Source organism: Mugil cephalus, chromosome 14 (genome assembly GCF_022458985.1).
Source record: "Mugil cephalus isolate CIBA_MC_2020 chromosome 14, CIBA_Mcephalus_1.1, whole genome shotgun sequence".
Taxonomy (NCBI): domain Eukaryota; kingdom Metazoa; phylum Chordata; class Actinopteri; order Mugiliformes; family Mugilidae; genus Mugil; species Mugil cephalus.
Genome location: NC_061783.1, coordinates 5,696,959 through 5,764,713, shown reverse-complemented (window position 1 = coordinate 5,764,713; position 67,755 = coordinate 5,696,959). Strand labels below are relative to the sequence as shown.

At 42.8% G+C, this 67,755-nt stretch overlaps 1 protein-coding gene across 1 annotated transcript; it reads left to right on the top strand.

The window, feature by feature from the left end:
• Positions 1-7,478: 7,478 nt before the first annotated feature.
• On the top strand, positions 7,479-48,514 carry foxo6b (forkhead box O6 b). Its single transcript, XM_047606047.1, has 2 exons — positions 7,479-9,108; positions 44,309-48,514. The coding sequence occupies exons 1-2, from the start codon at positions 8,611-8,613 to the stop codon at positions 46,004-46,006; spliced, it is 2,196 nt and encodes a 731-aa protein (XP_047462003.1). The 5' UTR covers positions 7,479-8,610; the 3' UTR covers positions 46,007-48,514.
• The last annotated feature ends 19,241 nt before the right edge of the window (positions 48,515-67,755 follow it).

The window sequence follows — 67,755 nt, the reverse complement described above, 5'->3', positions numbered from 1 at the left end:
GGTGACACCCACCCTGCCATCCCCTGTCACAGCGGGCCTCACATACTGTCTACTGCCGTTCATTACAGCCTCCTGTCAGCCCTCGGCCCCCTCACTTGCTGCAAACCACACCGCTCCCAAGTTGTTCTTTGTTAGCTTCCCCCACCTTTTAGTCAGAGGTTTTACAAGTCCTGCATGAAAAGCAACCGTACCGGGCTGTGATTCTGTCCAGTCACTGTCCGGATCTTGTGTTTACAGCGACACTAAAGTTTTCTTTATGTAAAAACTGCGAAGTTGAGAGTGACAGCCTAAAAAAATGACAGCTACGTGTGAAACACCTCTGATTATGCAGTTAACATTTGGGAGAGGCATGTGCCATTACAGAGCTACAAAACCTCAAATCAGAAAACTCTGGGTGAGGGTGAATTGTTGGGTGCGCAAGCTGCATGACTTCATCCAGAGTCTACAGTGTAAATCAGTTCTCAAATGTAAACCTCGATCAGTTTGGAATCTGCCCTTCTGTAAACTTGGGAGCATCTCAAGGGACAGATTATAAAAGGACAGGAGGAAATCCATGCAGCCAAAGCTGGTTTTTGGACTTTCTATAGGTCAAGTGCCAAAAACATTTGATCCTACATTTCCCATAATCCAGCTTTATACAGTTTTTCATTACGACTCCTTTGCCTGAAACGTTTCAAATGCGGCAACCGGGTTTGTGAGTGAGAGCTTGGGAGAGTTTTCACAAGAAATTTGAAGTGTGACATCATCATCCATGACTATGTCCGTGTCCAAAAACCTCTGGAATGGAAACAGAATGATGAGATAATGCTTTTTCCAGCTCAGGACTTCGTTTTGCTCCTCGTTCTAATGCCTTGTTTTGCTTGGAGAACTTGCCGGTGGAGCCCCGGTTTTGTTTCGCGTTCCACGAAACATGCTCCTTTCCATGAACCCTCGGCCGTGACGGTCGTGCAGAGGCCGCGTTTGCGCTGAAAGACTGCCGCCCAGACCCGTGCCTCAGTTCTGGGATCAGTGCTGGGTCAGCAGACCACAAAGCCTGGAAGAGTTCATGTGATTAACTTTCTGAAACCACCAACAGGAAGCTTTACAGGACTGGGTCAAATCAAGCTTTGGCATAAAAAAAAACCTTTTCCACCAATGTCTGCCATATGTCTGGCACCGCCTGCTGACACATTGTGATACAATTTCCCTTTATTATTTTCCACATAACCTATTTTCACTAAAACCTAACCTCCCCCTGTATTGCCATTTTTTTTTTCCACTAAAAAGACCTAACCGTGCTTTAATTGTACCTTGCTTTAAATCCAGTGGAGAAAAGTGGCAGGGGAAAGATTATCTTTGTAACACCTCTGCAATGCATCGCTATGTATTTTTTCCTTCTTGTGAGTGGATTTCATGGTTGAGAGTGCAATTTGAAATAGGATTAACAGTAGGTGTCGGGTAGTGTAAGCTAAACCTCTTTATGTCAGGTGCGGCAGAGAGAAGTCTGTCATTGCGTCTGCCTCAACCCTTTCACTATTGAACATTGCTTGAGGGGGATTCTTTAAATATTACTAGAACTGTATTTGTATTCATCAAAGAGCTTTGAGGCAGGCTCAACACAATGCTCCGGTATCTACCTATAAAAAGCCGAAGAACGAATCCATGCGTGCAGTATTAGACAACCTCATCATGCACTGCCAACATGGGAGCAAAACGCTGCCTTCGGTTTTCTGAAAACAAAATTAAAAGAAAAATCTCTGCGTCTCTTTTTCTCTTCTCTGTGATATTGGGAGGCCACATGGTTGGCTGCGGCCCAGACCCACTGAGAGAATACATTCCTGGGATGGCCATGGGCAGTGCACGGACCGAAATGCTCAACCCTCCGCTCCCACAGTTTCCGCACACAGCAGTGAGTCCCGCTGGAGAACAACAGTTTCAGCGGTCTTATGTAACCGGGGCTGGTTGAGAAGAATAGGGAGGGCTGGAGGGAGGGATTATGAACTGATGGAAAGAAAAAAAAAATGAGGAGGAGGTTGTTTAAGGCTGAGCATTGAAACAAAGTTTAGTACAGTAATTGATTTGCCCAAAGCAAGTTTATGGCCTAACCCAAAGATCCCCTGCCAGGCTCAACAGTATGCAGGTTTTCATTAAATAACGCTGTGATTTAAGTCACTGGGCCTTTTTCTTAGGTTGAACATGTTCTAATTAATGACTTGAGTTTATATAGTCTTTCAAATAAATTAAAAAGCAATGTCTTTTAGCTGTATTAGCCTTTGTCAGGCTTCAGTGTCACAATACAATAATGTTGCTAAAGTTCAGTCTTAATACTTAATACTGTGCTAATATTTATTCACTATGTATGAAATGTATATAAAACATATATTGCTGAATGTCATTTGAAAGTGTTGAAATCACCGCATCAGTCACCACTTTGGTTTCAGACAACATCTTTTAGATTAGTGTTTTGCTTTCACTGCCCGTAACTGTACAGTTTTGGTTGTTTCCCAGCATCGTCATCAAACTAAACAAACTACCAAAGGAATGCAGACAAATGTGATACCAACCACCTCCATATGTGGTCAAAGACGGGGTCTTCTCGAATGTGTCCTCACTGTGTCCTGGATGTGTTCACGCTTCCATGCCGGTCACTTCTGATTGGACAGTTGTTAATGCAAGTGTCTGAATGTGGTCTGTGTTCCAGTCTGGGCAGGAAGTGTCATCAAAAAAAGGCTCTGGCCTAACCTCAGAAGTTGATGTTGACTAAAACAGAGTAAAAAGGAATGTAAATACTCTCTTCAAATGAATGGAAATCCTATGATGTCAAACACCAATGACATTGACTCCCAAAGTCCTGTAAATGTAACTACCAATGAGTAGTTTGGTTTTATTTGTGTTACCTCTAAAACCAAGTGGATTGTTTACAGCTTTAAGTTTTTAATGCTAATGTTTATGGTATCCATACGCGCGGAGAAAGCTATGGACAAGAAATGCAGTAAATTCAATTTTCAACACACATCAGGTTCAAAATCTTTGAAGGAGCTGCAAGGTCTTGACAGATTTATCCGCTCAGTGTCAGGCTGGCATGAAGACGTCTTTGGGCCATGGCTGAGACTCGGCTATATGATTAAATAACGTGAAGCGGGTGAGTCAAAAACTCAGGCTGAAACCGTCTCTTTCTTTCTGTTTTGCCTCATTATGAGCGCAGAGGAGCACATCCCAACTTTCCTGATTGGAGGCGTCATTGGCAGCAGTCAGTGTTACTCAACAGTTGAAAGCCTCAGGGTTTCCCAAGGCAGGGAGTGGCATCCCCCTCCACCGGTAAACACATCAATAATCCTGCAGGTTGACTGACTGGCTCACAGGGTAAGGAATGAAAATGAAGGAGGACGACCTGTAGAGAGGAGGCAATTAGTGCTCACTCTAAGGTATATGGGGTCTTGGAATATTTAGTGATGGAGTTTTTTGTAAACGAAAGGTATGCCCTAAGCCCCAGTTGGCAATCAGCTTAATGCAAGCTAGTGCCAAGAGAAAATAAAAATCAATTAGTTTCTTAGACAGTAGAGACCATTTCACCTTTATTAACCATTCTTAAATTAAATTTAAGTCAACTCTACAATATGTGTCATGCTTCATACTCAAAGGCACAGGCAGACTTTTTCATTTTGATCAGCATAAATTTCATCAATTTGTCCTCTACTAGCATTCTTTGTAATGAGCTTAGAAGTTTAGAATAATCGTGGAAGGCAGACATGAGAAACAGCTAGCTCTGTCAAATGCACAATATATGCCTTCCCACTCCAAAGCTCCTCTTCTTAAGCAATGTAAAAACAAGACATTGTGGTCTAGGCCTTACACAACCAGTTTCCATTCGGAAATAACAAAATAGGTCATGTCAGTGCCTTACAAAACAACTCCTATGAGGTTTTTTCTTTCTGGGATCGCCCAGCTCTATGGGTAAAACCACACTCCAACTCCAACGACAGTGGAACAGGTAGAGAATTCAAGTTTGCTATAAAGACAGACATCTTTTAAGAACGTGTTGTCATGACCATGTTAGCAAATACCTCGCTGTTAAATAAATACACATAGGTGTAGAATTGTTAGAATTGTTTTCTGGCTATCTGATGACAGCTAAGGTTTTTGGGCTTTTCTCCTTCATTGTTGGTAAACAATGTGACACATTTTGAGGGGCGGGGCTTAACTGGATGCCAAACATCTCAAACACTACAGCTTGTAAACGGCTGTTAGCATATTTCAATGGACTGTTTTGGCAAGAATGGACGAGGAAAACACATATTTTAGAGATTGTACTAATACATCCACTCCTCATGAGTGTGTTATTTTAAAAAGTTGACTTTGATGCGATGAACATTCACCGACCCCTACACTCTCACTCACTGCATGGACACCTTGACCAAAGGAGGACCCAGAGGGGACGAAGCCTGTTCTGTCTTTATCAACTGAAGCTTCTCCTACAATTACAAGAAGGAAGTGGAACCACTGTGGAGAGTAAAGTAGTAACTTCTGCTTGGACACCCCTGAAAGATGCAATGTTAGCTCACAGTTAGCATTAGCATTAACGTGTGACAAGAATCCCCAAAATAATGATTCACTTAACGTAATTTCAGTCACGATTTAGTCTAACTCAAAATGTTATCCAGGCTGAAACTGATGATGCATTACATATTAATCTGCCCTGATATGAGGTGTGCGCAGTGTTGATTGTCTCACTACAATCCTTTCTTTTAATCGCCAAAGTCTAACCAGAGTTGTCTACGACTGACAGTGGCTGGTATGTGATTGAACTTCAAGGTAGTGCTTTTGATTTTACAAATTTATCAGCCAAAAATACAGCAGGACGACATTTTCATGGTTGAAAGTGACAGTGTTCACCTCAAGCATCCCTCTTTTTTGCCTCCAGTTAACACTGTGACGTCACAGTGACCATGAAGGGGTCTAATTCTTCTCCATTTTAGTACTTTACCTAGAAAGCAGTTCGTCTTCCCTATGAAGATCCTGTGGCACCATAAATATGTTGCAATCTATTTTTTGCCATCTAATGACAGCTAATTGCATACCATAGCTGCTCTATATGTGTGTGTAGAGTATTGTAAAAATACATTGTTTCTCTCTAAGCATCTTGTTCATCAGTATCAGTAAACCCCGTTACAACTAATATTCAGGAACTCATTATTAATACAAGAGAATTTCAGAAGTAAAGACAGCGCGGTCAAAAGATGCCAAACTCAGTTTTAAGCGGTGAATGTTCAGGCTCCGGATTCATATTTTGCACAAGCGACCACGCTGTCTTTGACAAATCCACTCCCCCATCTGTGAGACCATGTAATTCTCTGTCTGCCTAGAGTCGAGTCCAGCCGCGTGACTCATGTTTCTCATGTTTACGCTGCGGTGGTACATCACCTAGTTGTGATGACGAGGACTTTGCTGTAAGCCACAGCTGAACACCCTATATCCACCCTGCTGGCACGGCTTCAGTGTTTTCATTCCATACGATAGGAGTCACACCACATTCCTGTTACAACTTCTCTGCGGCACATAAAAATCTCCTCTCAAAACCGCAGAGCCATGTGTTTTGAATTTTCCCTCTGTTTGTTCCCATTTACAGCATCTCCCTCTCTCCCCCTTTTTCTTCTGCGCTCTCCCTCACACACACGCACACATACACACACACAAATAGATCGCACACTCTCTTCTTGTTGATAGGCCCATTTAGTCCTCATGAAAGCATTCCATTTAGGTGCATTTGAGGTTATGGTTGTCACTGACAACCGGCTGTCAGAGTGTAGCAGCCTCTATCAGTGTTGGGGGTTTCCAGAAGAGCTTACAACACAGACAGAGCAGCTATTGATGGAGCCCATTTTATAGAATCACACCCACCAGCGGCCAATGGTGTGTGACAAAGACGGCGAGGGGAGTTGGTAGTTTGAGTCTTTGACCCAACAAGCTTAAATCACAAGGCTGTGATGCTCTCGCTCTTTGTGGATGGGAGGAATCGTCTTGAGTCGTACGTCTTTTTAGTATAGTTCTAGGCTGATACACAAAGAGGTAGATGAGTTACTTCGTGAGAATGAGATGTTTGCACCACCTGATTAAGAGGGGAAAACAACGAAACAATAGGAACAGAAGAATTCATTATTTCATTTATTGTTTGTAACCACTTAGCCTAAAGGGTCGCAGGAAGGCTGGAACGTGTCCCAGCTGTCATCGGGATAGCATTCAAGTGAAGACAAGGAAAATCCTGTGAAACTGTATAAAAAACAGTCACGTTATTTTTGCTTTTTAGTCCGACTCCAAAACTGGAACCTTTCCCGACAACCTCAACTGTAATTAAACATTTAACTTCTCATCTATGGTATTTGTGTGTAAACAAGTGAACAACGGTCTCATGTGTTAAAATTCAGTGTTTATCCATCCGCCTTGACCTCCTTCCTAAGGACACTGTAGTTTATTGAGTACATCATTTTTTCTAATGTAGTAGCTCCTATGTCGACGGGAGGACATTATTTAACGTTTACATTATAACGTAACCAAGTACCACCTAACCAAGTACAATCCAAATCCCCGGATGTGTTCTTACCCCGTCTGTTTTATCAAGGAGGTAACTTGTGTGGTGAACAAATCTGAATTTCTAGGGCATCATCATATACGCTGCTGTTCTAATTCACGAATGACTGCACTACAGTCTCTCATCATCCAGAGGATGTGTGTCAGAACTCAAATTGTCAAGTCCGAACTTGCAGTTGCATACTTGGTAACCATTATGGTGTCTTAAAGAAAATCCTCACGCGACCACTAGAGACTACTTAACAGCAAAACCCAATTTGTAGTAGTAATAAGCTGCAGCACAAATGGGTAATCCTTCACTGGAGGTGAATGTCCTTGATCTGGTGTTAGCGGTATCTGAAGTACTATTGTGGGGGACTTTATAATTTAAAGGTGTTCTTGGTTAAATACAGCAGTATTTTATATTTGTTTATTATGTGCTTTATTAAAGCTACTACCGTTAACGCCATCAGTAAATAGATTTGCCACTAATAGCTTAACCCACATCATATGAACTCGTATGGCACAAAGGCTTAAATGTTCAATTTTATTTCTATAAATTTATATTTGTATAGTCCTGCACTATTATTCAATTCAGTATCCAGCATTGATGTTTCAGAGTCAAATCTGGTTGCTAATCAGTCTGTTAAACCTCCACAACAAGGCCAATGAGTTGTCAAATTCAAGTGAAGTAAGGTAAAGCTTTAGCCTTTCTACTCAAGCATTACATTCCTGTGTCAGTGTGTAAAAGGCTTTGAAACAGCACGAACGATTAACTGAAAAAAAAAAAAAAAATGAAGAGTGTCAGTTACTTAGAATATATATGAATTCCCTCCTAGTTGTACTATTTGCAGACTTGGAGTAGAATCCTATATTTTTTGCCTCTTACTACCGAAAACACGAAATCAGAATTTCGAATTTCAAGTTCCTTTGGGGAGTCGTTTATTATTTAATTTGACACACTGTCCGATGCGTACATTCAAACATACAGGACAGTTAAGCTAAGATGTTAAACATAAATAAATAAATAAAAAATGGTACAAACTGAACTGAAAGTCGCTGTTAGTTGTGAAAAAATAAACGCGATTAAAAACTACACACACAAACACACACGCGCACCCTCCTCCCCCTCTGTAAACCTGTTCTGGAGGGAGTGACTTGATCCAGGCGGCGTCCAATTATATGGAAGCAGCACTTATTCCACTTTATTCCAGGCTACAGTTAAGTGGCTTCAAGCCTTCAGAGACACACAGACTTGTAGTATAAAGACAGAGCGGCGGAAAGACTGTGGGCTACCCATGTGACATGTGCACGGAGAGCTACAGACAAAGGTAGAAATATCTACAACACCAAGTGAGGCGTCTGGCAGCGTGGAGATGAGACAGAGGATGCTCCAAATCAAATCCATGAGGGGCTTTTTTTCTCGTCTGGAAATTCACGGCTTCATATAAATGATTCATGAGAGCCCGCTTTTTTATTTCTAAGGGAGTGAGAGCGATTTTGCAGTGAGTTTCAGCTGAAGCTCCCGATCTGCAGAAAGACGCGAGTAAAAGCTGGGATCAGAGCTTTGGGGGGAGATTCGAAAGTCATTTAATTTGGGGGGTAGTTTGATAAGCGTTCTTTTTAACCTGCACCGGACCTCATCTGTCACAGGGATCAACTGTTGCTGCAGCCGGAGCGAGAACACAGACATTCTCCAAGTGTGTCTGGCTTTCATAATGGGTGTTTGACCGGCTGTGTCCTGCATGCAGCCACACAGCCGGTGTTGTGCAATTAACATGGAAGAGAGACTGATACTGTTGTTGATGCCTCGGATACACCTTCATCTGTCCTGATGTGATGCCACATTGTTGCACTGAGGAGAATGATAATATCCCACATCGCTGCCGGCTTTTTTCATACTGGCTGATCATCACTGTGTGTGAAACAATACAATTCGATTCTTTTTTTTCTTTGTACAAGGGGCCAGTTTGGGCATTTTAACTCACTGGCAGGCGTCCAAATTTGACAAGCTTTTTGTTATAGTGACCTTGTCCGGTTTTGACTTCTATTCAACGAGAAATCACCATGCTGATGATGATGGAGAACAGTGGCATGGATGCGCATCAGGTTGATATCGATTCGGAATTTGAGCCTCACAGCCGGTCGAGGTCGTGCACCTGGCCGCTGCCGTGTCCGGAAGATTTCCCCGGGGGAGACGAGGCGAGTCGGGGTCTGGCCCTGGCATCGGTCAAAGTGGAGCAGTACAACGTGCCCGCATGCCGGGCCGAGAGAAAAGGCGGCGCGCCGGCGGAGATCAAGCATCCAGCCGGTGCCCCGGCCCCAGTCGTGGCCGCTCCTGCCTGCATGTCCGGGGCTGCTCTCGACGTGGCCGGCCAGCTGCGCAAGGCAAAGTCCTCCCGGCGGAACGCGTGGGGAAACCTGTCGTATGCAGATCTCATCACCCGTGCCATCGAGAGCGCTCCGGAGAAGAGGCTCACCCTGTCCCAGATATATGACTGGATGGTTCGCTTTGTTCCATATTTCAAGGATAAAGGCGACAGCAACAGTTCAGCCGGATGGAAGGTAGGCCACATGAAAGAATTTTAAGAGACCACATGGTGAAGGTTTTAGTGGAGACGCTGCATTATATTTAGACTCAGTCCCTGTCTGCAGCGCAACTCCTTTCTGCATATTTGAAAGCCACATAATTGACCCTTGGTTCCAGCAATTTATGTCAGTGTCATGTCCCCATGTCACTCCACAGTACAGAGCGTGGAAATGGGCGGCGAGCGTAGCTGGAGAAGGGTTCACTGGGTTCATCGTATTTAGAGGTTGCAGCCTACGCATATAGTAGAAGCCACGGAGCCAAACCCCCTCTTCCCGGTTCCTTTTGGATATGCGCGCTTTGACGCATTTGCGATGTGTCTGGTTTCAAGCCTATACTTCTCTGCAATATCGGGTCACATAGGGGACAAAGTGTGCCTTGGGTCCGATTTTCGACTCCACGACTGGAGCGTCACCCATGCCGCCGTTTGGGTGCTCGGGATAAACCGTTTGGAGTCACCCCGCCCCCCGCTATCCATAGCGCACACGCCGAATTACGCACAGGCTGTACGAAAGCATGGCGCAAGGCGAGGAGCTTATAATGACAATAACAAGAGATGATGACATTGGGTGTCACGGCAAACAGATGTAACCACAGATTATGTCTTACATTCAAATTAATATGAGGTTAATCTAATAGATTGGTAGCTGTAATCTACTTAAATTTACCACCCATTCTATGTTAGGATTAACAGTCTTTTGTTTTCAAGCCAACTGTAGCATCACTCGTTTTGCCAAAGTTTGGCTTGTGCATGCTGTTTTTGGAATTTTTTCAAACCAAGAGGAACAGTCTCAAAATCAGCTGCTCACAGTGCACGCAGTGCTCCAACATCTGGCAATAAACGCTCCGTTAAACACATCAGCCCTAGACTGGCTAGACTGGACTTTAGGTCAAACTGGAAAATTAATAATTAGCAGTTAAATCTGACTTGCTCTTAGTCAGGAATTAAAAATAAATAAAAAAATTAATAAATGGATTTTTTTTTTTTTTTTTTTTTTTTTTTTTTTTGCTTTTTTGCTTTGTTGCCACTTTTTAATTGTTGTTTGTGCATAGTGGGAGTTCCATCACAGCGCTGCAAGGCTCCATACAGTAATTAATAGGGTTTCAAAAAAAAAAAAAAACCTGATAGTCATAGTTAAATGTAATAGAGACAGGGAAGCAGCCTCAAAAGCTCCCATCTTGTTAAATTTGATAGCAGCGCTTAGCATTTACTGGCACTGTACTACCAGGACCTTTGCCAAGGAGACATGCTTTATTTAACACAGCGGTGATCTTAAAGTTGGTTGAGGAGCATTTAGCCTGTCCGTTTCATAAAGCAGGGTGACACACAGGAGAAAAGTTTAAAACCAGGTGAAAATTAAAGCTGCAAAGACAGAATGGTGAACGGTGGACGCCATAAATGTCCAATAACATTCAACCACTTTTTCATCTTAACCAGTACTCATTGTACTGAGTAGTGAACTAAGGACCTTGATTAAAATGAACCACTTTAAGAAGATTTTTGAAGCTTCGTTCCTTTACTGAGACATGAAGAAACACGAGTGTCAGTGGGATTATCACCATCCGTGTTGATCTAAAATCCTCACTCTACTTCTCCTGTCACCCCGTCATATCCTTACAATGGCTTTTGATAAGTATCTTTTTATCCCTCTCACACATACTGTACGTTTTTTTTCCCAGTGCTTCAGCTCCATTCCAGGAGTTGAACCAAGTTCAACAGCACAGAGTCACGGATTAATCCCCATTTAAAAACAGGAAAAATTGGATTGAAAGCTGGGGTTTAATTCCCCGGGTCTTGTTTGTGACGACCAGGGATGCCCGGCCTCATAGCTTTGCGTGGCGTTTTTGATTGGCCGGTCAAGGCGAGGGAGCTGATTGGCGGATAGAGGCACTTGAGCCGAGACGAAAAACAACTTGATTCAATCATAATAACACTCCTCAACAACAACCAGCAAAAAAACAGAAAAAAAAAAGAAAAAGAAAAAAAAAGCAAGAGGCGAGAGAGACATGCACGCACATGTTGGACTGTAGCAGTTGGCAGTGTCTTTAATGAGATTTGCAACAAGGAGGTACAGAATCACTCAAAACATACACACACACGCACACACATTTGTGTACAACAGCTTCCCGGAGTCTTGTATGTTTCTGGTTAGACTGAACAGCATTGATGGTGTGGTGAGAAATGGGGGGCATGTGGATGTATATGGATGGAGGGAAGGATGGGAAGGAAATATGATCCAGTCTCGCTATTAAAAGCAGTCTTTAAGAGCTGTTGTGTAATCCTGTCCGAGAGCTGATACTCAGTTCAGTTGAGGGCTCTTTGTCTTCATCTGGACCAATATGCACACTCTATCTATCTATCTATCTATCTATCTATCTATCTATCTATCTATCTATCTATCTATCTATCTATAGGTGTCAGGGGTCAGTCACTTGGTTAAATGTCAAGGTTAACACTGGCGCGCTGGAATCCCTTCACACACTGTTCTTCTCTGACAGTGTAGGGATTTCTTTGATTGTGGTTACACATAGCGTACACACACACAAACACACATGCGAAAGCGTTGCTTAAACGTGTGACAGCAAGGCTGCCACGAATTCTATGTATGGATTTCTCTGATTATGGTTCGGTAATTGTGGTTAAGTATTTTGCCCATGTTTGTTATTGCATCTGAGGTGGGAGGCTGTGTTTGGTCCTGTGAAGTGAGTTCAGTTCTGTAGGTGGCCACGGTGGCGGGCGATGGGGTGGGGTGGTGGAGGTGGGACATGTGCGTTATCTCTCTTTCCCTCTCTCTCTCGCATTCACACTCGCATACGCGCACGCAACTGTTATGTTCATTTCACAAGTGGCTCTGCGTGGGAATAGATGTGCTGTGCTGTGGCCTGTCTGCAGGCTGTACTGTACTCACATTCAGCAGCAGCAGCAGCAGCAGCAGCAGGCAGGTAGGAGCTCTTTGACTCTTCCTAAAGGCTTTCTGGAGCAGCACGTTAAAAGGCACGCCGTGGGTGTACGATTGTTCTAATCAGACACTGACACAGAAAACAAGTGGCAGCACACGTGAGCTTCGTTTAGAAATTCATGAAAGCATTAAGTCTTGCTCATGCAGAGTTTCTTTCCTTCGGTGTGTTTAAATCAGCTGCAGAGATTCATGAGCTTTCATTTTATTTTGCAGACTTCATTTTAGGGGAGTCATAATTTCCCAGCTATGCGACTGCACATTTCTACACCATTCTGGCAGAGTTTTTGATCACTTCAGCTGCACTTCCTGGAGGATGAATGTCCAGGACTTATGCAGTGCTCTGGTGGCCCCAGGGTAACTTTCCAACCATGAACTACAGCGTCCTCAGTCCAGGTCCGGCTGTGGACCTTTATTGAGTTATTTTAGCCATCATTCTCTCATACACAGATAACAGCTGTAAACTTCCTGCATCTCAATACTTAATACATACTGTATAGGTGTGTCTATTTGATGGTGCTGTCATACACAAAAGCACATGTGAGGAAGGTTTTATTAACACACAGTTCCATGGAGTGTCCCAGTGACGCCGTGACACAGAACTGGATTGCACATTATGTTCATCCTGGAACATCGTGTCACTGAACTGGAATGTCGTCCTTTTAAATGTTCGGCCAGTGTGGAGCAGACGTACATAAGAGCTGCTGACAATCAGTAATAATTAAATATATCAGAAATAAGCAAAATCCACAACAGCTCTGACACACATTTTCACTTTTCAAAGCTCATAGTATACAGCATTTGACAACACTGTCAACAAACGTGTAGATTAGGTTCCATGCTGATAATGGAGGTCGAGAAATTAGTCTTCAGTTCCTCTCGTTTACATGCATGTTCATGAATATATCTCAACATAAAAAGACCATTATGACAATGCTACAAATCCTGACCTCAGGGCTAAGGCATAACAAGAAAACGTCTAGGACAATGTCAAATGTCAAAAATCTTTGGGATCACTGAATGTGCCTGAGTAGCTGACTACATAACACCAACACATGGCTTCATAGCAGCTAGTTGTGGTGTTGACTGCCGCAGTTTGTAGCTTTCTATGCTTCGGCTGCATTGCTGTTTACGATAGGCTTCGCTAGTGCAATCAACAATCTGGTCGGATGAAACAAAATGTCGATCCAACATCGTGGGCTGTTTTGTGTGCGTTTTGCTTTATAAGTGTATCTAATAAACAGAGATAGACCATGCATGCCTAAGTAGCATATTAACCATCCTATTACCAAAAAGAGTAAAAGTTAGGTTAGGTGTACAGCTTAGTCAGTAACTAACTCCACAGAAACATTATAATCTGTAGGTAGTGTATTGCAACAGAACAATCTGACACATATGCGTCCTGATCATAAGGTTCTGGAGCTTATTTATGACATTTTAACTGAACTTTATTAACAAATAAAATCATTTTCCTTGTGTGTGTGTGTGTATCCGTGCTGGTAAACACAGTTTTGATTGCGCGATAAATAAGATTTATGTCGGCCGTGGAAATGGTCAAATTGACTTATTCCATGTCCTTCATTACCGAGAGCACAAGTGGATCTTTACGTCTAATATGCTCCTAATCTGCTCGTAATGCATCACAATGCACTTCACGTAAAGTATTACCGCCCACGCTGATGGCCATCACCTTGCTCTGCTGAGATTCCACTTGCGGGAGATGGGGAAGGAAAATAAGCTGCAAAGCACAAAAGAAGGGGGGGAGGGGAGATGGGGGGGGGGGGGTACAGGAGACAGGAGACATTTTGGAGAACAAGGTATTATTTGTACTGCCAATAAAACCTTTTTTGAATTGGATTCCGAATTGAGTGGGAGAGGACGGGAGAGGTGGAAAGAGAAAAGATAGAGCGAGTGAGTGAGTGGTGGCGGTGGCCCCTGCTGCTGAGCACATTGATAGCAGCCTTAATGCCTATGATGCTCCAGCGCCAGCCCAGACAGAGGGGAATTGGTTGGAGATGGTGGAACAGGCTTAGAGGGTTCCCTGTGCCAGCCGGCCTGGCACTGGCTCAACAGAAAGCCCTCTGCACCGCTACACAGTTATTGTTATTATCACAAAAGCGCAGCAGAAGGAGAGGCAGCTCTTGAGTTGGCGGGCTTGGCGCTAGGTTAACTGGGGGCGGGGAATGGGAAGAGGAATTTGGAAGGCAATGGGGGTTGGTTGTTGAATCTGAGACTATGGTAAAACTCATCTGATTAGCCCCGTGAATGGAGAGAAAACTGTTTGGAAGAGTCATTGAGACCTTGAATGGAAAGGAGGCCACGCAGAGACGGGACAGGTTTTGATCCAAAGGGATCAGTTGCCTCATCACTTGATGCTGAGCTACAAAAGGCATCTGAAAAGATATCGCTTCAATCTGGAGAAGGGCTGGGATGTAAACAAGAGACGTACTGGCAGTGGAGGCGGGGTGTTCACTTCTTAAAATGAGTCATAGTGGTTGGAATAGAACAAAATATTCTCGCCCTCAGCCCTCACACTTCAATCAGATGGAATAAATCAGCTGGAATAAAACGTTGAGAAACACTCTACAGACGGAAATTCCAGAGAGAAAACCGAGTCCAGACACAGAGCAGTCAGTGAGGCAGGCGGATCTTGGGAATTGTGCCCGTTGGTGTGTCGTAAAATGTCGGCCCAGCGCACATTCTCTCCGTGTTGTCTACCAGACCTCAGGGCTTCAAAATGTTCTGGTGTCTGGCTCGGATGATGAGCAGAGCACTAGTCAAACAACAGTCAGTCGTCTGTCCACACTGTCAGACCGTGAGTCAGGAGCAGGTCAGCACATATATTTCCAATAAGCTTTAAAGGACCACACCACTCCATTTTTTTATTTTTTTTTTTTTTTTACATACGTTGTCTCACTTTGAACAAGTCTCACTTCTGCTGTTGTGTTTTGAAAATGTGGCTGTATTTCACCATCCACTCCTCCAGGTACTCATTGGTTTCCACTTGTTTCTCATCTGTCGGTGGCCTCGTTTTACCTCTGCAGTCAAGTCCTGTATTATCAGCCTTTTTCCTGACCGTTTTCAAATGCGCCCTGTGTAATTTTTGATTTTTATGCATTTTTCCACTCTTGCGGTCCTCCCTTATGGAGGTCTGGTTTCCATTAATTTCCTGGAGCAACAATCAGTCAAATGCTTTACATCACAAGTAGTTATTTTGCAAAAGTGACTTCTAGAGGTCTGGCTAGATTTTGCCAGCAACTCCTGACAGCCACTGCTTGGAATTCATTGCCGTACAGTTTGAAAATGGACTTGAATCTCGACTCTTGTAAAGTGCTTGTGTTTTAAAATCCCAACCAACCTTAGTTTTGGCGGAGTTATGTAACTGTTGTCACGGTACATACGTCCATTGCGTTAGCATGCTGGGATTATGTAACCGATGTTGACGAGAGAAATTTGTTCTTAAAATATAATTTGATTGAATGTCAGTTTTGTATTCATTTCGAGACAACCAATGCAAATTAAAGTCACTCCAGACAGCCTTTGTTTCCATCTAATTCTCTATGGTATAGAAATCACTCACATTATTTTACATAAGCAGTACACATTTTGCAAATCATGCTGCTGTGTTTTGCACATTTGACTGTATGCTGTCTGTTGCTCCAGGCAGCCATTCATTTCCCCAACAACAATGGTTGTCTGGAGCGATGACAACGCGCATCCAAATTGCTAAAACGCAATAACATGGTTTGCAGAACGGCTACTTGTAATCTAAAGTAAGCCATTCCATTCATTACCACATGGTACGGATGGAAACCTATGGCCATCTGCAAAGTGGGAAAACAACAAAACAACTCAAAAACAAAAATGATGCACTGTTTAAAATACCGTCGGCAAAATGTGATGTGATGAAAATACAAAAGGACCTGAAACTTGGGTTTAAGTTATGAGATCTCTAAATTTTTTATGTTCCCGCAACAGTTACTTTGAAAAACCCAGAGTACAATGTAGCAACAGTGAGTTTCTCAGTGAGATGTTTGAGTTCTGATGTTGAAGTGACCATGAAAGTTAAGCCTTACACGGGGAGATGCTGCGCAGTCACTCATCTTAACCATCTCAATCAATTCACTGCAACGTCAAAATGACTGTTACCCAAAAGGATCCAGAAAGAGAGAGAGAAGATGTTATAATGTAATCATGCTTCTGAAATTGCACTAAATTTTAATGTGATTAATGACAGAGTTGTCTCATAAAGTATTCACCCCCAACTTTCCTCATATTGTACTCATTATACTATGCACCAATTTTAATAAATCATTATGCACTCACAGTGTTTATAATAGGCTTTTCATGCCTTATGAGGACCACTTCAAGTAATGTGTTGCCCTTATTTCTACTGCAAATGGGATTATTTTTTGAGTTCCTGTACATGCTAAAAAGGGTTTGATAGAGGTTTCTGCGGATCTGAACATTCTCTGTGTTTGTGTGTGCGCTTGTGTGTATCTGCATGTGTTGTTGTGTAGCTGGGCCTGATGGGAGTCCAGGTCCGGGGGGTACAGCTCTAGTTAATAATTCAGATGAGGCTCATTATCAAGGCAGCGCAGATCTCTCTCTGATTCCACCTTAATTGCAGGCAGGATGTGCCTCTCAGACACTCTCAAAGTCACTACCCCTCCTGTCTGCAGCTGCAAACGTCTACAGCACACACACAAAAGCACACACGCAGATGTCCACTGGTTCTCTTCCAGACCTCACCTCTTTGCAGCAGGTCCCCTCGCTGAGATCAGGCCTGGATCTGGGCCCGAACACATGGACGCAGACATTTGGAGATGAGCAGATAAGTCCCACTCGTAGCTTTAGTCTTGCACGGAGTATCGACTCCGAGGCAGGGCATGTGCTCCTATCATGAGTCACTTACATTTTTAATCAGATCGTCATGAGGGCTTTCTCCTGTTGGAGGGCTCAGCAAACTAAGATTGATGGGAGGTAATCAATCGGAGGACGGCAGCCCTGTGATTAATGCCTCTGGAGAGGGGAGCATTCTGAGCCACGCTGGACAACTTGGATCATGGCTTTGCAACCCCAAATTTTGAGCTGAAGAGTGGAGGGCATGTAAAAACAAAGGGCTTTTTGCGTGTTGATTCAGATGTGCAGCCTTTTAAAATAAGGAAGTCACCAACTCTGCCAGGGCTAAGGGTTTTGTTTCTTGGTGAAACAGCATTCACTCACCTATACCTTTACATTGTCCAAACATCACTGGTACTAAATGATTCCCTATTAAGGGCTACCTATATATATGTGATTCTCAAAGGTCTGTTGCAATCTCACACTGACAATTTCCTGATAATGAAGTTCTTGAATGGTCCACACCTTCGGTTCTAGTCAAGTTCAAACATTTTGCTGTTCCTAAACTAGAGATGGGGGTGGATAGATGGGTTGACAAAACATGAGACCGCTGTTTCCAATTTCACATCAGATCAAACTTAACTTTAAATATGGCCATCATTTATAAGCCTAACTGCAATGATGATGGTGACAGTAATAATGACAATTCTATATTTTAATTTAAAATGTGGACCTTTCACCAAACTTCATCAACTGGTTTTTCTGCCTAAATCCAGCAAAGTGTATATCTGTATATATATATATATATATATATATATATAAACACTTCCAGCAGGGGGCATGGATGATTTAAGGCGAACGTCAAGTCATATAGTATTGCTTAGATATGGTACTCAAAGGAAAAATTGTCAAATATCGAAACCAAAGACGAGTCAAAAATGATCCATTCTCTAGGGACAGTGGTAATTATATCCATACAGTACAGTTATGATGCTAGCAGGATTAAAATTAACAGAACTGCTGTACTGCACAAATAAAGCTATGAGGCTATGAACTTATTCTCTCACAGATAGCAAAACAAAGGACTACAAACATGTCACTCTGCACTCTGCATTGGTGCATTTGAAAGTACTTAAATTAAGTCATATTTGGGGCAATATTATAATTTAATGTGAAACTGTTAGCATGTGAGTTTAATGCATGAAAACCTTTACGATTCAGAAATTCATTGGCTGCCTACAAAAGAACATACTCCACTACATCATACTTACATTTTGTACCCCTTTACTACTTTATTAGTATGCATGAAAGCCATTGACTTGGGCTCAGTTCACAAAAACATCTCCACAATTATGCATGCGAAGTGTAAAAAGAAGTTAAGGTATTAGATGGTAGAATTTCATAAATGATTTTGTTTAGTGACAGATGCTGAAAAAAAGACAATTTTTTTGAGGGAAATTAATGGGTGCAGAGCAAATTAGTAAAAAGCTACACTCTACCCTAGAAGTCATTTTACAGCACTATCAATCACCCTTAATGCACATTGTTCTCAGTGTAGTTCAGTCGTGTTGAGGTGATGTTCAGCATCAGTCAAGTCACATTCATTCGCTGGCAGTTGAATTAGTTTTCATTTGAGGTGACTGTTATTCAACTCCGATCATTGCTGATAAAAGCCCATTAAAAAATTAAAGCAATTGATGTGTGTTAAGAGCAGGATAATTAGCTGTGTTTAAGCCAGAATTCTTTGCCCATTGTCTTGGTGAAATGTCTGTTAAAGCCGTTGCTGCACTTGGGAAGGTGTCTGTTGACCATGTCAAGCTGAGATGTAGAAAAAAGAACAACATGTCTACTGTCTATTGTCAAAGACGGGTCAGGGAAGAGTATTTTCACTAATGAATATTCATCAGTCCAACGACATATTTGGACAAATTACAATAAAAGCCTTTCAAGCTAAAGCTGAGAGGGAATAATTTGCAGCCAATCATTTTGGAGATTATTAATTAAACGTCATTAAACTACTTTAAATAGCTAAGCAGATTTACATTATGGCATACTGATCACGCAAAGTGTGTGCCTCTGTGTGTGTGATGACTTGCTGATGTAGTCTAGGTCTAGGAGGCAGACAGAGGTTAGCAGCGTAAGACGGCCTCTCTGTGGATTTCTGTGTCAGTTTGATGAAAATAGGTCAGGATTCAGAGCTTGGCGTTTAGCATTCGGCCCATGTGATGGGTGACGCTGCGCCTGACGACAGCTAGCCTTGAATGAACTCCAGACACTTTCTGTCTCTCCGTTTGTCTGCCCCTCCCGCCAACCTCCTCCCCTTCCCATGCCTTCCTCCCGACCCATTCTTCTGCAATCTAAACTCGGCCCTGTCATCCTCTGTCTCTCTCCTGCGCTCCTGTCGCTTTGAGCTCACGTAAAGAAATGTAAATCTGTGGGCTGTAGATTAAATGTCTTCTCTGTAGAAAGTGCACTCAAGTCCACAGACTACATTTGGTAGAATTTATTTGATTTAGATGTACCTTTGGGTATTGCAGCTCTGCTCTGGAGAAAGATAATACATATGCAGGAAAGATTTATGAGGAAAATATTCATCTGTGACCAGCAATCACCTAGCTTAGCGCAAGGTATGTTTGGTCACCACTACATGTGTGTTAGGCTTGATTCATTAATATCCTACAAAGAAGACTGTCAACTCTCGTGACTGCTATGGTTTAAAAATTACTCTCTAGGACATAAACCCACGTACAAATGAGTCAGATCAATGTGTGGCTATATCTGAGTAATTCAGCCATGGCAGGCACCTCTGCCTTGCAGAGCACTGACTGCACAAATATAATGGATAACTGGAAGAAAAAAAAAAAGCGCCAAGGTCAGTCCTGTTAAGTGAATATTCTGTATGAGATTGATCTGTGTCCAATTAGAGAGGAGGAGTTGTTTCATAGCATAGCATAATGTTTCCTTCTTGTGCGAGGGATTGGCTCTGCTAGCTAGCTGGCTATTAGCCAGCAGCTAAATCAACAAAGCAATTTGTGAACGGCTTGTAGCTGTCTTGCTAACACTAGATTCTGGCCTTCTATCATCCATGCCCAGTGATGGGAGGTGTTTATCAAACTGCAACAACACTACAACTAGATATCAGCAAGAACAAGCCAACGCGCTCTGTCTAAAGTCTAAAGGGTTTTGGTGCTAGGCCTGAACAGATTGACACGGAATTTACTGAACACATTTATACTATCCACACAACACATCTCAAATACATATTTTCTTTGACATCCCGCCAATATTTATTGACTGAAATGCATCCCGTAATCTAACGTGTCTTTCCTGTTTTATTCAGCTGTTATCAAAGCAACACACGACAGTAGTGCTGCACAAATGCTAACAACTCAGATAATAAAAAGTGATGTAACATTTTCCCCAGGCTCAAAATGCTGCCGTTCTTTAAATTCCAACACATGACATTTAGGGTTGGGATAACCATGCCCCCCCAAAGAGATTTTGATTTCAATAATCCCAATGTTTTCCTCCCTGGCAGTGTCACCCTGTGAGAAAGAAAAGAAACCGAGTCAAGTGGTAACAGTGATGTGGTAACTGACCACTACTTGGTATATTTTAGGTTTTGAACACGAAAAAAATAAATTCTGAATACATTGCCACTAATCTTACCCAGCTGAATACATTTACATAGGATGCTCATGATAGAGTATGGTTAAATATTCAAATGAGGTATTATTCATTAAACATTCATTCATCAGCAACAGAGAATAATGAATACAGTGAGGTACACTATTCCAAAAACAACAATTTACCCATGCTTTACTAAAGACATGTTACAGAAAAATCAACAAAATTTGATTAATCACTGCAAATATCTGACTCAAAGAATTAGAGGGATTATCAGGTTTTATATTTAATTTATATGGAATTATATTGTTTTCTCATTGCACCTGCACCAACGAGTAGTGCAGTAGTTTTTTAATTCATGAAGTACACAATCAACTAAGTGGGATGTTTTGTTGTGGAAAGTCCAGTTGAAGTCCAGTTATAAGGTAGTAATTAGTTCAGCATGATGCATATTCGTAAAAGTTAAACTACATTAGTTGCATATACTTAAATCAAAGTACACACACAAAATAGCTTGTGGGTAAGCTTCTGATGTCTGGGCCTGTAGTGACGCTATCATGTGTGATCTATTGCAGCCAGAGTATCTGTTGTAGAAGTATAATACATTATTTGTAATGTTGGCACAGCTGTGTTCATTTCCTGCAAAGGTTTATTCCTCCAGTTTTTGTCAACCTCTACCGCGTGAAGTGTTAGATTCCCAACTGATTTATCGCCCCCCCCTGCAAGTCTGACTTCATCAAATCCTTGACACTCCTAGTCATATATACTGTCTTTGATGAGCGCCACTGAAGTCGATGTGTGGATTTAATAGCAGCATTAATCTGCCTGTTTAATGGTGTTGTTGAGTGGAAGGTGGTCACCGCAAGACGCAGCACTAAAAGATGAGTTATGTCCCCAGCCGGTGAACGATGAAAGGGCAAAATGCAAAATAAGCTAGATGCGAGGAGAGTGGCAGAATTGAACAAGGTCTTCGTATACACTCCACAGGAGAGAGGGAGGATGCGAAAAGACTTGTTACTGAACAGGCCGGGAATGAAAACATTTCAGACATAGCAGTTTGTCCCCAGGATCGCTAGGTGTGGCCAAACACGTGCCTGAAGTGATGTTTTAGTTGTTAGCACAGTTTGTGCTTCCACTAATTTATCGAGGAAGGATGATAATTGATTCTCATGTGACATTTTTCCAGATTACAGGAATAAGTTCTCATTTCTTGTCGCTTCAGAACCGTGTTAATTGTTAGCTAATGAGCCGGTCTAAATACGTCTGCGCTAAACATCAAACTTTTTTTTTTCCTCAGGTGTTTCCAGGAGCACTCACATAGTGGCGCCGTGGCATTTTTTAAAATTCTTTTTTGTAATGAGCCCCACGGAGAATTTTGTGCCATCGTTTTAATTGGCGTGTGTCTATGAATACGGATAAACCAATGTATATTGGACTGATGCTGGTTTTTATCATGACTTCCGCACAGGGTAAAGTTCTGTGACCTTTGCTAGAGACACTAGAGTGAGTTGGCTACACAGAGTGTAGCAGTTATCTGGTGTTATAGGAATTTTAATCTTTACATCTACCTGACCTGCAAGAGCTGATTAGCACCACCCAACCTGCAAAAACATTCAATGTGGAATATATCAACAATTATGCCTGGACCTGACCCAGCCTGGAAACTAGAGTATCTTTCCCACCGATAGATGATCTGGAGTCTCGTTGCTGGGAACTTATCATGTTTCTGCAAAGGTCTGCAAAGTAAATCACATTGTTTGGATGGACTTTCAGTGGTGATGGATAGAAGAGTAACAGAGATGCAGTCATACACATCATCTGAGCGCAATGGAGACGAATTCCTTTGCAACAAAACTGCTGTCGCTGGAGAACCGAGCGGTTTAGAGTCTTCTGTGGCGTCTGTTATAAAGGATTCTGACAGCAAAACAGCTTTAAAGGACAAACAATTAAAAGCAATCAAGGCATTTGTCAAGAATGCTCAACGCTCAATACCCATTCTAGGATACCTTAACAATGAAGGTGATACTTGTCATTCCACAATTGCAATTTATCGACTGGACCTTGAAACTTTATGCGTGCGGAGTGACTTTAATTAGGTGCAATTTTCTCATTTTTCTCAAAATACACAAGATGTCAGACTATTAAAGAAATCTACAGCTGTAGTAAAACCTCACTTAAAACATTCTGTAGAGCTGGCTTAGTCTGGGTGTGCGTGACTGTTTATGTGCTGGAGAGAAAGAGACAGGGAGATAAAGAGATTGGGCCAAAAGAGGTGGAAGGTGACCACTCACAGTCTGGCCTATTGCACGCAATGTTTCTGTAAGTTATTTATAACTTGAACTGAATGTGTTTCTTTGTCACTTTTTGACCCACTTCACCAAAAACCTGTGACATTTCCCCTTAAGCTGCAGGTGCCTGCCTGACCCGCGGGGTTTGGGGTCAACGTGGACACCACTAATATGATGTTATGGTTCATTTCAACCCACCAGTGCTCACTGTCACGACCACTAGTTCCAACTATTGAACAGAACTATTGCTATTAGCTGATTCTAGTTACTACATAACTCGACAGGGACAGAGATGTCATCTAGGAATATTTACTTATAAGTTGAAACAGTTTTTTTCGAGCCTGGGAAATTCTAACATTAAACAAAGCATGATATTGAGTTGCATTGTGGGAACTGTAGGATCCACTTCGGAGGCCAAAAGGTCAAAATCCCATTCCTTCATTTGTTCTATCAGAAGTCCTCCAGCTCTATGAAAATTCATGGGAGTACCTCTTTAAATATTTTTTTCCGCAAATGCAGAAACCTTACTCTTGCAGACAGTAATCTGAGTAAGCCTTCTGCTGCTGATTCATGCGATGCAGTTAAATTGATTGATATGTGCTCAACACTACACTGGGAAAACTTTGATCTAATGCCTTGTTTTGCTGCCATGATATCAGCCGTACAATTTATTATGGCATCAACTGCTTCATTTGAGTTCAGGTTTAACATTACAGGACATTACTCTAATAGGATCAAAGTCTGAATCGCTCGAAATTGACGGCCGTGAAAACTGAGCCTTATTGATCGTTATTGTCATAAAGCGCCGCCAAATTGCAGCTTCAGCGGAGATATATTGACACGGAAGATATCGGCTGGGGCCTGAAGCACTGAAGGTGATGGGAGGGCAGTAAGAGGACAGGACTTAGGTGTAGCGGGGCGGTTGCGTGACTGAGCGGGCCTGTCTGTGTAATTCTCAGGGCGGATATTAAAGACGCAACACGGAGGCCTTCCCTCCGCTCTGCCCCTGCACTCCCTCCTCACCCTCGCCTTCCCCATTCTCCCGTTCCCTCTCCTTCCCTTTCCCCTCTCTCTGTCTCTGCTAATGATCTGCTCTGCCTGTCGCTGCCTGGCTGACTGATGCCCACTGACAGCACCACTCATGCGGAAATCTGCACCCCCCCCCTCTTCCCCTCTCCCCTACACACACACGCGCGTAATGAACTCATACACATCGCAACGCTACGTTTTTTTTTTTTACTAGGCATGTGTGACACACATGCACCGTGCACGCCAGCTTGCATAAATGCTCACGGTGAGATAGATAGATCCACATTAACTAATCACGCCCATTTGTTCAGTCACATGTCAGCAGGCATATATGCAGAGCAGATGACAGACACACAAACAGGCCACACAGCGTGCATACGTTATCCACAGAGCACCCCTCCGCTCCAGTTCTATAGCGTGCTTATTGAGCAGCTGACTTACCATCCACACATTTTTATGCTAATGACAATGTATTGGACTAGACTGAATGGAAAGCGGCACAGTTCAGTGAAATTCCTGCAGTGTGGCAAAACAGTTCATTTTATTTATTTATTTCGCCTGCTTGCGGCAGAAAACCTGTTAAAAAAAAAAAAAAGTAATGTCATAAATATACTGATGGGAATGCATTAGCCAGGTTAACAAAGATGCAGGTTTGTCATTATGAGGCGAGTGAAGACTTTGGTCTGTGTGCTGCAGTAATTGTTGAGCTCTGTAAAACATCTTTTCAGCAGCAAAAACGCCAAGTGCATATCCACAGAGCTTTCAATGCACAAACAGGTAATGTGTCACCTGATTGACAGACAGCGAATAATCAGCCATTCATTGAATTTGTAATTCATTACCAGTCCTCAAGTAAAAAGCACATCCAGGGGTTTCCGAGACTGCAGCCAGGGAGAGTTTTACAAGCTGGCTTCGACCGAATGCTGTTCTCAGAGATGGCTTCTATCAGACCCAGGGCGAATTTGGTTATATTTCGTAAAAAGAGACCTGAAAAGTCTAAATTGAAACAAGTGGTGCTTAGACTTTGCGGTGTAAGTACATTACCTAAGTCACGTGACATAATTCCATTTGACTCAAGTAATATAAGCAAAACAAGGTGTACGAGAAATGAAATATGCTGCAGATGGATGTGATGACAGAGGTATAACATATATATATTTTAAACTAGACCATTCCCTTGCAGCTGTCTTTCTGGTTACATGGGACAGAACTTCAGATATTCAGCCTGCAGCCAACTTTTAACACCTTGAGGAATTCAGCATATGTAGGGTTATTGTTTTAACTAATGAAAAGATCTCATTGACAAGAGCATGTTTCAAAAACGGTTCCAGTACAGTTGAATGCACCGCGCTACACAGAGACTAGTATCCTGCACTTTGGGCCGTCCACAGTAGTTGTTTTCAGTTACTTGTTGCTTAATCCTAAATACAAGGAGTTAAGATGCTACCATGTTAACTGACTACTCAGCTCTAAATTGTATGTGACAATCATATTGTTCTTCATGTGTTTTTTTTCCCACTAATTTCTACAGTAGCGTAGACATGTCGGTTTTCACATTCAGAGAACGGGTTTGTTTATTTCCCCTCAACCCGGCCCATTTATTCGCGTTGTTCTGTGGCATCTTTTGAAAACTGCACTTCAGACGGTCTTAATGCAGACTCTATTTCCGGATCTGTGTTTGATTCGTATTGGATTCGATTGCCAGCTCTGATCAGACGGTCAAATAAATAAAATATAAACAACTACCAAGTGGAATTTCTCCCAGTATTAAATATTATAGGGTTACATCTTAATATTGTTCAGTATTTATACACACTTTAGCTAAGCTTAGATGTGGCAGGAAACGCTCCAGTGACGCTCAGATATAAATGAGTTGCCACTTCACATATTTAGCAAACACCTCCAAATTGCAGCTTGTGAGAGTAGCCTACTTTCTCAGTAAAATAATAACTGAACATCTTTCTGTTCTTTCATTAGCGTGTTCTCAACACATATTCAGTACTCTCCTGCTGCTCTTGCCCCTAATTGGAAATTGGCCTCTACTAATAATAAACAGTCATGCATATGGAAATCTGATCAAAATAACCTATTTGAATCAATTTAGGGCAATTTACTCTGCAATCATTTTAATATGTATATGTCAGTGATTGACACAGATTTGTTTCTTTTTGATACATATATTTGATACATAAGGTTTCAGGCCATTTTTTTTCTACAGCGTCTTGGGACAATTTGTATTGTTATTGGCGCTATATAAATAAGACTGAATTGAAGTGAATTGGATAATAATCTGAGCATGCTCAGAGTCTGTACATCAGCGCCCTGCCAGGGGAGATTCATGGAGGTAAGAAATTAGGTCAGTAAGCAACACTGTGATGCAGGGCAACACCCCTGGGCTCCCCTCAGTCCCAGGCTGCACATGACCCACAGTCCTCCAGCTGATGGCTCAGCCCTACCATTACAATCAGCCGAGGAAGGGGGGCAAAAAAGGGGGTGGGGGTCTGGAGGCTCTGTGAGGCTGGACGGCTCTGGCACAGATCAGACCGGGAGACTCGGCCAGGTATTTCACTGCTGTGCAAAATATCTGGGCTGGAGACCAATGACAGAATTACAGTTACTACATAAAGTCCACTAAAGTCCAGCAGAGAAGCCAATATTCCATCACTATATAGTAGTTTTATTAAGTGGCACTTTAAATAGTTGCTAAGTTACTGCCCGATGGCCTTTTAATGCTAAAATAAGCAATGCTTCAATCAATGTGAGCCAGCGACTTTGGGATTGGGACAAATCTCTGGTGTGTAATTATTAGCCGAGTTATTGAAAGTTGCTCTCACTTTCACAAAAGCCAATTAAGTCTTATGTTATGAATTCATACGTTCAGTCAAATAAAAACTACTGTTGTGTCAATAAGTGAATTAATAAAAGGTCATGACTTCCTCACTGTGTAATTAGCCAGTAGCAGTAATACACAGACACTGATAAAGGCCTTTTTCTGCCGTTGTAAAGGTTAATAATAAAAGGTTAATGTGGTCCAGATGATGCGTCACACAATGTACCAACAATTCTAAATAGTTACAAACCAAACTGTGACTTTGAATGGTCTCATCACGCCAGGAATCAAAGTTAATTCATTTTTAAATACTAAATCATTTAGGGCACAGCTATTTATTATAAGACAAAAGTCTGGTCAAAATTAAGTAATGATAAATATTCATTTAACCTCCTGACAAAGCCTCAGTTCCAAAAGTCATCGACTACGTTAGGACCCTTTCATGGGACAACGAGAGAAATCCAACCTGCCACACATACCGATGCTTTAACAAGAGGAGAAGTACGAAATTTCAAAGTTTTTCTACAAAGAAAAGGGGAGAAAAGTTAGACACAGAAGGAGTGTCGGAACATCAAAGCTTAAAGGAACCACAAAATGGAGGGACGCAAAGCATAAACCAGTGACAATGTCATGAGTGGGTGTATCTTAAAAAAAAGGAAAAGTGTGGAAAAAATCTGCGAATATAAACATTTTACACGCCACTCTTCTTACATGCCTTTGTTGTCGAGGTCCGCTCTGTTCAACTATTCCGTGCTAAAGGTCGGCTCACACATTCATGTTCTTTTCAGGAGGAATTGCAACACAGTTGCTGAACTTAGAATTAGTCTATTTATGGTTAAATACCTGGGTGCTAATGACATGTACATGGTATTAAGTGCTAATTAGTAAATGTTGTGATGCTAAAGAAACATGACAGACATGGTAAACAAGAAGCATATCAGTCTACGTCATGTACGGAGTCAAAGCATAGTCTCGTGTTTTCAGTTTTTTCTTCTCCTCATGTAAAACATTGAGGTTCTCAAACAGCTAGACAGTCAGGCATACGAAATGTTTGACATTGGGACGCACGCAGACGTAATTTCAGCCCAGAAATGGTGGCTGCTTTATTACGGAGCTTTATTGAAAACCTTTAAATCGCTTTCACTTTGACATCCACACCAAGGGCAGCGCGTGTGCTTGCGTCGGGTGAAAGAGAAAGAAGAAACTTCCCAAGCAAATGTTACATTTTTCAGTCGGCACACATGTGACTCTAACCGTGAGTTGGAAGAATGGAGCTGTTACAAAAGATCGACAAAAATAAGCCCACAGGAAAAAAAAAAAACACATTTCCATTTTGTTTCAATTAACACGACGGCTCTTAACTGCGTTGGCTGTGGTCTGACCGATGAGAACAGTGAAGTGAGTCCTCAGTTGAGGAAAAACGCGACGGTGCTTAGATGTGCAGCAGGAAGAACTTCAAGCCTCTAATGAAGTTTTTCGTCTGCTCTTTGAAAGACTGAAAGCTCTGCTATACTCCACCCCTCAGTTACCAGATTGACCCCCCTCCCTTCCCTCCCTCCACGCACACATAAACACATGTGCAGATACTCAAACACACACGCGAAAACACACATTCCAGCATCCCCATTAGCAATTCATGAGCGGCGTCTCATTAGACTTTAAGTTTTACCATAGGCCTCTGAAGTATATGGCTGGAGCAGTTATTAATATTTCATAGCCTCCCATTGAGGAGCTAAAAACGAAGTCGACCCGCTTCCGCTACAAAGTGACTCGCGCTCCCCCCTTTTTTTTTTCTTCCCTCTTCTTCTACTTCTTTTTTACCCCCTCTTTTCCCTGTTCGTTAGACTGCCTCTCTCTTCCCCTCTTGACGCCGTTCGCTCCTCCGTCGCCGCTTTCTCTCTTCAGCTTCCTCGCTTCCGATCCCTCTCTGCCACACAGACCTTAACTCAAACTGACTTAATTGGGCTGTCTTTGTTCTGGGAAATGTGGGCATACCTTCCCCTTCTCCCCAGCAGAGAGAGAAAAGAGAAGTAGAAAGTGAGGAGGAGGTGGGTAAGCGACAGACGAGGGGAGGGGGGAAACGATGGAGGAGAGACCTGAGTGAACCTCGGTTAGCTCTGCTCCTAGCCCGTGTGCCATGTTCGGGTTAGTGGGGACTCAGGGGTCGGAGGCTGGTGGGGGCGGGGGGGATGGGAAGATGCGCGTGTGTGTGTCTGTGTGTGTGTGTGCGTCTGCGGAGACAAAGATGGGGAGGGGAGTCTCAAGGGTTCACAGGGTATCTGTCAGACTGGCAGACAGGAGCTCTGCCCCCGAAACAAACCCATGCATGAATAAGTCAATAAAACCATGTCTGTGCAGCGTGTGTGTGTGTTTGTGTGTGTGTGTGTGTGTGTGTGTGTGTGTGTGTGTGTGTCTGTAGGACTGCGCGAAGGGAGGGAATAGAGGAGAATCAGATGAGGATGAGGGTGATGAGGCTTCTTGTTTCCCAGCGTCTGTGACAAAGAGACAGACGCCACATTCCCTCGCAATGAGAAACAGACTGAGGCACACACACACACACACACACACACACACACACAGAGTGAGAGACAGTGTGTGATCAAAACCAGGGAAAGAGTGACAGAGAAAGTGCTTTGAGTTGGTTGGGACAGTTACGGCATGTTTGCACGTTTGCACGAAATTGGTTAGAAGTAAGTGGGTAACTGTGCTGTGTGTGTGTGTGAATGACTGTGTTTGTGTGTGTGTGTGTGTGTGTGCGTGTGTGTGTGTTCAGAGGGATGCACAGGCCTCAAACTTTGACCCAAACCAAGCCTGACTCAAGACCTTTGCTTTAGACATTCCCATGCTTTCAGATCAACAAAAATGTTTTCTGACTAGTGCAAAAAAAATTTAGCCCCATTTGTCCAAATATGATCGAACTTGAAAACGAATCCCTCCGTGGCTTTGTCCACGAGGGTGCTGTCATGTTGAAACCGAAAAGGATCTTCTCCAAACTGCTGCCGCGGAGTTACTCATGCGCTGCTGTATCATTTTGCATGATTCGCGCAAACCATAAAATAACAACCTCACACAGACTCATTCAGATGTAAAGTGGCCATTGTGGGAAAGACATTAAAGCCGGGGCTGTTTAACAGCGACGCAAATTTCCATCAGTTACTACGGCGCTCAACAGTACATGGTGAGTTGAGAGGACATTCCTCCAAGAACATGGAACATGAAGACATAGCAGGACTGAGTGCTAATAATAAAGTGCACATGTGCAAGCTTAGGCAGACAATGCGGTGTAAGCTGCGCACACAGATACTGCCAACAGAACAAAGACAAGAAACTACGTTGAGACATACAGTACAATACAGACACAGCCAAACCACTTGGGAGACAAAGACACTGTAACTTTAAAATGTTTGATTTATGTAGGTTCCTAGAACACTTACTGAAATATATACACAGTGTAGCTGCAGCCAAGTCCTCCCCTACAACAGCCATTCAGATGGGCTGCAAATATTTTTTCATCCTGACCGGGTCGCGCAAATATGTTCTTTTAGAGCGTAACCCAGATCTTAATGGCCAGATGTACTCTCCCCTGAACACAGGCAGTGCAGTGTTTTTTTTTGTTTTTTTTTACAAGTCTTCACTCAGCCGGACTGGACCCAGCTCGCCCAGAAACTGTATTCTCTCCCTTTTATTCCGAAGCATCCGTCAAATATATTCAAAAGTAAACCCAGTAAACTCCGAAACCACATTTACACATCAAAACTTGTTTGGGCTTGAAGTCAGTCATTTGCTGGGACCTGTTAAATTAAGGGTGGAAATAAGAACTCTAAACCGCTGCGCCGTTTGCCATTTGTGGCTTTTAATTTTGAATTTATTTTATTTACATTTTTTTCCCTCACCGAGCCAACGCAATATTTTCCCCACCGCCTCTGACGGCCTTCCCCTTCCCCGGGAGTCACCGCGTCGCTGCTTGACAGAAAATGGTGTGTCAGACCAGCATCTGACAATTCTGTTCCTAGTCAACAATTTTATAAGTGCTGTGTGATAATTTTGTGCTCAATACAATAACAATAACCAATACCCTTGCCAGCCTTTGGATGGCCCAGTCTACTCAGTCTACTTTAAAGTCATCAACACTAAAAAAAAAAAAGTTGTCATTGCAGGAGAATTTACAGGCTTTTGTCTGGATAGGAAACATGGACGCAGACAGAGCACAGTCAATAAATAACAAGTCAATGTCACCCTGAGCCCACCCCAAGTTTAATGCTTTGTACATAAAAAATAGTGGTGATTAATTCCTGATGAAAATCTACTGTTTAGATTCAAATCAGATGGTGAAATGCTTTTGTGCGTATAGAGCGTGCAGACAGGTCCGAGTTGTAAAATTCTTCAATGTGACGAACCAGTTGTAGATAGTAAAAGGAATGATTAATAAGAACCAGTGAAGTAGGCAAGAGGAAGACGAAAACGGGAAAAGAAAAGAGATGTGTGCATGAGGGAGGGGAAGGATTAGGGAGACAGAGAGACAGAGAGAAAGAGATGGAGGATGGAAACAATTCACTGTCCTTGAAAACCAATAAGGCTAATTTGAATTTGAGACCGAGGACTTCTTCTCTGTTCTTTCGCCTCGTATGACCTCCTCCTCGCCCTTCGTCTGCGCTCCCCAATCAGTTTAATCTCCCTCCGCTCATCCCTCACAGATGCTCTCCCTCTCTCCCTCGCCCCCTTCCATCCGTCGTTCATTACTGCTCACTCACACCAAAGCAGATTTCTTTCCATGACGGATGGGCTCTGTGAACGCTCGCCCGAAAGCTCTGTCACATCTTCGGCTTGTGTTGTAAAAGCTGCGAGGCAGTCGGTTCACTTGGGGACGTGTGTGGCATTTCGGGGGTGAGGGGGGGAAATGGGAGAGTCAAGAAGAGGTTTTGTGTTCGGGGGGGTACTTAGAATCTTTTTGGCGTCTCTGTCAGCGGCTGGATCTTGTTGTGGTCGGCCAGGCAGCGACCATGCTGGCCATGGGAAAGCCTCTGCATGCACATGGGTGCTTTGAAAGGAGAGAGGGTGGGGGCTTTTTTTTTCCTTTTCTTTTTTTCAAGGTCTCCCTCTTCTCCTTCTCGCCCCATCAATTTTCCCTGTGCATTATTGCTACAGTCTCTGTGGTTCTCCAACTAGCCTGCTGCCTCGCAGGCATCTTTACAAGTCCTCCTCTTTCAACATCTTAACCATAACCCCCTCTAGCCTTTCTCTCCTGTGCCCTCACTTTTCCTACCCGTCTCTCTTTCCCTCTCTGTCTACGATGGTCAGGTCTCATGGGGGAAGACAGTTGGCAGGATGCAGGCTTGCTGCCATGGCAACAGGAACCCTCCCTCTCCCTCAGGTCTCCTTAGCAACTAGTAGCTTGGCATTGTAGTAATGAGCCGGCCCAGCATGCCATGCTAGCGAAGCACGAGATGTGTGTGTGTGTGTGTGTTTGTCTGTGTGTGTGTGTGTGTGTGTGTGTGTGTGTTAGCTTGGCTTTGTCTGTTCAAAGGAGGATGCAGAAGGATGCTGAGTGGTGTGATGTCAACTGATAACACAGAGTTAGATTAATTATTTTTTAAAGCATATATATATATATATATATATATATATAATATATATATATATATATATATATATATGTGTGTGTGGTATATATATATATATATATATATATATATATACACACACACATATATATATATATATTTATTTTCAGCTCCACTCAAAAAGAAATGCCAAGCCCTGATCGGGAAGAATGACAGTCACCAGACATCACGCATACTGTGGAGCCGAGTATGATATTTTCCCTTTTAAAATCGGCATGCTTCAAAAGAGCACGTCTGATGACAGATGTGCTTATCTTAAAAGAAATTCGAGTTCCCAAAAACTGTGACTGAGTGAATTAGCAAAACAGTTCGGTGGGAAAAAAAAATCTTCTTTTTTTTTTTTTTTTGAATTCGAGCGTGTATACAAAGTTGACTGTATGAAAAAAAGGAGTAATTGAATCAAATGATTCTGTGAAATATTTATCATTACTATTCCACTCTAGCTTGGTATTTGAGTGTGGGCCCCAAAGCAGCTATCACATTACTGAGAAACAATTAAAGATGAAACTAATGATGTTCCATTATGAACGGAGGCACGCCACCCAAGCTGCACTGAAACATGAGCCTAAGAGATCAGTGTGAGCGTTGTGTTTTGATAAATGTTTCTATCTGAGGCTAGCGCGCAGATTCCAGTGATTTACTGAAATGTGATGTTGTATGAAATGAGGCTCCTGTAAAGGGCTGCAGCGCACTGATGTGGTGTTCCAGGCCTCCTTCCAGGCTGAACTGTACATTTGTGAGCGTTGGGTTGGCAGGATTAAGCCTGCTGCGTTCATGAAATGAAAAGGAGTGACACAGTCGTTACATAAATAGCGACGCGTATGGATGAAATGAGTGCAGTTTGTCGGGGTGTCGCAAATGACTTGCAAAAATAGCTCTTCAAAAGTCGACTCCAATGGTTTAACTTTTTTCCGTCACTTAAATACTGCTGGGCTTGACACATCCAGTGGAGAGGCTGGTTTATACCACCAAGACTGACGTTCAGTAACATCAGTCTCTACTCACTCAGCATCATTACGCTCTGATTTAAGTGTTGAATGTGTTTCAAGACAAAAGTTTTTCTGTTACTTAGCCTGTAGCCCCACAACTGGGGCTGTCAAAAAAATAAAAACACAAATAGTTTAAAAGTCATACTACAACCTGTAAAATGAAAATACAGCCCTCTCAATTATTAGAAACTAATGCTGAATACTATAACCTCAGAGAAGCTAAAATTCTGTGCAGCACTGATTAATTAGAATAATACATTAATTTCACTAATGTTCCTAATGAACTGGCAAAGGTCTCCCATGTGTTTCCTAGTCACAGAGCAGTTGTGGAGTTGTTGCCGATTCATTTTCAAACCCCTAACCCTTGCACAAATATTTTTAATGTAACAAACAACAAGGAAATAGTCTGTGTAAAGGTTTACAACATAAGGCCTGTAACTCTGAAACGTATATATTTATTTAAAGGATCTCATACTGAGGTAGTAAATTTGCGAAGTGACTCGAGGGTGTGTTCAGCCGTCCCTCGGTTAGAAATCTGGCGTTCCTTTCCTCTGGTTTAGTTGCTCAATTACTGAATCACTGCACAGCCACTGTGGACAGACGCGAACATTAGAATTTACTTTGTGTGGTGTGTCTCTTCTAAATAGTTTTTGTTATTGTGAAAGCCACTGCATTCAGCTACAATGCCATGTTTTCCACGCGGACTTAAAGTGAATGACTTAACTGCGAAAAAATAACTATTTAGTCTGATTATCAGACTAGTGATGTTCCCAGCTGAGGTACTTTAATCAAGCAGTGGCTTGGGAGCAAAGGTTCTCAGACTCTGAATATTCAACAATATCTCAGTTTTTCAGACTATTAATGAATATTCAGTACAAAGTGTTGAATGCGCATGGTCACGATTAAGTGGCTTTTCAGTACAAGTGTGGATTGAATCAAAGTGAGCCGCAATTGAGGACTTTACAACTTGATCACCTCGCCTTTAGGAGTCTGGTCTTCATTCAAGGCTGTGCCGTTCTGTTTGGAAACTCTTTAATTACAGATGAAAGGCCAAAAGGTTGAACTCATTATTTGAACATAAGCGATGGTTGTTATTCTTGCAACAAAGCGCGAGGCAGCGTCTGATGCTTGTTCCCGTCCCTCCAGCTCGTCAAGTAACTATAGAGCTTTGTTGCCGTTGTATCGCTGCATTTGCGCAGCTTTTGACTGGGGATCAGTGCATTAGCTGGAGGTGTCGCACAGCCTCTGGTGTGCGGACGGATATGACAGCTGAGTGCTGAGGTGGGTGGTGCTCTCCTGAGACCCGATGGCAGGTGCGATCAGTCCTGTTTATCAGCTTCTCCTTTGGCTCCCATAGGTGTCACGATGCTACACCTGGCGTGTGAAAGCTCCCAGGGGAGGGATAGAAATCACATCCGTGGAGGTGACTCCGTTTATGAGTCAAAGGTGGAGATGACAAACCACGTTTACTCTGGTTACTCTAATTGAGGGTGTTTGTGCTTCATTTGCTCAGTTTCTGAGATTCTAGTGGAAGTGTTGCATTAGAAATTGGCCTAATGCAGTTAAAATATTAAATAGTCCTGACTCAGTTGGGCTATAAAACTAAGTGCCAAAGGTAGAAAACAACAAAAGAAATAAAACCTAAAACCAAAAGAACTTAAGTGAACTTAAACGTTTATTAAAATCTGAAATAGCCACATGGAACCTGTGTTATTATGTGGGAACATTAGGTTAATGTTTGTATTAAATAATAATAATATATAAAGATTGTAAGTGTGAAATTAACCATTATAGCTGGCATAGTGACACACATTCTACCCAAATAAAAAACACTTACAAACAGCACAGTAGCCCAACAAGGTTGAGTAACATGACCCTTCTAAAGCAAATGCAACAAAAGACAAAATCTAACTTTCGTTTTACTCCACAGTGATTACTAACAACACAACATCATTAAAATTTTAGTAAAGTCCTCGAGCAGAACATCATGGTTTTCCTCCCCCCTGGTGTTTGTGATTTAAGGGAGGCCAACAGGAAGGAAGCACCATTCGCAGCCACTCCGGGTCCTTCAGTCTTCACTGAGCTGGCTGTGGCCTGTGGACTGGGCATCACTGGCACGCAGGGAGGATTTTCCGATCCCCTGCCCTGCTTTCAGATGCTCGTTAATCTGCCCGGCTCTATTTTTATCTGCCCTCTCCTCCCGCCCCCGGGCTCTCTGCCTTCGCTCGGTTCCTTATGTCCATCCGCAGAGGGAGAGGCTGCCTCTGCAGGCCAGCAGCTCCAATTAGGGGCCTCTTCGCTGGGAATTGGGCTTGCTGTCCGCCCCCGGCCCCTCAGGCTGTCTTCCCATCTACCTTTTCTCAGGTTAGCCCCAGACGACGCCTCTCTCCACCTCTCTTCTCTCTCCCTGTCTGCCTTGTTTCACTGTCTACTCCCCCCTAGAGCCTGTGGAGCTCCATAGGGAGTAAGGGGGAGTGAAAGGCCTTCTGTCGCCTGAGGGCTGGCTCTAGTCCCTCGGCTGTACTTTGAGGAGAAGCTAACTGGTGCACCTTTCAGGAGGCAGCCTCAGTACAACTGCTGGAGACACTAACTCTGATCCAATTGTCACAGCTACTGCGAGTTTACCACTGAAACTGCTGCTAGTACTGTAAACACTGTTTCTTGTTGTTTAAAAAGACCAAGAACCTTTCAAATGTTGTTCCATTGTTTTCTTCTTTTTGTTTAACCTGCTACATTAGAGCTTTTACTACCTACTGTTTACAACACAAATATTCTTCACGTTCAGTACTGCAGGACGGAAACTATATTTCTTTATACTATTGTTAAATAATCTACAGCTTAGTTCATGTCTAAATAACCAGCTTCTGATTCTACAGTGTTTAGTTATTGTTATGTGTAATTGGTAGGGCTGTCCATAGATGAAAATATTCAGTCACGATTAATCACACGATTATCATTCCTAACACACTTTAACGCACTTAGTTTCATACTAGCTGGACTAGGTAGGATATTTTTCAAGTTGGTTTTACTCTCATCAAGACCATGGTGGTACATCGAGTAAAGAGTCATTAACTGCTGCTATAGTTTGCAGTTATTGTTATGTGTAATCGGTTTTTCGTGATTAATCGCATGATTTCCGATCACAATTATTTTCATACCAATTATAAATGTACCTGGAAGGGACTTTTTTCAAGTTGGTGTTACTCTCATCAACATCTCAGCTGCTCAGAAAGCTCCCTGCTCAGTTCATACTCTGTTCTCATTGACAGTAAATGAAGATAACTTGTTGTTGTTGCTGCTGCTTTGATCACTTCCTGATTTCCCAAACTACTCTTTGGGCAGAGGTCATCATAAGACACATGTGCGAAAACCACATGCTAAAAAAAATTAACAGTGTTATAAGCAATGTGTGTTAACACTTTATTAGCTTTGACAGGCCTCCTATTAGTAATATTCACCAAACCTTATTGGCAGTGATGTTTAAACACTTGCAGCACAACATTTTTATTCTAACTGATGGGACTACACAAGCAAGTTATTGTCTCCTTTAAATGTTCCAAACTAAACTCCAGTCCTCTAGATGCTCAGATCTATTATTTTCCTACAATCCTCCAAAAGAATAGCATCTTTCTTTCCCAGCTTAGCCCCCACCTAAACTCCACATGCTCACACCTTCTCCAACCTCATTAATCCCTCAGCCTCCCACTTCTTTATTTCCCTTCAAAGAGACAAGCGCTGCCCGTGACATCAGTCACAGGAAGTGAATCTTTAGCGTTGACTAATTTCCATCGATTGCCTCCAGACAGGCTTAGCAGACGAGACCCATTCCCACACAGAGCCTGGCTGCTCTCATTTAAGTCTCCCCGCCTGCAGAAAACGCTCCACAATGAACGCAGTCAGCGCTTTTATCTTCTCCCCCACTCCTGCTTATTATCAAATAAATGCGCGGCATAGAGAGATACCCATTGACAGGACCGTGCATAATGACTCCTGGCTGTGTGAAATGGATTAATAAATAATGCTTGAGCAAGGGGAGAAAACGGCTTTGCCTAGTCCCAGTACTTCTCAACAAGGCGGCGTAAAACAATCCCCACAACACTCAGCTAGGTTTGGGACAGACCACATCTAATGGGGCACTGCACGGAATTTAAAACGCAACACTCCTCTTGAATGCACCGTAGAATGCTTCATAAATTAGAGGTGGGCTCCTTAAAATGTGGAGCAGACAGCACTATAAAATCCACTACATGATGTTCTACTGAATCCTCCAAAGAATCCCCTCTAAGAAGTATCTCTCCCGTGAGGACGGAGAGGTAAAAGCAGCCTATAAAAATGTCCGGAAGCACAACTCCTCTGCAACTTGTTTCGCTGCAGCAGAAGGTAAATCAGTTTCCTTTTTTGCTTCTGCCTTCATGCTCTCATGAGTGTACCAATGGCTCAAAGACGCGTATCCTGCGGTTTCTGTGTGCGGACTCAATCGAAAGGCACACAGTTGAGCCTGCAAACACAAGAGGCCTCCTTGTTTTTAACAAAGCATCCCCATCCATTCCGTGTCAGTGACATATTGCTTCATTAACACTCTTGGCTTTGTGTATATTGACAGCTTTTTCAAAATGGCAGAGAGTAAAAGTGTTCCTGCTGCCGGCTCTGCACCAGCGGGGCTTAAACAGACTATAAAACCCAAACTCAGGCCGTGATAGTGAAGTGTGCTTTGACTGCCACTGTGCCCCCTGTGCCAAAGTAATAAGTCTGTCTGAGACATGGGGTGAAAAGGTCTCAATCTCCTTAATGCTAGATTAAGGAGCAGCTTGATCAAGGCGTCTTAAGTGCTTCATTTTGGAATCAGGATCAATAGCCACTAAGAAGAATTGAGCTAGGAGCTTCGGTAGGTAGAGCTGATTGAATAGAGGCTAATGACTTCTCAGAAGCCCTTTACAGCAGAGGAATAGATCATACTGTATGTCCTGCTTGTGATTTTTTTTTCTCCCCGTTTTAGCTGTTTGTCCTTTAAATCGTACAGAAAGGCTTATTCTCTTCCCCAACTCGGGTTTCCAACCAGACAATGTAATTCAAATTACACTTTTCAATACAATTCCATTCATATAGCAACAATAGCAGTCGAAATTGTCTCAAGGAGCTTTACAGAACCCAGAGCCTGAAACTCTAACCTTAGCACCAAGGAAAAGGAAAAACTCTCTTTTAACAGGAAGACACCTTGAACAGAACCCAGCTCAAATGGATGGCGGGTTGGTGGGGGGGCTCATCTACTTGGGGCTGGCTGGGTAGAAAGTATCAAAGCTTAGTATTAAGATGGATGTACTAACAGGCAGGACTCTAGTGATAAACATGTTTTCTATCAGGAGCAGCGGCTACAGTAAGGCTGTGAACGTGACAAATAGCACGGGGTCAATCCAGACGTACTTTGTAGCCCCGTGAAAACCTGTGCTTGTTTTTCTTGCCTCCCAATAACTGCCCGACCAATTATGTCTATCAACGGCGCGCCCACCCTCAATCGCCATGATCCGACCAATCCCCACCCTGTCTCTGTGGTTTCAGGGTGAAACCCAGCTGAGGAGTGCCCAGAATTAACTAGGATTAGCTTTGGATTGTTAGGGATTACTCAGGCTGGAGAGGGATTAAGTATGATTGCCAGTTTGGGGTAGGGTGGAGAGGAGGGGGGTTCCTGTGTGTGAGTTCTTGTGCGCGTGCACGTCGAGATGAACACATTGTAAAATATATATATTGGTAGCGTTTGTTTACATGTGTCAGCTCAGCTTCTGTAGTCCTTTACACTAGGTACAGTCGATCCACAGAGCTTTACAGCGCATATGGGAAGAAGCCGAAGGAAAGAATGGAGACAACACAACCAAACAAAAATAAAGGAGAAGAAGTAAAAGCAATAACAACAGATAATAAAAGATAATAAAATAAATAATAGTAATAGCCCTAATAATAATGGAAGTATTATGATACAACAGACCCCAAGGGCAAAGTCATGGAATAGGCCACCCATGCTCCCATACAGACATCCAAAAATACAAAAGAGCTACAAACAACACTGTGTACCTTACCGATGTATTGCATCATTTTACATCTATTTGTAGCCCAGTTTGTATCTGCAATACCTCATTGTGCTCCTGCATCTCATTTTGACTGTATGATTCTGGAATGTTTTACAGGTGAAGACATGGGTCCCGGTGACCCCTTGACCATTCATTTCGCAGTCCTTCATTGACAATGATAACGACCTCATATTGGCTGTTGTATCGAGGTAACATATAAGGCTATGCCCAGACACAAAGCTCCATTGAGAGAATTTACCAGTAGTAGAGAAACAGCAAGAGGGAAAAGGGCTACATCATTCTCGTTGCTATGCAACACAAACTGGATAATTTGCAATGGATGTAATTAGCGTTAGCTAGGTTACCCAGAATAAAAAAAAAGGGACAAAGGGGGTTGAAAATAATAATAATCAAGAAAATTAGCCGTTCCTCTGTTATTGCTTTTCAGAAATGAAGGATGTGAGTACGTGGCATCTTGCTGAAGAGAACACATGTTTCTGATCATGCAAAAGACTGTTAGCAGTCAAACAGAAAACAGGGGACAAAATATTGCTAAGACTTATACAATATGGGCATTTATACAATACAGAAGATGCGTGATCTGTCACCTAATTCAAAGAAACGTTGCGGACAATGTTCCAAATACTGTTCAAGTTGACAAAACTAAACCAAAGCTAGGTAACTAGCAGCTTCATGAGCTTTCACATGTTATTTTCATTTAAATGCTACTTTGGGTCTACATAAGCCACTTCAGACTCTGAACAAATGTCCTGTGGATGAAAACAAAGCAGCTACCTATCTAGGTCATCTTGCACGTCACCCCCTTCACCATGAATTGAACGAACTCCACCTGATGAAGACCACGAAGTACCGTTGACAGTTATGAGCAAGGAAAAAAGAAATATTTTGTGAGATTGCAGTTGCGGCACACAGTGTATATAGATACATGATGTGGGTCAAAATATTGCCCTGTCGGTCGGTCTTATCTTGCTGAGCCGCACACTCAAAGCCAGACATAAATTGTTGCCTGGTGTGGCATTTAGAAAAAGGGGACAAGTGTAAGAATTCAGCGTACAGACAGATTTGTGTGTCCACGGGCCATTAGCTAACCACTGGACTGACTATCCCTTGACTCAGTGAAAGCAGCAGTGTGTCAGGGTCACACTCAGTCACTATTTATGTAGAATATACAGTAACAGAGCTGCAAACAGTGCAGTGGATTCCCTGTAGAGGAGCAGGGTGGATGTGAGGACAGATTCAGTCATTGTTCTCTCTGCAACGGTGCATCTCCTCCTGCATTAGGCTGAACGCGAGCTCAGAGCAGTTTCCTCCACTTCAGAATCACTCTTTCTGACAAGTTAATATATATCCTGAAGCTGGGACGGGCAGCTATGCGCCACAGAAGGCTGCAAAGCTGAAGGTTTCATTTCAGCCAATGGTCATGTTGGATGATTTCACAAATCTGCTCCTCCGTTGTTACTGACAGCGTGCTAATCATCTCTTCTATATAGACTTTGATCTCCATAATAATTTCATCATTGCGATGTGATGGTTGAATCACGCTCTAGAGTCTCTTTTAAATACTGGATGTATGTTAACCTCCAAATCATGGTGCTCATCATAAATAATCATTAATAATTAAGAGATTGCTTGATGTTTTTTTTTTCTTCATAAATGACTGAACTGCTTTCCAGACCATTGCAAAAGTGAAAGTGTTTTCTCATCTGACACAAATCTGGTTCAGGTTTGGTTAAGATTCGTCATTGTCTGCTTTCTGCACGGTCGGCACACCTCATCCAACCCAGTGGGAGAAACGCCATTAGTGAGAACATGTCTGACCTGCACCATCTCCAGCTGACTGAACCTGAGAAATAGCAGCACGGTCAGGATGGCCAGGTCTGGGACACTGTCATGCGTGAAAATAACTTGAAACGAAAACCTTTATTAATTATTACCCAGGAATACTAGAAAAAAGGCATTTTTTGCCAGCATTATTATGATGAAATTAATTTAGTTTGACTGAATGCGTTGTCACATACATAATTTCGCTTGATGAATTGGATGTCCATTCAAGTTCCGACCTGAAATGGATTCAGCTTGGACAAAAAATATGAATAAACTTCTATCGGGAGTCTACTGATGTTCCACGACCTCCAGAGGCCTCTTATAGCTCCATTCGTCTCAAGCTAATATGCTGAGGTTTCTCTGAATCATTATCTCCTGTGTTTAGGTATGGCTGGAAATTAGAAATCAGAAATTACAACGCTGATTGTGGAGCACCAGAGTTTCAGCCTTTGGTAGTTCCAGCAGAGCAAAGTCAGTGTCCATTTGTGCAAATTGTCACTTTAATCGTGTAATCAGAAGACAATGCAGAGCAGACAGCTGCCACAATATAGTACTGTACAATATATCAGAAGGCAGAGGAATAACAGTCTGCTGTTCTGCTATAATTGTTGCTCCTCCATACACACACACACACACACACACACACACACACACACACACACACACACAAAATCTGCTAATCACAGCTTGGTACAGGTAGCGAGGCATTGGGAGTACTGGTGATTGAGCCTCCCTGGTGGATTGGAAGTAGGAATCTGACAGTCTCAGATAAAAGGCTGTTTGGAGTTGCCTGCAGCATCAAACAGCGTCAGCCTCCTCCCCGCCTCCTCCCCCCTGCTTCTTCTCGCCACCATCACCTCCCGTCCCCTCTCCTCTCCTTTTGGTTTACTCTGTTGCCATGGCTACGCTCAGCCGGAGCCGTCATGTTGTGGAGGAACCTGTCGGGGCGCCGCTCTCAGATCACCTGACGCGGGTCGCCTCCACCGGCGGCCTCTTTCACGCGGCGGCGTCGTTCAATTTGGCTTTGATTAAGTCTGCTCTCCATAGTGTGCCGCAAAAGAGGAGTGTAGTCTGGGCTATTTCGTCGCCGGGCTTTGAGCTCGTGCAATTCTGTCAACCTGGTGTTTGGGAGAGGACCCCTCTGAACAGCAGAAAAACATAAATACATGTCTCCTATCCAATTTCCACGTCCGTGAAGAGAGTCTAGTCAAAGCAGCGTGATTTAAGTGGAGGATTGGGCGAAATTACCTGCTAGGAGTCGTGCTGTGGGGATGTGTGTAGGTGGAGGGGGTTTTTCTGCGTGAATGAAAATAGCAGTAGTTATGATAGGAGAAGACTGATTCGAAACCCACTTAAAGCTGAATTCCTCCCGTAAACATTTTTGCGAGAAACCTATTACCTGCTGCTTTGAATGCTGTGCTTTTCATAATACACAGCAGCAACAAAGAGCCATCACTACTTTTAGCTGGCCGTCCAGCTTGCAACCACGTGGCCCTGCATGCTGCAAGAATACGTGCGTGTATATGTGTGTGTGTGTGTGTGTGTGTTTGTGGAGGGGGGGAATGGTGTTATATTATGCTGACTGTATGACTGCACTGCATTGCAAGGGTGAAATGTAAGCTGGCCCCCCATCGAACACATATTTTCATCTCCCGCTGTTTGTTTCTGACATTTGCTCGCCTTTCATTCAGTATGAATGAATGAGTGAATGGAAGAGAGGAGGAGGGGGGCGAAAGTTGTGTAAGGTGATGAGAGGATGGATGTGGAGCCAGGGAGAGAATGAGCAATGTCGTGATCAAGAGAGGCTGGGACACGGAGAGGGAGATGAATGGGGCTGAGAGCAGGAAAATTGGACAGGAGGCGGGGAGTGAATGAAGATAGAGAATGGCTGGAGATATCGGGAGACAGAGATTGTGAGCTATGTGCAGGTAATAAACAAGGCAGAAATAGATAGATATCTCTGGAGAGGAAGAAGAAAAGTGTGTGATTGAGTATGAGGCGTGGAGGGGTGTGGGGTCTCTTCCTCCCGAAAGAGCAGAAAAGAGAAAAGCTTAAAAAAGAAATGAAGGAAAGAAAGAGAGGGCAGAAAGGGAGAGAGTGTGAATAATGACACAAGCAGGAAAGATTTGGATGAACATGCTGTACTTAGACTAACTTGGCCAGCTGAGATGATGTGTATCCCTGCTAAGCTCTCCTTTAGGCAGGCTTAGATCTCATCAACTCACTCCAGGTTGGCACCAGCTTCAAATGCTGCTGCGGAGCCCCGGATTAACTATACAGCCGTCACTCAAACGCATAAACAGGGGTCTGGAGAGGCTTATCCTATACACTCCCCCACCCCACCCCCCACAGAAGCGCACAATTCAAACCCACCCACAATAACCACTTTCGTCCTCCCTTCAAAGCTACTCACAGGAAGACTCGATCATAACTATATCCGCCGTGGTTGCCTACAGTCATGTTAATTGTGCCATGACTTTAAAAGAGGTTAAATGAGCATGACCCCCCCCCCCCCCCCCCCCCCCCCAATTTACTTTCCCTCTATCTTATTCCAGGCCTGTGTACGATGGTTCCTTTTTCCATGCTCGTGCTCTTCCAGATTTTCTCCTGTCAAATCATGCCTCCCCCTTTCCTCCCTCCCAACTTCCCTCTCCCTCCCAGTCTCTGGCTGGATCTCGGGCTTTCATATTTGGAGGCCTTGCAATCGATATGTGCTGTCTGTGATTGGGTTGCCTCGCGTGATTCATTTCTGTAACCTTGGTGATGGTTTGATGTGGAGGCTGCACCCATGTCCATATTATGACTCAGTGAGCGCGTGTGGAGAGAAGAGGCTGGTCAAGGGAGGTATCGATTGGTCCTTCACTCTGCCAGCCCTCTTCGCTCTCCCCTTCATCTTACGCCTTTTCTTTCTTTCTTTTTTTCCACATGCCGTGCAGCCTTGATGATTTGGCCATAATTTGAAATGACTTTGTGTTTTCCAGAAATGATTATTTAACCCTAAATGCTCCCCTAGGTGTTAATGATTATCTCCTTTTTCTCTCTCCCTTTTCTGCTTATTCCACCTTCCCTTCTTTCTCTCTCATTCCAGAACTCGATCAGACACAACCTGTCCCTGCACAGTCGCTTCATCCGGGTGCAAAATGAGGGGACTGGAAAGAGCTCCTGGTGGATGCTCAACCCAGAAGGAGGCAAGATGGGTAAGGGACCCAGACGACGTGCGGCTTCAATCGATAATGGAGGCCGCTACTTGAAGACGAAGGGTCGCATCAGCCGGAAGAGGACAGGAGCCATAGGCCTTGGACGAGTACAAGGTCAGGGAGCGGGATCAGCAATGCAGGGATCTCCAGAGCATGGCAGCCCAGCAGGCAAGGGAGGTGTGGGCATGGGTGGTGAGGAGTATGACACCTGGACAGACATCCATTCCCGCACCTCATCCTCAGCCTCTACACTGAGTGGCTGCCTGTCGCCCATCCTAGCTGAGGCAGAGGCTGATGAACCAGAGGAGGCTGGACTCTCCTGTTCAGCTTCACCACGACTGTACCCCAGTCCCAGCAGTACCCGCTCCCCTGCCTTGGGCACTGGTGGTCACTGCCCCACTGTGGAGCTGCCTCAGCTAACCGACCTGACTGGGGCTATAAGTCTAGATGAGACTGGCTATCCCCAGCCACCACAAATCAAATGCAATGGTTATCCCTATGTGCCTGGGCCAAAGGCAGAGGGTTCCTACTGTGGACCCATGTATGGACAGCCTCCCATGGGAATGCTCCGCCACCATGCTCCCATGGAGACCATCCAGGAGAACAAGCCAGTCAGCTTTCAGCGCCCACTGAGGGGCTACTCAGAAAACAACGCCCTGCAGAGTCTGCTTACCGGAGGTCCTGCATACTGCAACAAAGACACAGTGCTAGGCCAGAGACCGGAAACACACACACTAATGACACAGGGAACCAATGGTATTCACAGCCAGCACAGCCACAATCAAAATCGCAGTCACAATCATAACCACAATCACAGCCAAGAGCACGCTCACAATCCCAACCTACACAATGGTCATGGTTCAGTCCATGACCAGAACACAACCCATCAGAACCACAATCAGAGTCACAAACACCAAGCCAGCCTCGACTACAGCCACAAGCCCCATCCTGCCCATGACTATGGTCCAAGTCATGAGCACAGTCACAGAAATAAAGTAAATCCCAGTCATGATCACAACCCACACTCCAGTCAGAGTCAAATGCACAACCCTCATAACCCTATGCACAGCGGGCCTCACCATCAGGCTCTATCTCCACGGGTGAGCACTGACATTCTGCAGCCCTATAGTCTCAAGACCTCTAACCACTATGGGCCCCGCCCCCACCTCCCAACATCCCCTTCCCTGCCGCCCAACCCTGCTGGCGTTATGGACGTTCCCCAGGACCCCTGCCGCCTGGCATCCGCACCTCGGCACCAGCCTTACCCTGGAGCTCACCATCAGAGTATGGCTGACTCCTGGCATGGCTACTACCACAACAACCACCATCCAGGGAATGCTGGTTATCAGGGCCAACAGCACAGCTCCCACAGTAGAATGGTTGCCAACTTGGAGATGGATAATGTATCTAATAGTCTGGACTGTGATGTGGACTCCATCTTACTCAATGACTTTATGGACACAGAGAGCATGGACTTCAACTTTGATGGCTCTCTCTCCCAAGGAGTGGGAATGGGAATGGGGATGAGTTTAGGGGCTTTTGCTTGCCCTCCACCGGCACATAGCAACCAGAGCTGGGTGCCAGGGTGAACTCAGGCCTAAGAGTTTGGAGTGACAAACAAAGCTCAACCACTGGGCTTGACTGCTGTGGGCTGTACCCTTGAACTGATTGACTGTGATTCTTTTTCTTGAAGACAATACATATGGTCATTTACTTTCCTGGGAACACCCTACACTCCCACATTGTACTCTTTCTTGCTCTCTTCCACCTTATTTATAAAATCTTCTCTCCCCATGTTGAATCTGCCACCAACCAGCCCAGTGCTAAACCCCCTTCTACTCATTTGTTTTTAGTTTTGCTTTTTTTTTTTTTTTTTTTTAATGCTCTCCTCCCAATCTCATCATGCCCGTCCTAAGCTCTCAAGCACTTTACATCCATCTCTTCATACAGATGCAGTAACACAAAGACCAGGCAAAGTCATGTTGTGTGTTGGCTTAAGTTTAATGTATGCAATCCACTTTACAGTATTATCTCTCTCTGCGAAGGAGGTGTTGTTCTTGACTTGAGAACATGATCAAACAGCTGCATAAATATCCTCCAACGTGTAGAGGTGCTCTCAGATTGGGGGTTAAAAGGCAGGAGGGGCTTTGAGGTTCAAGGATGAAGAAGAAATTAAGGTTTTTAGAAGAAGAGGGAATAAAAACTAAAGCTATTGTGATTCGTCCTCTCGCTGGTCGACGGTGGTGTTTCCTGTTCAGTTCAGTGAAGAAGGACAGTCATCCATCAGGCAAACATCAACAACACTCCATTGAAATGCAACATCCCTTCTTTAATCTCCAAAGTAATGCCAGAGTGATGCATCGCTATTGCAAATCTAATGCGCCACTCAGCCTGTATGTTTTTTCTCACACACACACGCACACTTCAACTCCGGACACACCGGCTTAATGTGTTTTGGCGAAAGTGATGATTAAAGTCACTCTGCACTAAATGGGGGAAGGATTGAAAGGGGTGGTGTTGGGGGAGCATAGAGGGGAGATGATAGGAGAGGAGAAATGCAAATATTCCCTCTGTGCCTCTTCCTCTCCATTTTGTGGATTTATGTAGCTTTCCCCGTAATGAAATAAGCAACGATCAGAGCCTGGTGTACATCCTGAGGAGCTCTCCCATTGGCCTTCACTGGGCTGCCTCTGCGTAGCACCTTCACCAGCTGACCCCAGAACAGCTTAGCGAGCAACTGCGGTCAGGCCAGGATGTTGATGGAGTTGCTGTCCTCAGACCCCATGCAACCTTGTCTAATTCACTAACACACAGGTTCAGCCCCACTATGCGCTTTTACTCCTGCGTATTGCTCGCTGATGAACAGCGTCAGCAGATTACTATTTGGTGCTATCTCCAGTTTCCAGACTGCCTCCTATCGCGCCGCCCCATCCCGAGGTTACTCAGAGGGTAAACAAGAGTAATTAACCGCCAAACAAGATGGATGATTTATGCAAGTGCGTGTATTCGCTCATTGGCACAAAGTCATAATTCTTCCCCACCACCAAGCACAAGGAGGGTGATTTTTTGAGAGGTGGTGCCCAGCAACAAAGTAAGGCAGCTGGCAAGTGGCGTGCTTACAGTGTCCTTCAAGCATCCTCTTTACAAGCGTTCTTGCCCCGTCCTGGCCACAGCTTTACTTTGCTGTCGTCTTTTCTTGTGCTCGTTCAGTGGTTGTGCAGTCGTCCGTCCTGTTTCAATGCAGCGTGGATTGGAGCTTTCGTGTGCGTTTTATTTTATTCGCTCGTTGCAGAAATACAGGGGTTACTTTAAACCCCTCATTCTGGCACCTGTCCTTCACAAGACAGACAGAGGTAGGAAGGTAGGTAGGTAGGAAGGAAGGAAGGAAGGAAGAAAGATAGATAGATGAAGAGGAATACCGAACTGGAAGGATGGAGCTAAATGAGTAGGCAGGATCTGTGAGATTGTTAGAGATTTTCCAGCTCGGTAGCTTTCTGTAGAATTGGCCGTTTCAATCAGGCCAAATGTCAAGTGCTACTCAGCCAGCTCTTGTGAGCTTTGACCAGAAAGACACTTTTCCCTACTGATCAAGGACAATGACGGGTATTTCCATATACATTTTTGTTTGATTTCTTCTTTTCTTGAGTTAAGATGGCCCATTGTTGTAACCCAGCTGTAATTTGTTCTCTGGCCTGTGTGCACATGTGTGTCAAGCTTCTTGTGTGTGTGTGTGTGTGTGTGTGTGTGTGTTTGTATGGGTGTGTGTGTGATGTACAAGAACTAATTAAGAAAATATTGTTGAGAACCACCTTGCCCTGGTATTGTCCATTTCTGGCCGAGTGCAGCATACATAATATATACAGTTTATATTTATTGGTTAGGGAGATGGGTCTATGGAGGGCCACTCAGACCCCACACTGCCACATTGTCCTTTTGATGACAAAGGGGCAGAATGCGATTTCAGTTTGACTACATTTCATTCTGTACATAATCTATATTGAGATAATTGTATTATAATTTTTTTGCAAATATCTTTTTTTTTCTAAAAGGATGTATCTGCTCATCTGGTGACCGTAAAATAAAAACAATAAAAACAATGTTCTTTGCATTATTTTCATACACGGCCGTATGTGAAGTGTCAAGTGTGAGTGTGAAGGATTTGGAAGGATTTATTAGCAGAAATGAAATGCGTTTATAATCACCTGGACTTTAGTTAGCTTAGAGGGAGCATTTCATATCAAACAAACCAAACAGACTCTGGAGTCCCTTTTTTCACATTTTCATTTTGAAATGCAGTGAAAAGGGAGGAATGAGAATAATTATACAGGTTTCGGTTCTGGTTCAGTTTTTGAAGTGTTTATGAAGGCACACCGGAAAACTACGTTCTACATTCCAGTCACTGACACCAGGTCAGTTTGCACATACACTTTGATTTAATTTTATTGATGATGCTAAGATTAACTACATCAGCATAATTAGTACTGTTGCTGCAAATTAAAGAATTATAACAAGCAGGTGAACAGAAGCCTAAACAGAACAGAAATGAAAAAGAAATACTTTGGGGGATCATGGGTGAATGTTTTCTTTGTTTCCCTCATTTTTGTCTTTATATAAAGCAATATGAGGTGAATAAGAAAATTCTGCACAGGGTTCATGAAACATGCGCTGACAGATAAATGTGTTCAGCTGTACAGTATATGTTGATGAATTATGTTTGAGCTTAAATTGAATGCTGAGGCAAAGCACTTTGCAGTTAGCACGATCATATGGCCCTTTAAACTCTGACAAGAGCAGCAGGCTTAAGCGTTGTGGTCGGTACATACCAACAAAGCAGTGCAAGTTGTCAGGCCGTGTTACACTCACACAGAAAAAGGAAAGAAAGCAAAAATGAAAACCATCTGAGGGCTGCAAACAGAGTATAAGCCCCTTTTCAGCAATGCTAAAAACTTTAGTGAATCAAGTTAACAAATAAAATCTCATTTTTTAAATGGGCAGTCGTATCAAACGTCTGCTGGCAGCCATGCACATGATTAAAGCCACAGGAGGAGGCCAGGAAACTGTCAAAACTACAGACATGGACCAGGAAACATCCCTTCAACACCTGACAGCATAACCAGCGATCAACTATCAACACCTGAAGACAATGGTAAGCGTCAATACAAAGGTTTAATATTCTCTGGGAATTTAATTTAGCTGGCACTTGATTAGGCATTTAACACATAAAAAAAGTAACAAGGATTTTACTAAAGATTCACATTTTTAGGCTTTGTGCTGATTTTATATCATAAATGAAATAAACAGCCTTTGTTTTATCTTTCTGATTCATCTCACTTTATTGTGCCAGTGACTAGAGCATGTCTGGATAACTGAGACAGGCCACCATCATCTTCATAAGACATACTATCACATCTACTTTAATAATAATAAAAAAAAATGAAATTACGTATGACAGTTAAAATTTGATCTTACAGAAGAGCAATCTGGAGGTATGCAAAGTATTGATGAATGCCTCAAAAGTGTAATTCTGCATATGCACAATTCATGCATGAGGCCGATTGTCTTTTTAATGGGCTCAATGAACTGAAGATCACATTTCACAAACAGCAGGTGGGCTGCTTTTGTGGTTCGTGGCGTTTAAATTCTTGTTAAAATCACAGATGCACACTAGCTACTAAGTTCTGCGGTTGGTCGAAAACTATGAAAAGCCATTTGGTTTTAGTCGATCCCATTATAGTAGATAATAGTTTTATTTATAAATTACAAATGTGAACACGATATAGGATCTGTCATTGTCTCCCTGTTTCTACAGATTAGTGAGTGTAAGATGCAGACGATCATTAGCCGTATATGTGGGGGTGTACACATATGTATATGTGCATATATAAAAGCATGTTTGAGGAGTGTGTGTCTTTGATTTGTGGAGAACACCTGCATATGTGTGTGTCTGTGTGTGCACGTTTATAAGAGTGTGTTTCATGTAGACTTTAGTACATTAGTATACCACTGAGGACTTCAGTATTGGGAGTGTGCATTTGTGTGCGACTCCCTCTCCATGTGTGCGCTGGTGTTTTTCGAGTGTGTTTAGTCTAGCGCCTGTGTGATAAGGCTCGTTAGCAACCCGATGCCGTGCCACAGCTGTGTCTGTCCCAGCGGAGGCTTCCTCACTGAGGGACTGACTGCATCTGCACCATACAGAGCCATGCGCGCAAACACACACGGCTGTGTCCTCGCCGCCCCTTCACCTCTGCTGCCGCGCGCGGCTTGAGCCTGCAGACACAAAGTCAAGGCAATACATGGTTAGTTAGAACCTCACCTGACAAGATGGCTGATGCCCGTACACCTGGGAAGATGGCGGCACCTGGCACTACTTACACACGAACACATGCTCACGCACGCTGTCAGAAGCCAATAACAGCTCTCCATCATCTCCAGCTCATGCCATTCTATAAAATATGCTTTCTCGGATGCTAGTTAGTTCATCTGGTAGAGAGAGGAAGGTTAGTGTGAGACAGAATGCATAATAAGGATGGGCTCGTGCTGCACTCCATGCAAATGTGAAGCCTGACGTGTCAGAGCCTTGATGGATCTGTTCTGACAGACATGGTGACAACCCGGTGACAGCAACTTAAAAACCTACACTCCCTCTCCCTCTCCCTGTCTCCCTCCCCGTATATATTTACAACCAGAGCATCCTAATGCACTTTTCCTCCCTAATCTCCCGTGTTTCTCTGGAGCTAGTTCAGAGACGTCCCCATATTTCACAGGATACGGAATTTTGTGATCTGACAACGGTTGTACGCTGATATGCTAGCGCTACCCTGCGTGTATGATATCTGCATAAAGTGTTCGCTGCTGCATAACGTGCAGAATCTGTCACTAAATGCTGCAAGGACGCTATGCTGACAAACAGAAAATGACTGCTGCTAATTGGTCCCTTTTGCAATTAATCATGCAATTCTGTGATCTAGATTTGCAAGTAAATGACAAATAACAGGCTATTGTGCTTCTTATAATGATTAAAATACACTTCAACCACACCTCCTATCATCTTCTACTACCGCTTTTCTTCACTAGGGTCAGCTGGATTGTTAGAGCTGGATGGCAAGGTAGAGCAAATAACTGTTACATGTCAGGCTTCAAATACAGCTCGAACCACACATGAGGTTGAACTCAGTGTTTGTACGCTTGGGCTGAGTGACCAGGGCTATTAGACTGGACCGTCACTCCAGCTATTAGGCAGGGCTGGTCATAATGATTTTGACTCGTCACCATATAAGGGTGGTCAAACTGTGATTCAGGTCTTTGGTAAATGTTTTACAGTCCCCAGCCAGCTAATCAGAAAGTTGTTTCTTTGGCACACCGTGAAGGATTCATTAAACAATTTCCTTGAGGGATTAATAAAGTATTCTGATTGTGATTCTATGAGCCCACTGCCACAACTCATGATGTTGCTAGTAAACCTCCAAATATAATTTTCTGGTTTTAATATTTAATTTAACATCCACAGAGATCTTAAACTCAAACATTGGTCAGCCGACAGTCTTGGTGGCCTCCTGACCCTGCGGAGCTCCCATAGAGCTGTTGGAATGGGCTGACGGGACTTCCTGCTGGCGAGTGTGTTGCAGTGTGTTCGCTGCTGTGGTTTATTACAGTATAGCCTCCCCAGGGATTCAGCTGATGGCGAACATCAAAGCTGTGCCTGGCATATTAGAACAGCGAGGATGTGGGTGGAGGTCATCTCCAATGAATTCTGCCTCATATATGGGACAAACGCCTTCAGCGCATTGCGCGAATCCTCATTATCCATTCATGGAGCCATTGAACGTTCCCTGTCTCTCTTCAAATTCTCTTTTTTTTTTCTTTTTGCCTTTAAAGAAAGCCGATTTCTTTATTTTTTTATTTTTCCTAGCATGAATTTCAACAATTCAAACTTCCGCTCAATGACAAGTTACGAGTCCCACGCTGGAAAAAGGTCCCATGTGTTTGAAGCATCTAGGCCGCTCCATCTTTTTGATCAGCAGCGCGGCTGTGAATTCAGCAGATCAGAAAGTGGATCAGAGGCTCCCTGGGGACCGGCATTTACGCCTGCCACCAGCAGAGGATAGAGAACGTAATTAAGAGTTTGTTAAGATGCCCAAATTCCTTCTCATTTCCACCCGCCTCCCTCAATCCGCCTCCCATCCCTCCTCCTCCTCCTGCTCCCAGTAGCTCTGATCTCGCCATAGATTAAACCTCTCTTTCCCCGAGAAGACGGTGCCATGGAGGGGAGTTGCATCTCCAGCCACACAGGCTGATTATCTTAAAGAGTAATTAGCGAGTGTGACAATCCAGAGACGGGAGAGCTGTGTCGACAGGATGGAGATGGATTATTATGACTGGGGTGTACACAGCCCCCCTCCCATCCCCCCTCCCGGAAAGCACAAGAAAGAAGAGTGCGTGTGTTGCATGTGTGTCAATTATCAGCGTCACTCATTCTTTAGGTGTCTTTATGTGGTTGTTAGTAATTACTGTTCATGTACTGTATGTGTATGTATCAGTGTCAGTCAGTCAGCAAGCGACTTCAAACCACCGCAAGGCAACAATTATCCCCTCAATAATACGCGACTCAGGCTTAGTGCACACTGTGTGAGATATGATACTGAATGCTAATTGATCTGGAAGTTGATTGTTACTTATGTGGAGGAGGGAGAAGACTTGAAAACTGATTCGTGTTGCATGGAAATCGAACTGGGTTAGTCAGTATGAGAATATATTTCATATTTTAGGTAATTAACTTTCCCAGTGTCATCCACAGGACAATAATGACGAAGGGAATCAACATAACATGCATGGAGATAACACGCCACTAAAATGCTCTTTATCGTAGCAGGATTATCATTTCTCATTTATCTGTGTCCTTTTCCACTTACTGTAAATGAGGAAAAAGTGGTGTAATCAGTATAAGAAGTCTAAAGCCTTATTAAAAATATTCAAGTGATGGAGCCAGAAATTGTCCCATAAATCTCTGCATCACACAGACTTCTTAGTTATTACTAAATATTAACACTGAATGTCAGGTGTACACATTTGGTCAGTGACAGAGTTCGAGACCGACACATGTCAACACCTGATATATACTTTGCATTGTGAAACATATCTGTAGTGAGAAGCAATGTTTGCTGAACCTGAATAGCTGAAAAGTTGCTGATAAACACATGGCAAAATTGGACACATGCCTCATCTGCCCATTGGCACAAAATTGCAAAATCTTGCAATAAGTGTGCGTCGCTCCCACACTGACATATTTTCATTTACATTATATTGCGGTGAACAAGGCAAACTTTCTCACAGGTGAAATTTCAACGACAAAAAAACATAATTTTGTGTGCGTTAGCGCTGGAAATATGCTCCGAAAAGTTACAAAGCATGCGATTTTAATGCAGTCATGTTGCCTTATAATCCGCCTCATTAATGCACCAGCGTGCTAGCACACTGATGGGATGGATGAGTTTATGAATTGCTTTTGACACACGGTCGTGAAGTGGAATTCCTGATAAGCTCACTGACGGGTCGATGGTTCGAGTGGGATAGCTGCATCGATTGGATATCACAATGACAAGTGGCAGCTGCAGAAAAGGCAGCTGATTTTAACTGCACCAAAATGATTGACTGATTTTAGTGAAAAGTGGAAATGGCTGTTACAATTCCTTCCTTGGGCCTGTTATGTCCAGCCTGCCCTTCTTTCTTCTCCATCCAATTTCAGTGGTCTACATACCCTTGTACAGACTGACTGGCCTACAGGTAATGAATGGTCTGTTATTTCTCTACTTAGTCAAGTGTTTCTTTCCATAACATGGATTCAAAAGCAGCCTAATAGGTCACTGTAGACATCTATGGCTTAACCCTACCTCTACACAACATAACTGATGGCGTCAAACACATTAAGAAGGCAAGAAGCTCCACAAATTCCCACTCGACAAGGTACGCCAGTTAACTGAAACTGTGTGAGAAAATGCCAAAATGTTATCAAAGCAAAAGGTGGCTACTTTGAGGAATTTGAAATCATTGACGGGTGCTGCATACACAGAAACAATTTGCCACATTTGGCTATTGAACATTTAAATATTCCTAAATTTCCTCATGTCAGTGGCTGAGAGCTGAAATTCCCCGGTGTGAAACTAATTTGCTCTAATGCTTGTACAATTTCTTGGCCCGTAACACTGCGGTGATCCCACTACCAGACACTATCTACTTCCCCTGGGACATTTTTTATTTTTTTTTTGACTCCACGTTGATGCCAAAACAAGCAAGAGAGCAAACAGATCAATGAAACACCATATCAGATGATGGGAGGGCTGGGAGAGAAAACTGTTGGTGGAGAGGAATGAAGACCACTCTGGGCGAACAGCGTCATAACCCCTCGCTCAAGCGGCCATCACAACACAGATTTATATAGTGGACCAATCATGAGTCCATTTTATAAAGCGTGCATTGTTGAAGAGGCAGCCATTACCATTACCACCATCAGGCATGTATAATTGTTGTCACATATTTTGACTCATTGTTTAAGACTGTGTATTTACTTTCTGAGTTACAGATTTGATTAGTAGGTGGGGAAAATGTATTTATGCTGCCTTCACTGGCCTACTGATGAGGATGGAGAGATATGAAGTTATTATTGACAGAATTGGTTTTCTGAACTGAACAACCTCTTAAAGTACTGTTTCTCATCTCATCTCATCTTCTACTACCACTTAATCCTCACTAGGGTCGCGGGAGCTGCTGGAGCCTATTCCAGCTGTCATTGGGCTAGAGGCGGGGTACACTCTGGACAGGACGTCAGCCTATCACAGGGCTATCACAGGACAAACAACCATTCACACTCACAAGTACTGTTTCATAATTTTTAATATATATAAATGTATATAGTGTCCAGTGTTGCTTATAAGTATTTGTAACCCTCAGAAATTTCTGCATAAAAATGACCCAAAATTTGAGCACAATCAAACAAATGAAACAGAAATATTATACTGGTGTGTTAGTTTATTCGAGAAAATGAATCATTTGCACAAATCTGTGAGGTGCAAAAACCAAGTGAACACTTGTTTTCAGTATTCAGTTACTCCGGTAACCTCTGATCAGTCATCTACTCTCTCCTGGGAGGGATTTTGGCTCATTCCTAAGTATAGACATTTCACTTCTGAGATGTGGATGCGTTTTATCACATGAACCGCTTCAGGTCCTTCTACAATATCTCTATTAGATTAATGTCTGGACCTTGATTTGGCCATTCAAAACACATTCATTTTGTTTTCCGTTAACAATTCTTTTGCGGAACGGCTTGTGTGCTTGGGGTCGTTGTCTTGATGACCCAGTTTCTCTTGAGATTTAGATCACATTTTCTTTTTAGAATTCAACATAACATTACAACATGAAAAGGAAAGAGATTGGTGGTTACTTTTCTTCGGTGAAGAATGCAGGAAAAACAGAAGAAACCAAAGGATGCAGAGCCCAGATAAACATCACTTGCTCATGTAGTCTGTGTAATGAAGAACTGGCTGGAGGAGGACTCAAATGCACGACTCAGGACTCTGGTGGTGGACAGAAAGTCTTTACTTCGGAAGCAGGCAAAGACAAAGTCTGAAAATAACAAGGACCATAAAAAGCACTGTAGGAAAAGAGTAGAATGTTTCTAACATGAAGCACAATGACAAACTGGCAAAGTGGGAAAGAACCGCACAGACTAAATACAAAGGGAACAATAGGGCACAGGTGAGACACATCAGGCACAGCAAGGACACGGGGGGAGGAAGACATCTGGAATGACAGGAAGTTGGTGACTTATAAAATAAAACAAGAAATGCCAAAACACAAAGATTCAGTTAAACCTAACCAGGTGGCACAGAGCTGAACGTGAACTTACTCCCACTGCCACAATAGTGAAACAAACATTCTGTAGCTTTATGTGAAAATGGTATCTTCCAAAGTAACCATGGGAAAACCTTGTCATTGTTAAATCCTTACCACTTAGGAAAAACAAGCCGCAATAAACCTGATGACTAAGATGAACCCAAGCACTTGTTTTTAATATAAGCTGCGTCCAGACTGTATCCTAGTTTTTTACGATAAGATGGTTCCCGTGTGAGATTATTTGACTACAGGGTCATAAACTCTGGCAAGGACTTACATGAAACACATGACGTACGTGTTTCCTGACCAAAGACAGCGTGTTTTCTTTCATCATGACGTGCATGATGTCAGAAGGAAAAAGGTGTCCATAGCGGTCAGTACTGGCTGTCCAGTGCTCCAGAAAAGGAAGAATAAACAACAATAGATGGCACCAAAGAGACAATGTAAGTTGGTTTTTAGCATGTCTACCATTTCTCTATGAATAGTTCACTGTGCTCTTATTGATCAGATCTACCAGGATAGTGCAGTATTTTTGTTAGGAGACAAGGACAAAGACAAGGAAACAAAGAAGGTGAGTAGGGACACTAAATGTAGATTTAAACACAACAAGGAAAATACCAAAACAATACTGATAAAGATTTCTTATTCTTACACAGTCTATTCCCCCTCTGTATTCTCAATCACCCTTGTACTGTAAACTCTAACTGTGTTGCAAACATGTCAATTTGCATTTAACCCAACAAAACACATCAAAATTTGTGTGTAAATACTCATTAAATGTATCTACTATGTATGTATTTTGTACACAAGAAGGAATGAGACCTGTGGTCATTACAATCTGCAAGAAATAAAGGGAGAAACATTGTCACAAGCACTTAGTACCCAACACTGTTTGTTCCCCTGTGTCTGTGTGTGATAACATTATATGTTAAGTAAACTAAAGTTTTGCATAAGACTGGAACTGAACATACCACACAGTGCTGTTCTGAATGCTGATTCTTCTTCATCCTCTGTGATTAAAGCTTCCTTTCAAAGGATGTGTGAGGAAACATTTCAGTATCAGAGTGAGCCTGAGAGGCAGGAGGAGTGTTAGATTGGATGGCAGGTAGATTGCATCTATCACGGAGGAATCATCTCCCCCAAAACACTGTCCGCCTCCAGACTCTGCTCTCTCATTTTATTTTATTTTTTTGAAAAGGGGGCAATTCTCTTCAATTCCCAAGGTGTCAGCCAGTGCTATCATATTAGAGCCTTGCCAAACAGCTCTGGCTAGCTTGAAACAGAGGGGGTGATGTTGAACCAGGCAATAGACATCTCATTACACTTTCATATGCTGCTAACCGCCGCGGGTTGGCCGGCTGGTCAAAGAGAGCTGAACACAGCTTCATTGATTCAGACGGCTGCCCAGCTCTGCATGCCCAGAGGCAGGTGCTTCACTCCTCTTCCTACTTTAATTAATTTCCTGACGCGTCACTCCTCGTCATTCCCCCGCAGTCACATCTCCTGGTCTGTGTCCTGTGGCTTTACTTTCATCAAAGATGTTTGACATCAAAACGGTCTGCTGCAGCGCTCATGGGGTTGAGTCCGGAACCCCTCGTCCTCCCTGGCCCGGGTTTGACCTGGCCTGGCGTCAGCTGAGCTGTCAGCCAGAGTGCAGTCTGAACTGACAGTGTTTCTCTGTCTCAGTCCCAACACTGGAGTCATTCTTTCCCTGACTCACTGGTCCCTGCAGCAGGCTGGGCATATGGCTGACATATATTGCCCAGGGTTACGCCTGGGGGTTGGCGTCCCTACTCTGTAACCCTTGGCTCCCCAGAGAAGCAGGTGGTGCCAGAGAACAGCTGCTGGATGCAGCAGGAATGGTCTTTCCTTAAACGATCTCATCCTTAATCATCTTTCCCCCAATTCTAGCCTCCACTTAATAGTGGTAGTCCAAAAAAACTCTTAAACATGTATTTTTGTTCATTCACATATTTTCAGTCAGATATCTGATGTTGGCACTTGTGTCATGAAATTAGCTCATGGTCACAATTTTATATAAATGTGTCACTATAGTAGTATTTATGAACCAGTAAAAGGGATTTTCCCAATCCTTCAAGAGCTGTGGCACACAATGAATCTCTCAAAAATGACAGAACCTCTAACTCCCTTGAACACTTGTGGTTTCGTCGAGTATTGACCTGATGAAAATCTAAAATGCTTTGAGATTTTTTTGGCGCACTGGCAGCATGCCTCTAGAGATGTAAGTGCCGGTCGACCACTTTGCTACAAACAGAATAAAGATACAGTTAAGTAAAGAGCAAAAGGTTCACTCTTCTGACTTACTTGACGCCTTAGGTAGCGAAATGTCCTTGCAGGCATTAGATTACCATTAGCACTAGGACTGTAATGTAGTCTGTGATACCATAGGTTATGACAAGTTCTCTAGTGTTGTTAATAAACCATAACACATTGATCACCTTAAATGTCTCAGCATATTAAACAGAACATGTCTAAAGCCTGCCTGAGACATTGGCCTTCTGTGTACATGAACATCACGATGTCAGTAGATGAGGTTAAAGAAAGGTGCTAAAAAGAACAATGGGAGAATTAACCACATGTGAGTTTGGCTAAATATTAAGGAAATTTAATCCATTAAAACAATTATGTAACCTACGATTTTGCTGCTAATCACTGGTGGTTGATTGTTGTAAGCGTTCACACCAATCACAAACCCCAGGTCTGTCTGAACACCTGTCCATGGTGCACAAATTTGACTTGTGCTACTTGGCTCAGAGCCTGAAAATCTTATGTTGTCCTGCCAAAAACAATAAGCGACTTTGAGGGACAGAGAGATAGGAACAAATTCATTATGATTATGCTTTTTTGTTAATGCCAGCACATACTATATACTGACCTGGCATAACATTATAAGCACTGACAGGTGGAGTGAACAACATCGACCATCTTGTGACAGTTCAATGTTCTGCTGGGAAATTTGTGGACCTGCATTTCATGCAGATGTTACTTAGATATGAACCCACCAATAGCGATGACACTCCTTTAGGGCAGCGGCCGTCGCCAGCAGGATGCAGCCTCAAACAGAACACACAAAAATGGTTTAGGAACAACTCAAAAAATATGACAGCACAAGGCGTTGACCTGGCCTCCAAATTCACTAGATCCCAAACTGATCAGGTATCTGCATCCAGTGAAATGCACTGCAACAAGTCTGATGCAAAGAAGCCCCTCCCTTCAACCCATAGGACCCAAAGACCCCCACTAACAACATTCTGTTTCCAGACACCACAGGACGCCCTCAGAAGACTCATGTCCATTCTCTGAGGAGTCACAACTGTTTTGGAGACACAAGGGAGACCTACATAATATTAGGAAGGTAGTCCTAATGTTATGCTTGTATATGTCAGTGTATTTTGAGGTTTTTACTTGTCTTTTATAACAAAAACACTCTTATATTACAAAATGAAATGTCGCAAGGTGGTTATGGGGTAGGAAATGGGTGTCCTCTTTGATCAAGATGACACAGCATTAAATAGGAAATCCAAGTCTGTATACTAATGCATGTATGCTACACATGAACATTTTGTATCTCTCTGTAATTGTTTCCATTTTCTATTAAATGCTCTACATCTTGTTGTAGTTTTTGATGTTTTGGGTCCCTGGACCTGCACTCAGTAGCACTGTTCATTAGTAGTTCTACTAATGACGTGTCTTTTCTTAGTGTGTTGACACTTGCCAATTTTATGAAAATGAATGGGTCAAGTCGTTCTTCACGCAAGAATTTTATTGCATTTTTCTTTTTATCGTCACAAATGGCACTTGTGACATTGACCGCTCACAAAATACTGTGACTGTGACCTATATTATAATAAGCCTAATAAAAAGGAGATCAGGATTTTTTTACTCCAAAATATAAAAAATGAGCTCTAGATATAAATCAAAGAGCTGAATGAAATTTGGGTACTACTACTTGCTGAAGAACAAGGTTCATTGTAGAACTACAACAACTAAAACTATATATTTTTTCCTTATTTGATTGGACACCCTCCCGCATGGCGTTTGGTCTTGGGACATTAACAAATTTGTTCTCTCAGAGGAAACCATCTTCACAGGAGTATTTATTTCAACTTGATATTCTTAGCTTTAAGCGGAAGGCACAGTTGACTTCTAAATGAAACAGCACACAATTATTTAACTCACGATTTTTCCTCTATGGATTCTGTTCAAGCAAAGTTTTAAGTTTTGGTAACTGAAGCCCATGTGAACGCTCAAACCAAGTAGCTGCTCCTTCCTATGGGCTGAAAGAAGTACAAAGAAATAACTAGTATTGCCCAACTACTGCCATCTGCTGTGACCACCCTATATTAGTTTGTAGAGACCATATGTGGAGGAGTCCAGTGGTCATAAAAACAGAGACAGCACATATATTGGTCACATAAGCCTTGAACGAGATGAAGGACATTTCGAGAATTTCAAAGTCTACTGAATCAGTAGTGCAGCTTCACCTTCAACTATGTTTGTTCCCTGACACTGTCTGTTCTCATCTGTTCCAGTTATCCACTAAAGAAGGTCGTGCTCTTTATTGAAAGACATATTTTTGCAGAAATTCTGCAGAAATACAGACAAACCAACAGCTTAGAAGACAAACCAAGATCTGGGCATCCAAGAGTTTCTTCAGCAAGAAATTACCTCATCCTGATCTGCATGTGCAGGGAAAATGACATCACAGGAGCTCCAACAGCAGTGGTCAAACCAAACTGGTGTCCAGTGTTCCACCCGCACTGTACGTGGTCGACTTTTAGATCATGGCTTAAGGTCCTACAAGGCTGTCAAGAAGCTCCTGGTCAATGAGAGGCAGAAGTTGGTCCAGCGTCATTGAGCCCAAGCACACAAGAACTAGACAGAAGATTCTGTGGTCAGATGAGTCCAGTTTCCAGCTGTATCCTCCTCCAGCTAACATGAGGGTACGCAGAAGGCCAGTACCTACTGTCAAAGATGGTGGAGGCAGTATCATGGTTTGGGGATGCAGTAGAGCTGCTAGTGTTGGTCATCTCACTGTCTGTGATGGCACATTGAACTCTGCCAAATATTGTGTCATTCTCCAAACCCACATGCTCCCTTCTGTATGTGCACTGTTCTGTTGAGGTCCAAACTGGATGTTTCAACAAGATAATGCTCCTTGTCACACATGAAAATCTGTGGTGGATTATCAAAAGATCTGTTTGAAAGTGCAAACCAAAGAATTTAGAAGAATTAAAAGTAGTAATTCAAGAAGAATGGGACAAGATTAACCCTCAACAGTTTTAAGGGCTCATGGGGAACATGCCAGCCAGGATTAGAGCTCTACTGCATCCTAATGGCAGGAGGACTAAATATTATTATCATTTTTTGTTCAGTTTTGAACACATTCTCTGTTATTTGTTGACCTTGATACTGACAATGAAGAGAACTGATATAGTGAAACTGTCAAGAATTGAGTTTTTCTTGTAAACAATAAACAAAATAAATATAGTTTTTGTTTGTCTAATGTAGCCACACCTTCTGAAACACAAAAAAAGTGTTTATTTATGTTTATTTTATGAAATTATTCATGATAAAATTTTAGATTGTTTAAAATTTTAATGTCCGGAAATCTAATTTTTGCATGGGAACTGACATGGTAGTCAGTTATAACAGCACTGTTATTTGTGTTTTTGAACTTTGGAGAAAGTTAATGTAACTCTGCTTCCGATATTAGATTCAATTGTAACCCTGATGTATTGTTTGCTAGCATTCTCCAGATTTTATTGGCTGTGGGTGATTTGCAGTACAGTGTAGATATACAATATACATGCTTCTACTATTTTTCTCAGTCGTAAGTGCATAGGGAGACTGCCACAAACCTATTGTTCCTTTCATACACAATGACTGGTAGGAACCAAAATTACTCTCAGACTAATGTGAGAATTATTTAGAATTTGTATACATTTGTGTGCTAATCATTATTTCTAGATACTACAGTCAGAACAGAAATATCAGAGGAGGGGGAGAGTGACCCTCCCCCTCCACAATCTTTCCCCCGATCTCTTCACACCTTTTCCCCCTCCGCTATTCCTCCCCCATCACCGCTCTGTCTCCCTCTTCTCTATCTCTTTACTCGTTGTCCACAGATGCTGTCTCGTGACTGGAAAATACAGATGAGCTGTAGTTTTGGATATAATGAATTGGAATGTTGGAAACTTTGCCCTCTTTGGAAAACTTTGGTGGACCGAGGAGGGACCGTGTAGCTACATGAATTATTTTCTGTATCTCAATAAATGTTTAATAGTTAGCAAGAAGCAGTCTCAGTCATCCTTTTTGAAGAATTAATGAACGCAGATTCTAACAATAAGGCGATTATAGATGGACTGGATAGACTAGAACTACTGAAATGTTATACGTGTAAATAAAGTGCAGAAATAGTTATATAATAAACTAAATCCTGCAAAGTCCTGAAATAATACTGCACAACTAATTAGCCTACACAACATAAATTAATATGATAATAGAAATAAACAAAAAACAAGAAAATCTGAAAATGTCCTGATCAGTTTGACAACAGAAACACAATCCAAATACCAGCAAATATATGAACAATATTTGCTGGTGTTGTGAGTCATGCATTGTGCTTCTGTGTTTGGTTGTGTTTGGGTTAGGGTAAGCGTTGTCAAATTGACAGACATTTTCTTACTTAACTCTTTTCGTGTCTTTTTTGCATGCAACGTTTGCAAGTTTATTATACTTTAGAGCCACATACGGCTTCCTCTTACCTGTGTTTTCAATTATACCTGCGATCTCTTGCAAAGAATAAGTGTATTCAGGCTGCACCTCTAGAGAAGTGATTATTAAATTAAGCGTGTCTTAATATGTATGTATATATATATATATATATATATATATATATATATATATATATATATATATATATATATAATCAGTACATGCCAAATTAAACAGTGCCACACAATCAATAAAATTAACCATTTTAGTCCAAATACACCGTCAGAAAAAGTTTCAGTGTGTATCGGGAGAATTTACCTATTTCACCCAACAGTGCCCACAAATGTTTTAAAATGAATATCCTATATGTCAGCACCATATCTGTGATTATTTTCACCACATAGCCTATAAAGAGCTTATCAGATATTTCCTTAAATGTTCAAAACCAGCTCATTCCCTGTCTGACTTTGAATTCTTAAAACCTTGGAAAGTTGTTGTCCAAATCGAAGTAGCTGTCCACAGAACTTCTACCTTTATCAAGGGAATATGGGCCATAACAGTTTTTATGTGACAACAGTGCCCACAGCTATTTTGAACTGAATTTACACCATGTCAGTGTCATATTCAAAGAATTTAGTTTGTTTGTACTTTGAACTTGTATTGCATCAGGTCAGGTGAACAAGTTATAAACTGAGCCCCCCTCTCCAACCCATAAAAAAAGTCTTTCTGCTAATTTATTCAACCTGTGAACGAAAGGGCTGCTTCCATATGGCCTCTCTTGATAAATTACAGCGTGCTGGCAGTTTTTGGCCGCATTAAGAATAACCTCAAAAATATATAGATGTAACAAACGAAGAGCTTGTTCCTTGCTTCAGGCCAAAGCAAACAGACTTTATGTTTGCAAACACCTTTAAAGAGGTAGAGAGGGAACGGCCATTGATGAAGCCACGGTGACCTGGAGCGAACCCTTCTCTCTCTCCAGCTCTGTGTTTATCTTTCTCGGCCGCTCTGCAACCATCCTCGTGCTAATTGAAAGTGCTGTGAAATATAGATGAACACAGGAAGCAAGCAGACTGTTCCTTCCCTGTCCTCTTTTGCATCCTCCATCTAGGTTCTCATCCCTCTTTATCCTTTTATCTCTTTATCTGCCCCTCCTCTTGAGGTCAGGTTGCTTTCTCATTCTCCCTCTCCTCTCGGTTTTCTGGAGATTAGGTATAAAAAAAAATGAGACATCATTGTTCAAGCCAATAAATAGTAATATTTGTGCAAATACTAGATAGACAAAAGTATGGAGAGGACTGAAGGCACTGACTGAAAACTTAAAATTCTTGACCTAAATTTGTTCCTAAAACCCACGCATGAATCTGCTGCAATAACAAGAGAATTAATGAGGAGCTAAATCTAAGCAAAAAAGGTAACAACCACAAAAAAAAGAAAAGAAAAGAAATACACAGCACACAATATTAAAACAAGCACAGAAGCCATCCCCAGCAGGACAATGCTCAAAAAAGACCAAGGAAGCCAGTTCATATCATCCATCATCAAAGCCTCCTCTGAGGGTCGGTGATATAAAATATATAGGTAAAATGGAACCTGAGACAAAAACATTATGTCAGCCTACCACTCACAAACCAACAAGACACAGAGGGTACTGTAAACCAAATGAAAAACAAAAACTGCTTCCTGTGTTGGAGGAAACTCCAAACGTTGAGTTAGGCACCTACTGGGCTTCAATTTTATCAACCTGCCCAGTGAAGTCACCTCTGGTGAAGTGAACCTCAGATTGGCTCAACGTCGCCAAAAAGACACGGACAAAAACAAATGCATTGTAAATCCCCCTGTCAGCAGTTAATGAACAAAGGAAGGTTAGATGGTGTTGACAATCGTAGGACCACAGCCATATGCTGTCTTTTTCTTTGAGTCATTCAAATCTTTGGTCTTGGCCTTTAGTACTTGTTTCTTCAGTCGCACTGGAGCCTTCGCTAACATTTTGGGGCTCCTGTTGAGACTCTGTCTTAAGGGGAGTGGGTGGGATGCAGGGTTGCCAGATGTCCCATGTTTAAATGAATATATTAAAAAAAGTAGTAGGTAAAATGTCAGTGGAATCAATGAATGACAGGGTGCTTTATATGACCATTTAGGTAAACTTTTGCAAGCCCTCTCCTGGCCTGTGACCAATGAGCTGCTCGGAAACAACAACAAACTTTAAACACAGAAGAAGAAGAAGAAAAGGAAGAAAATGGACAACCAGGCAGTATGGATGATGCTGACGTGACGGATTCTCATGTCTCTCTGACACGGGCCCTTCAACAAGCAGTAATGTTAACGTTTCTCCTCCGAGAAACAAAATGGCTAGAATGGCAAAAAGCTAACATGTGGCTGGAGAAAGACAATGATTATGTGTACAAGGCACACCGCACCGTTTGCGAGCGCAGCTTTTCTAGTCATTATTACACAGGATGAGATGTTACAATCCCTTGTGCCAAGATCCAAGGCAAAATGCATTTAGAAACCCAGTCCAACTGAACAGCAGGCTAGCAGTCAGCTACCATTAGCAAACAACAAGAAGACATCAGCTAACTAGCCTAGCTAACAGCAGTAGGTAAGAATGCCCATCTAAATTATGAAATGTTTGCCAGTTTTATTCTGTAGCTGAAAGACAAACAACTCTTTACTGCAGCAAAGTAGTCACATTAAAAATAGCAGCAACGCTACTCTGCATGTTCCCACTGTAGGTGAACGTCACCTCGTCCTTATACTCTCTGTCTTCAGGGTCAGACTCGGGTGGTATCTGGTACATCTGAAACACTTCCCAAAACTGGAGCCATTGTCTGTCACAGATGCTGTGACTTTGAAAGATAGGCCATAGCATGAGAGAATATTATCTGTCTCATGTGCAACACTACCATACATATGCCGGCCCTTGACTCTCAGATATTACAAGCTGTGTGTCTTTGGTATGCACAAATGTCAACCGTACTAGAGACATGTTCTATCCCCTCAACTGTCGTCTTTAGCCCAACCTCCATTTTAGCATATTCTATTTCCAAGAATCGGGAAAACATCTTTCTGCATGGTGGCATAGTTATTTGTCACTTGTATTTTGGTAATCAGTTGACTGGGAATTAGTGTTTTTAGGTTTACAGCTTGTGCAATTGGGTCATTGAGGTTAAAATTAAACCTCAGATGTTTGGATTGAGTGGACTTAGACTTAAACTTAGACTCAACTTAATTGATCCCTTTGGGATGACTCCCTCAGGGAGCTGCTTAACCAGCAGTGCAAGATTTTATGAGTTTTTTTTTTTTTTTTTTTTTAGAACTTTTTAATTTGGATAATATCTTCACATTCACACATTCATCTGTGTATATTCTTAATTCTGATGTAACTGAGGAAAAAAAGTGCTACCCGATGGGTCACCGAGAGACCCAGAGCTGCAACCTATACCACTTTTACATCCCACCCAGCATTTCCAGAACCAGGTCAGCTCGCCTTTGGTGCGCTTTCACATCGCCAGAAGTCCTGGGGTCGGACCTCCTGCTTTGAGAGCTGCGTGCCTGTTTTTCCCTCCCTTAAACATCATGGCGTACATTGCACATAAACAATGGTATATTTTTTTAACGCTTTCGGTTTGTTGATGACCTGAAGAATGGACCGGTCAAACTTTCAAAAGGCTGCTGATATTTGAATTAATCACTGTCCTGTACAGTGCCTGATATCTGCTGCCGAATCTCCTCTTCTCCTTGGATGCAAAGCGCTGCTATGATCGTTAAAAAAGTGTGGGATCGTTAAAAAAGTGTGGGATATCACTGTATAAGCTGTATATATCATGTAGCAACACATTTGATTTGTTTGATTGAAAAAAATGAACAAAAATTTTTACCCTTCAGAGATCAGTCTTCATGGGAGTGGACCAAAACTTGTTTTTGAGCTGAAGCTTCTTCAATGAAATAGTCCATCAGGCCATTAAGTGACAAAATCAGAATGTAACAGGCAAATACATAAACGTCAGAGTGAAAAACTCGGGTCGGCGGGGCATTCCTGTTCACACCGAAGCCGCGTCGTTTGATCCGGGTTGATGTGAAAGGTGCTCTAGAGACACCACCTGTGGTTGTAAGGGGAACTGAGATTGTCCACACACACATGCACGCATTGTTCACTGCCAGACTCTGGGTTCACACACGACTCAGAACTCAAGGTTACCAGGCCTGCAGGGGCTCACTCAGCTCCAAGAAAATGTCTCCGAGCATCAGCACTTTCGCTTTATGGCTGCCTCACGCAGTCACACACATACACCCACAGAGTTTGCTAGTTGTTGCCGCGTGATCATTTGATACGGTTATCCGTATCCACTAATGTTCTGTGTCTGTGACTGTGCGGGGAAAAAAAAAATAAAATAAAAGCTTGTTTGTGTGTTTGTGCGCAAGTGTTTTAAGTTGATCCCACTGAAAGTCACCTCTGATAGCCATTATACACCCACGCACTGAAATATCCCTCAATTTCTCTTACCCCCTACCAGCTCACTCCCCCACAACGTGCACTAAACAGACATGGTTTGTTGCTATGTTGCTCTGATTTGCAGGGGATTTACAGCAGTGCCGCAGCCACATTAATATGGCGGTATATGCTTCAAGGTGGTGGATCTTAAGCACAGCAGTAGATCTGTGACGCACCCTCAGAACTTCAGAAGATTCTGAAGTTTTGGAATTAAAA

Bases quoted from the DNA above. Each gene is read 5' to 3' on its own strand.
- foxo6b (XM_047606047.1), top strand. From the start codon at position 8,611: ATGCTGATGATGATGGAGAACAGTGGCATGGATGCGCATCAGGTTGAT. The intron at 9,109-44,308 runs GTAGGCCACATG...CTCTCATTCCAG, and splicing joins ACAGTTCAGCCGGATGGAAG to AACTCGATCAGACACAACCT.